The sequence below is a fragment of the Mastigoproctus giganteus genome, chromosome 7 (genome assembly GCF_048544385.1).
Source record: "Mastigoproctus giganteus isolate SK-2022 chromosome 7, ASM4854438v1, whole genome shotgun sequence".
Taxonomy (NCBI): domain Eukaryota; kingdom Metazoa; phylum Arthropoda; class Arachnida; order Uropygi; family Thelyphonidae; genus Mastigoproctus; species Mastigoproctus giganteus.
In genome coordinates, this window is record NC_143581.1 from 23,306,794 (window position 1) to 23,378,882 (window position 72,089).

General features: G+C 39.5%; 2 protein-coding genes across 2 annotated transcripts; both read right to left on the reverse strand.

Moving 5' to 3' along the window:
- Positions 1-429: 429 nt before the first annotated feature.
- Positions 430-8,930, reverse strand: LOC150082645 (lipoprotein lipase-like). The gene is made up of 7 exons (XM_090378226.1): positions 8,651-8,930; positions 4,048-4,301; positions 2,785-2,934; positions 2,308-2,419; positions 1,332-1,439; positions 906-1,040; positions 430-647 (listed from the first exon to the last, which is right to left on the reverse strand). The coding sequence occupies exons 1-7, from the start codon at positions 8,928-8,930 to the stop codon at positions 430-432; spliced, it is 1,257 nt and encodes a 418-aa protein (XP_090234352.1).
- Positions 8,931-18,553: 9,623 nt separating this feature from the next.
- Positions 18,554-34,425, reverse strand: LOC150082646 (pancreatic triacylglycerol lipase-like). Its single transcript, XM_090377565.1, has 8 exons — positions 34,257-34,425; positions 33,052-33,293; positions 32,716-32,865; positions 32,242-32,353; positions 31,787-31,894; positions 29,671-29,817; positions 29,065-29,269; positions 18,554-18,663 (listed from the first exon to the last, which is right to left on the reverse strand). The coding sequence occupies exons 1-8, from the start codon at positions 34,384-34,386 to the stop codon at positions 18,651-18,653; spliced, it is 1,107 nt and encodes a 368-aa protein (XP_090233691.1). The 5' UTR covers positions 34,387-34,425; the 3' UTR covers positions 18,554-18,650.
- Between the last annotated feature and the right edge of the window lie 37,664 nt (positions 34,426-72,089).

The window sequence follows — 72,089 nt, forward strand, 5'->3', positions numbered from 1 at the left end:
TGGCTGGCATAATGTGCGGCTCTGTAAGGTGGTAGCAGTGTACATAAAATTGAAGTCGAGTTATTAGATGCAGACGGTCGGACGTACAAAGAATTAATAATTTCCGGATTTCTATTGGTTGGGTTTTAATGAAATTTTTGACCACTCTAAGAATCTTTCTAGAAGAGCCGAATATAAAATTTCATGAAAATCCATCGACCAAAAGTTGAGTTTTTGCATGGGGAATGACTGATATGGTGAAATTAGTTAAAAAAGGTCAGTCAACGTTATTAAATATTGTATGAATAAAAGATGCTTTGAAATATCCATGTGTTCTGTTACTTTTGGAAATATAATGTATGATGTTATTAAAAGTGTTTAAATGTTTACAAGTGAGCTCGCTGCGTTTTGTGTTCTGCCCTTCCCCTCGCCTATGTTTACTCGAGATACTTACATTGAAAATTTTCCTCCTTTCTTAGTGTTCAAACAGAACGTTCCACTCTTATGGAGATTTTCCTTCTCAAAACCATAACCTGCGATATTGCAATTACTGACACAAGGCTTTTTAGGAAAATCCTCGCATTTTGTAGCATTGTATTTATGTCCTCTAACACTCTCCATGAAATAATCGTAGCACGTGAAGTGATCGCAAAATAATTTGTTCAAAACTGAAACAGAAAGAAGACCCGTTTTTTATGCTTATTAAATTGCAAACATTTAGAAAAAAATCGAGATAAGTGCAGAATTATATAAATCAAATTTCGTCAATAATTTTAATAACTTCATAATAGAGTTTATAATCCTCTGAGCTGGAAGTCAGAGGACTATAAACAAGAACATTATTATAATGTTAAAGGTTAGTGTATTTATTAATTACTATTTTACCGTGCAGACATTTTAATCAAGAAAATATTTTAATTACTTACACGACTCAATCGGATCCTTCGGAATAGTAATTTTTTTAATATCGAAAACTGAACAACCTGGCTGGTTTGCTCCACCATTGAAGATGTATTCTTCCCCCAAAAATTTGGTGGGGGTTTGTAATGAAGAGGAAACTTCTATAGAAAGAAAACAACTTTCATTCAATTGCATAAAAAAATAAATATGTGAAAAACAAACAAACTTACATGCTGCTACAGTACGTTTTATAAAATGTGTTTATAAAACAATACGTTAAGTTACGTTAAATTTCAGATTATAACATCTCCTTCCTCATTGATTTTATATTTTGCTGGAATTTTTTTACTTCAAAATCTTCAACAAGTAAAATTATGCACTCAAAATGTTATTTCGAATACGTAAAACAAAAAATATATATATATAAATATAAAGGTGATTTGATACATTACTCGTGCAAATATCTCCTCCGGCTCCGGTTCTTATGTTTTGTGTATTTTCAGCAGCATTCACATACGCATCACCAAATTGTGAAAAGCATGGAGTTGCACAATCCAATCCTAAAATAATATAAAATAAATGAAAGAGCAGACACGAAATTACTGAAAGAATTCATTTCAATATTTAAAAAAAAAGAAAGAAAAGTATTTGGTAATGTTCGTTATTATACTGACAATAGACTGAGTCAGTATGGAATGGAGTGGTCTGTGACGATGGTGAAGGCTCAAAGTCGAGAACGGCTGATATAAGATTGTACATCTCACACTTGACGATCAGATTTTGAGTGTCTGCGATGAAGAATGGGCCAGCGTCGAGATCTTTCCGACTTCGAAAGTGAAATGATTGTGGGGGCAAGATGTGCAGGTTCCAGAATCTTGAGAACAGCCATCATGGTTTAAGTGTTCCCTTTCTTAGGTGTCAAGTGTCTATCTTGATACACAAAACACAAAAAAGAACATTAGGCCATGACACCTGGATACACTATTGGTGTTCGGCATGCTGGAGGCGGTGCTGTTATGGTTTGGGGGTTATTTTCGCGGCATGCCCATGGTCCTCTGATCATTGTTTATCAAAGGCTCAATGGGAATGTCTACCTTTGTATTGTCGTCGACCAAGTACGCCACTTCATGATAACAGTGCATCCAGACATCTCCGCGTCTATCGACAAGACAACGCGCCATGCCTCAAGGCCTGGCAGGTTGCTAATTGACTTCAGAACCATTACAATGAATTCTCCGTCCTTTCATGGCCACCAAACTCACCGGATCTCAACCAAGTTGAGCATGTTTGGGACCTACTGGAAAAAGGCACTTGATGCTACAACCATCCATCTGACAACGTACGGGCATTACTGGATATTACGTTGATTGAAGTTTGCTACTACAAAGTATAATAATGCATTATAATAAATAAATGGAATGAACTTACCAGTGAGGGTATGCATTTTCTCTTTTGTCAATAGTCCTGCCTTTCCACATATGTGACAACCAAGACTGTGTCCCACACAATTGATATTTTTGAATGAGACTTTGGACAGTTCCTGAAATAACATTTTAAAACATTTTCAGATAAAAGGTGAGTCACAATCACACTTTGTAAAAGAACTGAAAAATAATAATCGACAAAATATAATTAAAAAAATAAAATAAAACAGACGAATTTGTATCTTGTTGTTATCAACGTTTTGAATTATTTTTTGAAACAATTCTTTTTAATATCCTTCCATCATTTGTTAGCGCCACCTGCTGACAGTTGTAAATTTCTCAAAAAAAAAAAGCACAGTTATTATATTAGCCATATAATAGCCTTTTTCTGTTCACAAGGTGGCGCTCATGACAGTTGAAGTTGTAATAGCTGAAGTTTTTCGTTGGATTCAGACAGGTTTTGCTGCTAGTTGATACTTACGGTAAAGAAGTTCATGAATTTTGCAAAGATGGCAGCGACTAGTTCAGAGTTTGCTGCTGCTTGTTCATAACAAGGGATGCTCCCATTTATCCAATAGAACAGGATGACATTGCAATCTTTATTTGTCTGAAGAAGCACGTCTTTGGTTTTCTGGAAATGGATTAAAATGTAATAATTTTATTTTAGTGAGAATTTGCCATAATTAAAAAATTAATTACAGGAAAACACATTTATTTATTCAAAATGAATTTTATTACCTAGAATTTTCTAAGTTCTAAAATTTCTGAAGGAAATCAAGGATTTCTAACGACCATAACGTGTAGAAATAAGTTAAACGAGATCATTGTTATGTCACCTTTTTGATCAATGCGCAAACTCATACTGTCCAATCAAAACATGACCACCCTCATGTTTTAGCAATCGGCCGTTCCTCCACGTCTGGTGACAACGTGGCATGGGTATATACCAAGTACTTAATTGATACGGACAATGGACATGATCTGACAGATTTCAAAAAGGGATGAGTGTCTGGAATCAACTGGGTGGCAATATTACTGAAACTGAGAATCTTGTGGGCTGTTTACGGAGTGCTATAGTTAAGGTGTTTCCAAGGTGGACGAAGAGCGGACAGATCAGGAGACCAGGACCAATGGCAGGACACCACGCTTCATCGATGGCCGTGAAGAACGTAGGCTCCCGCCTTGTGCGAGCCGATAGACGGAAAGCTGTGGAACTGCTGACAATGAACTTTAATCAGGGGACCACCTGCGGTGTTTCCAAGACCGAGTTCCAACGAATCGTCTTCTCTACTAGTCATCCAGAGTAAGCGCTGGTCAAGGCAGCCATGCTTACGACCACCCAGTGCCAACGACACCCAAAGTTTAGATGCACCTGAACGGTGTCATTGGACCCTTAAGGACTGCCTAAAAAGTTGCCTTTTCCGATGAATCACGTTTCCTATTTTCCCGTTTGGACTGTGGATGGAAGATACTGCGACAAACTGCGAAAGGAATCAATCCTTCGTGTCATTGACAGAATTCGAACTCAGGTTTTTTTCCACCCAGTGTGGGGGAGGACTGCGATTAAACCAAATGTACCACACGCGAGGGCTAAACGTTGCAATAAAATGTGACTTGAATGGTACCACTTTTATTTATTATGCTATAACAATTCTCTTATGAGATCAATTGAATTCTTGAAATGGATTTGCTTTATTGAAATGCACGAGTCACTCTAGTTATATTTAAAATTTCAGGGACTTACCAACATCTTTTCTTTTCCTACTGGATTCCTTCCCTTCCAACCATGTACCACAATATACGTTGGTGCATTAGAATGAGATGACATGGTGCTATTGTCACCTATAGACATGGATGTCCCATCAGGATAAATTTCGTTGTACAGTACGATTTCTATTCCCAGTTCTTTCGCTTCCACTGCATATCGTGCTTTTGTAATTTTACCACAAGGACATGGCCCACAGCTTATGCTCCCGTATGGTGTATTTTTAGGCTCACCTGCAATAAAAGTTTTGTATTTTCAAGCTGGATTGAAGAAAATAAAGAATATATGAAACATAAAAACCTAAGAAAGTTATAGTTCTTAAGGAAAATAATTAGAAAATGATTGAGTATCCAATCTAATTGGAATATTGTACAATCCATAAGCACTGTACAGTTATCTTCTATTTTATGACAAGCTAAATATTTTAATAATAAAGCATATTTTACGTGCAGCAAACAACAGTGATGCGGAGAAAACCATTAATATAACTTGGATAACTCTTGCATTCGTTGAGAAACTATTTTTATATCATTTCAGTGAGTTTGGTCCAAGGGGCCTTACCCCAGAATAGCAAAATGTACAGTTCAAGTGGAGGACCATTGTCTGCGATGCATAGGCCCCGTTACCTATGAGAACTAGTACACTTCCAAAAAGGGAACATCTTTTTGTAAGGATGAGGTTCACTGTGACTGCAGATTTTTTCGAGCCATTATACGGACTTGCGTTCGGATCTGGATAGTTCCATTCCCAATCGCATTAGTTGAGTTCGACTAAGGTGTTTGTCAGGATGGCGGTTTTTTTAACTTTTGCTCAATCAAAGATTTTCCAGATCAGATCTTGAATAGGGCCGTTGTGTTAGTTGGAAATATTCAGGAGATTCAGGCTAGATTTTGTAGGGTGCTACGGTGGTTGTTAGCTGCAGTACGTCGACTTCTCCTCTTCCTAATGGTTGAAAGGATGTCATCCATTTTTATGAACATAATTTTTTGAAATTATGAGCGGCTTTTTTGTAGCTCAATTTAACCTTGTCAGGAACCAATGTTCCAAATTGAGGTAACGCTTCAGAGGAGATGGGGGGGACAGACGACCATATCTCCGATGCATAAAGCATTATGGGGACCACGCAGTTCTGGAAATATTGTACAATGAGTTTGGATTTACGACAGTCAGTCAGCGCTTGATTAATAGACCACATAACTGTGTAGTATTTCGTCTTCATATTTTTTAAGTGGGAATAAAGGAGAAATTAGAAGCTATAGACCCATTTACCGCTGGGTGCGCAGTGAGTGGCCAAAGAAGAAATTGGCTACTCTGTTGCCAAAATGTTTGTGGAGGGTTAACTTCTTGAGTTCCTTTAAATTCTTCCATGGAATTTGCCCAAGGATGAAGAACATAAGCCAAGGTATCGCCAATGGATCGATACTGACGGAATTCATACTGATGATCGGTATGGTTTGAATATATTTTAACTAAAAAAGACGCATTCTAAGAAAATACAACAAAATAATACTGTATACGAAAATTGGAGAGTAAAGCTGACAGGTCCAAATATTTATATGAGAGAGCACTGAATCGAAGATGTGCTTGAATTTATCAGGCTTAGAGAAACTGTCCAGTCTACCTTGAATCACAGAACCAGTGGTAGGTTGATATCAAGATTCTGGATATGAACCTGAAAAGAGGAGACTCATATTATTATTGTTGTTGTTGCTCTTATATTTATATTTCTCCCTGATTGGAGGATTCCACTCCGTGACGGGTACTGCTACCAAGTACACAGGGTGGTTGTAATGTCTGGTGTTACTGTCGGTCGAGGAAATCCCTGACTATCCTACAGGTGTTCAGGATTGTGACTTTCTGGAGTTCCTTGTAGGTGTTCTCTGGGAAACCTATTGTTGCTAGGCTGCTTTGTAGAGTCTTTGGTACCATACCGGTGGTTGACACGATGATTGGGATGGTTGATACTTCTTGCATATGCCACATCTCCTTGATCTCTTGTCTCAGATTCGTGTACTTCCTAATTTTTTCCCTCATGGGTTTTCTGTACATTGATAGTATTCGGCTATTGTTATTGTTATTTGGTTTTTTTTTAGGAGCATTAGCAACTAAGGCCATATTGCTCCGGGAATAGACGGTGGTCATTCCCTGACCTTTCCGCATCCTCCGTATTTGGTGGTTACGGGCTCGAACCCCGGTCTAATCAAGAAGCGTGTGCACGCACTGCTGCTCCTGCCCACCTGGCTACGGACGGAGGCGCCTAGTATTCGGCACCGCTACGTCAATCAGGTAGGTAGCCTTTTCCATCTTGTCCACAAGGGTTATGTCCGGTCTGTTGTGCGGGATGGTCTTATCCGTTAATGGCGCGGTCCCAGTACAGCTTGTGGGTTCGGGTCTTTAGTACTGTCTGGGGTTCGTACTTGTAGTATAGTACACTTTCTTTGGTCAACTGGTATTTCCTCGCTAGCTTCTGATGTATTATCCTGGTCGTGTCTATGAGTGTACTCAGTCTGGGTGATCACCTTGCAGCCCCGCGGTGATGTGATGGATCGTTTCTGAGGCCAGGTGGCATCGTCGACATGTGTCATCTGACATTCCGGGCTCCTATGCGATGTATTTTCTATAGTTTCTGGTGTTGATTACCTGGTCTTGGATGGCCAGCATGAATCCTTCAGTCTCGGGGAAGAGCCTCCAGCTTGTGAGCCATGCATTGGAAGCAAGGTTATCGATGTGATCTTGATGGAGGTCATTGTCTGCCATGGAGTATCTTCTTTGCCCATCTTTCTAACTTCGTTTCTTGTACCGTTTGGGCGGGAGGGGTTTCCTCTCTTAGATTGAGTGGGGTATATCACTTATCTCTCTTCCTTATGGCCTGGTGCTGTGTTGTTCTCGAAGTAGTCCTTCCGGTTAACTATCGCTGTTTTCTGTTGTTCTATCAGGTCTGTCAGGCCCCTTCCTCCCTCTTTCCGAGGTATTGTTATTCTCTCCACTGCTGACTTCGGGTGGTGCTGGCGACTCTTGATCATCATTATCCTTGTCTTTCGCATGATATCTTCTAGCTCGGTGTTAGTCCAATCTAGGTGTATGCTAGTATTGGAGCTGCATAGGTGTTCGTGGCTATAATTGTGTTCCCTCCATTCAATTTTGCTTTCAGCAGGCTTCTGAGCTTCTGATGATATATTTTTTAATTATTTAAAAATAATTAATTAATTATTAATTATTTATATATTATTAATTATTATTATTAGCTGTATGGTACAAGGAAGCCTGAGGCTTACGCTGCACCAGCCAAAAAAAAAAAAAAAAAAAAAATCCTGAGAGAGAGAGAGAGAGAGAGAGAGAGAGAAGTAGAAGAGAATCACCAAGGAAGAGAGGAATGATGATATCCAGCGCAGGACCCTGGGTGTGCCAAGCCCATACTCACCAGATTTCAGCCCCTGGGGTTTTTTCAATGTTAATAGGAGTTGCCTTTCTTCAATAAGCCACAAGAGCTTCGGAATGTTGATAGCTGCTGGAAACGTGAGTCTATGGAAATGGAAATCTCATTTCAAATGCCAATACTCAGATGCGAACAAGTTTAATGGAAGGGGATGCTGATGCCCATTTTTCTATAGATTCGACTCTAGGCAGTTGCACAGAGCAGATGTGATTTAAGTTGATCCAGCGAATTAACTGATTAACAGAAGATTTTTTAATTTTGTTAACAGAATACTTTATAAAAATGAAATATTTTACCAGAATATTTAATATTTTGTAATTTTAAATTTTGTACTTTTTTTTTAAGTTTAAATTTTACTTAAATGATTCTTACGAGATTCACTCTCAATTGTGTTGTAGTAGGGTTTTTAGGAGCATCCCGTCATCGACGAGACTCAAATTCTGGTGTTTTTCACCCGATGTGAGGAGGATAGCGATCATACCAACTGTGCTACCCACTAGGGTCCGCTTTAGATACATCTGAGTGTATTAAGACTCAGGCGGAAATGCCAGCTGACATTTACTGCATGAGTCACGAATTCGTCACCTGTATAGCCTGTGGCCTCTAGTCTAAGGTCAGCATAGTAGACAAACCAAGCTCAGACGATTTTTTCTTTGCACCCGATGTAAGGACCAATCTCAAATTAAAACATGGTACATTGCTCGTCGACGACGGGAGTAATTTTATGGGCCTTTTTCACAACGTGGCCGAGTTAGTCGGTTTCAGGTGACGGTATCATGGTTTTTCTCCAGGAAACGCATTGACTTCCTGCAATCCTACAACAACAATAATATGTTATAGTTATGCGGAGTTAGCTGTTATACGCTCCCACACAATTAACTCCGCATAACTAAAATTGAAGCTGCTCGTGTCCTGAACCAAGAAAACGAAGCCATTAAGAAAATTTCTTTGCTGTTAGGAAGGTTAGATGGGAGAGACGGGAGTTTCAAAGGAAGAAAGTCAAAAAGTTTCGAGTCAAAAAGTATACAGCTTGCAAAGCCGTACCAAATTAGTATCAAAATGATTGCCAAAATCGTAAGATTACAAATTGCATAATTATTTGAAGCATTTAAACCATTACTTGAGCGAAAGAGTAATTTTGCTTACCTTTACACGATGTTGGATTACCGCCGCAGAATATATTAAGCGAAAAATCACACAGAAGCTTATTAATAAATGCTTGTTTGCTGTTAAAGAGAGTGATTATCACTAATAGTTGCACCCATCGTACAAAGGAAGCCATCGGTGTTGATTTGGTGGAACGTGAAGATATTCTGAAGCTTTTACACACCATTTTCTGCATACTTGCAGCTATAAATATATGTCCGTCACTTCCTTGTGTTCGGCTTTGATAATGGTAGCTGTACCCTCTCAAAGAAACACGCATCCGATTGCAATTCAAATACAGCAGTAGCTGTGTCAACAAAGCTGGATTTGGAGGCTGTATTGACGCAGAAAATCCTCAACAGCCATCATTCAATATTTGTTAAGGCTCATCGATACTTTAAACACAATCTTACAAACATGTTTTTGGACAAGAAGATATGCAAAAAACTTCAAGACAAAACCGTATTAAAAGGGGAGCCTGTGACAGACAGTAGCCAAGTTGCACCACACGAGGTAGTTGTTGATATATAAATGAAGCCCCAAAGCAACTAGCAATATGAGGCGTTAGTATATTGTGTCTCTATTCTTTGCCTCTTTTCTGGATGAAAAATGAGTTTAATGGTTTTTCTGGGATGAAGAACCCGAAAGTAGAAAATGAATTGTGGATTCGTTACTGGCCGGGAGCATTTCAACATACCATTTATAAGATTTAGTAAAGAAAAACGTACCTGAGATTAGTAAAAATATGTCCTGTGTGTTGATAAGGTCTTGAAAGAAATAATGGAGAATATAAAAAAAAATTACGTTCAAAGTTATGTCATAAAAACATGACTGCGTACAACGGGCTTTAAAAAAAATACAAAACATGTACCAAGGTTTAATGAAGATTTGAACGGTTGCTTTAGATGTTTATTTATTTATTTTTATATTTTGCAATTTATGATTAATTCTTAACGTTTAGTTTATAAAGTCTTTTGAGACATACCTTTATGGAAACTTTTTTTTTCTTATTTTTAGCTGTAGAATGTGCCCATACATTTTCTCGCTATATATATATTTAAAAAATATATATAGAAAATATACACTGCCCTACCAGTAATATTCGGACACCCCTCCATGGATGGGGAAACAGGTCGTATGAAACATGTCACAGAACCTGCTATAAATATGCGCAGTGAGCTTCGAACTCGAACAGACAATTGCAAAAGTGGGCATGCAAGATGATAAGTTCAACAGAATTGATCACCTCAACAAATACTAGACGCCGATTAACATGGTGTAAGGAGAGCGAATCCTGGACTGTAGAGCAGGAGAAAACAGTCCTATGGACAGAAGAGTCGTGGTTTGCACTCTACCAGTCTGATGGTCGTTCCTAGTTGTGGAGAAAACCAGGAGAACAGTTCCTTCCTGATTGTATCGTCCCAACAATGAAGTTTGGTGGAGGCAGTGTCATGGTATGCGGCTCCTTTCATGGTTTGGCTCGGGCCCATTAGTCGTTATCGACAAAAGCATGAGTGCTGTGCAATACCAGGACAGCCTGGACAATTCTGCACTTCCAAAGTTATGACAATACTTCGGGGAAGGCCCATACCTGAATCAGCAAGATAACGCGCCATGCCATACTGCTCCGGTCGTAACACAGTGGTTTGTGGACATGGTGTGGAAAAGTTTGATTGACCAGCCCAGAGCTTGATCTGAACCCTATCGAGCATCTTTGGGATGTATTGGATCGTCGGGTACGTGCACGTCGGGATCGCCCAACAAACAAGGCCGAACTGGTGGCTGCGTTAAAGGCCGAGTAGAAGAATACATTACCTGACATTTATAAAAAGCTGGTTGAGAGTATGCCGCGAAGATCGAAGGCCGTCATAAAAGCAAAAGGTTTCAGCACAAAATATTAAATGAAAGAATAAAAACTTTTTCTTTTTTTTTGTCTATGGTAGGGCAGCGTAGATTTCACCACAATTTTGTCTTAACGCCAATTGCAAGAGATTTCTAATTTTTTGGCTAGCGAATTATATGACCAGGACCGGACCGAGCTACAGGCTATAGAACTGGGCGTCGACTCTTTGGGGGCGCATTACAATGGGGTGTCGAAGGTTTGAGAGGGCGCATATGCTTCGTGGAAGGAGGGAAAACGAAAGATTTGGGAAAGATGTGGAGATCCTTTCTCTGTCCCTTTCTTTCTCTATAGTGCAGCAAACAGTCGAAATTGCATCGCCCACGTGGCATGCGTCCGATGCAAAGGCGCTCCGTCATTCAAAGATTTTAGCGAAAATGGATAGAGAACCCGGGAATACCAGACCAACTGAAAATTTTCTATCACACCTCCCAGAGATGGACTGAGTTCGCGAAATAATGGCAGCTCTCTTGAAAGGGGCACTTATATTGCCTTCTTACAGGTTCTATCCTGTAAGAGGTATCAGGGTAGAGCCTGGTTAATATATATGTCTTGAGAAAAACATATGTCCACCCTGTCCACATTTGTATCTCAACTTATTTGTAGCCATGAGGATTTTATTTTTCAAGTATCCTTAACTGCGGACTAGAGAAAGGGACCCCTTCTTCAATTTCCGTTTACATTTTTGTTGAAATAGCGATCACTTCTTTCTGCGCATTCGTTCAAGAAGTTTCTAACCATAAGTGTGTTGGTTGTCAGCAAGAAGGAAGCGCTCTTTTTTGGTTTGTGTTTAGGAGTCTGCAGTGAAAACGTCAAATTCTTTCGCTCTAAGGATCAATATTGACACCCGATAAAGACTTAAGTATTTTGAAATTTATAAATAACAATAAATTACAAGATACGTTGCCAAATTTATGGACAGCAGTTGAGAATTATGCCGACAATTCCAGCAAGTGGGGAAAGGAGTTTTAGCAAATTAAAACATATTTGCCATCATAAATGTCTCAGGTAAGATTAAATTCATTAGCAATGTTATCAATTGAAAATAATGTGGCTGCAAATTTTGATTTTACCGATGTCATTAATACATTTTCTGATATAAAATCAAGTAAAGGAATGCATTAAAGGAATTTTGGTTGGCACTCGATAAAAATATGACATTTGGTGTTAAAAAAAATTCTTAAATTTTTGTTCTGTATTTTTAAATATCTTTAATGCAACTTATTGTAATGTAATGTAAGTCTTCTACAAATCCTTCCACTTCCAGACGGGATACTGATTTGAAATTTGGAATAAATATAGGTGATTGGCTATAACCCTGTGTGCATCCCATTTCTTTCACATGAATTTCGTGTCTGAGTAGATGGTTTCGGATGCTTTTGATTGACACCCGCGTCCCTGTCATTGATGGAAAGTATCCGATTTACTGAGTAGCGTTCAAGGGTCGATTGTGACAGGCAAGTAGAGATGGAGTAAGCTGAGGCTTATAAGCCTTAGCTGGACGTATACGAAAGATCTTGGTTTTCTTGTAACCAATTCGAATTTGCTGATGACGCTTTGTGGCACCGCAACCTGTGTTGGAACTTAGCGTTATGACTCTTTGCTCTCCAGTCTACCGGTGAGTCAAAGCGGTAGGGCTCTAGCAAGTCCATCTAAAATGGCATATTCAGACGAGTCACCAAGGTAATCAGCCGGTTTATTGTCTTCTGCAGCTGTTTTTGAATCACAAATAAGATTCATCTATGACTTGACAGAGTATTCAATGAATGTTCTGTACTTAAATTTACATATTCTCCGCTTGTATTTGGATCATCAGAAAAAAAGGCGTATGTCACCATTCCCACGTCAGAAATGTCCCATCTCTCTTGTGTATATATACATATACACAAAGTAATATGGCTTTAGCCCCTGATGCTCCTAAAACCCCGATAGCATCATTGAAGATAGTATGACATGCCCTAGTGACGCCTAAAAGAGAATAACTCTGTGCCAATATTAAACTTTGTTTCGCAAGAGCACTTTGAAGAGTGAAAGTACAAAACGCTTTGTCAAATTTTCCAGAGTGCAGGTAAAAAATGCTTCTTACTTCTAGAGCGTAAAGTGGATCCTTCGAATGGTGAACACTCTTCTGGATAACGCGCTCTTGAGCCAAAACATTATGACGAACTACTTAATAGCGTGTTAGGCCTACTTTCACCATGATAACCGCTTGCATTCAGCTTGTCATCGACTCCAGGAAACAGCCAAATTCTCCTGAGGAATTGCGTATCAGCTAGGAAGAAGGACGTCTCGAAGTTCGGCAACGGATTGAGGCATTTGCGATGACTGGCGATTGCTGTGTTCCACCTCATCCCACAAACGTTCGATAGGCTTGATATCGGGGAAATTTGGCGGCCAGGGAAACACACGAAATGTTTGGACTTGACTTCAACCCATTCTTGCACAATGCCAGCCTTTCGGCACGGCCATTACCTTGTGGAAAAAGTCCACTGTCATCTGAATACATGGTCACCATGTAGGGCACAATTTGTTTGTAAACAATGCTGAGGAAGAACCTGGCGGTGAAGGTGCGTTCAATGGAGATGAGGGAATCCAGTGATGCCCATGAAAACATCCTCCCAAACCATACTACCACCACCACCGCCGCCCTGTTTCAACTGGCCGGCTGGGGGTGATATTATGTCCGGTTGCAGCTGTTCACTTGCTTGCCATCCAATACGCGCCCAACCATCGGCATGGTTGAGCTGGAACCTAGAACCTGGAACTTAGAATGGTGTCGACGATGGTCGATCAACAAGGGTATATCTCTCACTCCGTAAGCCTATCCACAACAGAGTCCGCTGGATGGTGTGCTCGGAAACGTTTCTCTGTGCCCTCTCTCTGTTTGTAGTTCACCGTTAACTGAAGGACTGTGAACTGTTTGTTGTCCCAGATAACACGTGCCAACCGCCATTCATTTCGACTGTCAACCAGTGGTGTTCGCCCCCTTCCGAAACGATGGGTGATTGTGTGTCCTTCTTCGAACCATCTCTGCCACATCTTCACTACGGCGGCTTCGTACATCCAACAATGACGCCACTTAAGTCAGCATCAAGAAATGACGTCACTCCTAGGTCTTGTTTCGGCTCATGAGTGCAGTCATCATGAAAACCCCGAAAACATAAAATATGACATCAGGAGCATCGAATAAAGGAAAGTCATTCCGGAATCATAATTTATATTTTATATTTTGACCTATCCACAATTCCTGTCTTAGTCTAAAGACATTTTCAGTTGCTGTAATTAATTTTATCGATATATTTCGGCCTTCTTCTTGTGCACTTTCAAAAGTCTGGAGATCCTTTGGATGCTGCCCCGTATTGCGCACTTCTGTAATAATTCAAGCGACCCAATTCGCAGAAAACGGCTTAGGCCATTGAGAGGTGGAGTATTGCCATCCTCAAGGAACCATTAATGGTGTCTTATGGGAACTTCTCGATAATTCTTGCTAGGACCCCGCTCTTTCACTTAGCAAATTGGTTCTGTCCACTTAAACAATGGTGAAAGTTAAAAATGATGTACGTCACTGGTTACCACAGCAATCAAAGTCCTTTTCATGTAGGGGGATTTCCAGTATTTGACAAATCTGTTCTTTGTAAGACGCGATACATAGTGAGAGCTTTTTATTTATTTTGTATTCTTTTGCGCACTTAAAGGTAGACGCGTGCACGTCTTCTCTTCCGTGACAAAGGTGGACAAACTGTTATGTTTGTTCTGATGTTTAAGTAGCTGCATGTCGTGAACATTCACGAAAGGAAGGATTACTCTGGCTCACTACGCTTTTCTACTTTTGTAGGAAAGCGTAGTGGGTTTTGATACTTGGATTTGATGATATTTATATAAAAATTGGACGCCATTTTTCATTCTTAAAAATTTGAGAGGATTGTAGAAAGGTAACACAAACGGTATTTACAGTCATCCGATGTTCTTCGAATATGTTTAAGAGACGAAAAAAAAACAAAACAAAACTGTCATATTAGGGCCATCCCGAGAAGGAACTCATCTGTTTATGAAAATTATGTCCATTAATTGCGTGTGTGTGTTCTCTGGTCGATTTGCCCGTTTTTCTGGTTGGAGTTTCAGGGGAAGAACCTTGCTGTCCACACCAGAGACCGACTAACTGAGCCACGGAGTGAAAAAAGCCCATAAAAGGTCTGTTGGGAATATCATCCAAAAGATTTTCAGTATTTATATCAAACCTGTGATGATCGCTTTTCACAGGAGGATAAGGAACATTCTGATTCTTCTTCTAAATACTTGGATCTTAGGAAGGCTTTTGATACTGTTACACATGGAAGACTGGTGTACAACCTGGAGCAGTGTGGCATTGGAGGCAAATTGTTGCTATGAATAAAGGGATGGCTGAGTGGGAGAAGACAGAGAGTGGAAATAAATGGACCCTGCTCTTCGTGGACTAATGTTATTAGTGGAGTCCCTCAGGGTTCAGTGTTGGATCCATTGTTGTTTTCAGTATTTATTGATGATATTGATGAAGGTATATCAGGCTTAATGTCTAAGTTTGCAGACGATACGAAGGTCGGCAGGGTTGCTAATGACAGTAAAGACGGTACGCTACTGCAACAGGATCTATCAAAGTTGAGCAGATGGGCTGAGAGGTGGCAACTTAACCCCAGAGTAACGCATCAACTGTATGGTACTACACTGAGGGTGTTAAAGAATGAAACGGATCTGAGGGTAATTGTGCAGTCAGATATGAAGTTTTCTGAGCAGTGCAGACAGTCTGCAAGAGTAGCTCATGGTATTTTTGAAATCCTTCTCTACAATACTGTATTTTAGAGAAGGATCACTGGTCAGAGCACCATGATCACTTTACTAAACATTGGACACTGTGTATACTGTAATATTTGAGTGAATTTAACTGCTTAGCAACTAGTTTTCTGTTATTTTCAGGGGAGTTATTACAAACCCACTTAAAACTAATTATAGGGGGTTCTGACCGTGTTTAAATTCCCGTTTTCTTTTAAATATTGTTCTTGGTGTATTTAATTGGTCTTACAGGAACATCACTGAACACATTGCTGTCTGTCAGAAGTTCATTAAGAAGATATGACCTTTTAGGACACATTTTCCAGTAGTACGGTGTTATCCACATACAGCTGTTATAGCCTGACAGTGCCTACTTCATGTGGACACGCTTTTTTTGTATCATATTTTCTAGATTGAAACGTTTGAATCACCTACAGTCTGGAAGACAATCATTCTGAGAAAAAAAAAATCAAGACCTTCTGGTTACAGAAGGTCTTGATTATATTTAAATTCGTGTTAACTTTAAAGTGCTGTTCATGAGTATTTCATTGGTCTTACAGCTGCATCAGCAAACGCATGTGAAAAGATACTCCTCTCTATAGAACTCCAATCCAGGTCTTTTCGGGAAGTGTCGAAAGGCCGTAATAATAATCAGTGAATGTGGCTTCACTGGAAAAACTGTGGACAAAACAGCAAGTTGTGAGAGTGCATTTGCAGTCTTGGGTTATAAATCATCTAAAATGCTCCTTCCCCGATATAAAAAAAGACCTAAATAGATTCCTCCTCTCTTGACGAATTTCAAATCCAATCAGAATCGAACCTAGGCTTTACCATACGATGGGGATAAAAAAAAAATGTTTTTGAGATGAATATTGAAGTTCGCTGCATATTTATGAGGGATTTTAAGAGATACAAAATCGTATCAACAAGAAATTGTAGAGAAGATAATGAAATGATTGAGCGAAGCGAATTCCAGAGAAGGCGAACATAATACTAAATGTATTCATGAAGACAAAAGTCGCACAGCAACAACTTGAGAACAACATTCCGAGGTCACAAATTCTCATTTAATTGGATTAAATCAGGCAATAAGTTTAGGTAGGAACAGTAAAGCTCCGAGGAAAGATTTATTAGAAGTTGAAGTTATTAAAAGGTTTTGAAAAATGAATGGAGCGATATTGTTGGAGATGCACAATTCTTGTCTTAGGGATGATGTTTATCGCAAAGATTTAGTTGGTTGGTTAGTTGTTCTTGGGTTTTCGTGTCTTAGGCCATATTGCGTCGTATATTATATGTCTGCAGTTGCGTGTGTTCTCTGGTCGATTTGCTGTTTGCTAGAAGAAACACCCGAGTTTCCGGGAGGGAAAATCATGCTATCCTCGCCTGAGGTCTATTAATTATTATTATTCACCTTAGGTTCACCTCCTGAACAGCTAGTGGGTCATGCCTAGATAAGCCAGAAGAGTGGATTTCGAGATGGTGAACAGGTTCTCTCCCAGACGGTTCAGCCACTGCTGAATCCAATATTCCATCGTCAAGAATCTGTTACACTGAGAGGCAGGTGCCGAGGACCAGATTTCAGAGGCATATAAAGGAGTGAGACACCTATCAATGTACTGACAAATCAGTCTTCAGGCAACATTAAACTGATCTTTGAAATTTAAGTGTTCATCCCACGTTAGTCCTAGGTCAGTATGTGATGAAACTTTTGGAATTCTCTTTAAAAGAATCTCCTTGAAAAATTCCTTCCTAAAATGGGATTTTCTTGGGAAAAATATCTCAAAGCAAAAGAAAGCATTTAATGAAAAAAAAAACCGAAATTATACTTAAAAGGACAAGATACTAGGCACCTCAAATGAAAGCAAGACCTTCAATAGAGACGTAGGTTGCTATTTATTTAAAATGTTTGTTAAATATATTTCCCCTTTGAAGAAGTACTTTTTATTTAAAGGTGCATAGTGAAATACCGAGGCAACTCGTAGCAATTGTCTTCATAATATGAGATCGATGCACTTGCAGCAAGCAAGTGCATCGATAAATTTGTGTTGATTTTAATTACACATTTCCGTTTGTTCTAGAATTGGAACGATTCTACAAAATAAATATTCACAGTTATTTCGTTGATGTTAAAGTATCCTGTTTATTGACAGCTACCTCATTTGTGGTAGGTTCTGCTATGTTAAAAGCATGGGTGACTTCTGTTTCGAAAACCGAACTCAGCTTTATGAACGAAATGTTAGTATTTTCAATACATTTTTCAACACAGAAACACAAGTTAATTTTACCACTTATTCGAATAACAGAAAGGCTGAAATATGCTTTTAACATTGACGCATGATAGTACAGTACATTGGAAGTTTTAACAAGCGTAGAATCCATGATATTACCATATATTGTCACATACAGTACATCCTGACTAATTTCCTGTTATTTTGTCATCCTTAGCAATACAGATATGAGGTGCCTGAAAAATGAATCTATCTATAGTGGTTAGGTGATACAAGTACTTTTGTATGCAGCGAGTGGAATGGATCATTGCCTCATTGTTTTTTGAAAGCTCTGTATCATTGCCAGAATACGTAATTTGCAGATTTATGAAATAATATTTGGCTACGAATTGAGAAGTCATTTATTAAGAGAACCCGATTCAAATGGGTACTATTTTCTTGAACACAGTGTCCGTTATCCAACCAAAACACTGATGGCTATGGTTGGTATATTCCTTTGAAGGTATGCTGGATTCTTTCTTTAGGTTCTTATATATCAGCTATACAACAGGCTTTTGAAAGAAACTGGGTGCAATCAGTTGTTGGGACTATATGGCAGGAAATTAGTGGTCTGTGTGGTTTTTCATTAAATAGAGGGCAGGAGAGTGTATGTCCCTGCATTTTGAGTAGAATCCGTTTAAAAATATCCCATAAGCGACCTCACAAATGTATCGCTGCTCAAGGCCATTTTGAAAAACATTAAAGGCGCTTTTGAATATTAACATACGTATGGTTTCTTTAAACTGAACTCGATCCTGAAACTGAATTGTGAAAAATGGCAGACATACACAACTTTTCGCATGAAAAGTGAAATTTTGTTTTGAAATAACTACATATATATGGTTATAATTCCATTATCTTAGGCCTAGTTTACGCCTATGAATTACATTTTTCTTAACAAGGATAAATAAAATACATTCAGAGACAGACCAAGATATGAAGTTCTTTATTCGTACTTTTCGCAGATATTAGTTTGGTAGAATTCGAGGTAGGTTTTGATTTCTTGAAGTGTTATTATCCGTACTTTCTATCCAGAGAGTCTGAAATGAAAATCACAAAATCAAAATTTGTGAGAAAGTCATGCAAGAATTAGAAATTTAATTTAGAGATTTATTACTTAGAATGATCTCAGGTAATGGACACTTATATCCACTAAATGCACTAAATGTTTGAGCTTGAAATGAAAATATCCTGAAGAATAGCCAACCTGAGGCTAGACTAGTAGCTTCAGGGCCGGATTTTAATGTTTGTAGGCTGTGAAATAAGAAAGAAGAAAGAAGAAAAAGAAAAGGCTTTGGGTAAAATGAAAAATTCAATGCAGAAATACATAAATTTCCAAACCACTTCTGCAATAAGTCTACTCTTTCTCAATCTGAAGATTTCGGTGAAGACATTCATAGGCCTACCGACGAAGGAACAAATAAACAAGTTGATGTAGAATTAGAATCAGGTAGATTCCGTGGTATCGACAACTGATGTCATTGCAAATAAGGATGAATCAGAGCCTGTGAATGTCATCAGTACCCAAAAACCACCCGTGATCCAGCTGAATGGAAAATAAACGCTGATCTCGTTCATCACGTTGCCCAAAATGTGCTGTCTCAGAATTTAGAGTGCACTTTGAAATCAACGTCCAAATCTTCTAAAGAAGATCTTCTAAAAAACATAGATAGAGTGAATAAAGCAATTCAAGAACCTGGAATTGAGTTAGGCGTAACTGTGAAATTATATGATGCTCTTCTGGATTATTTGATTGATGTCCGAGACAAAGACAAATTTGATGATTTTTAAAAAATGGCAAAAGAATTCGTTCCAAATTCTGAATTACAGAAAATATAAAGACTGAAAGCGGAAAAGGAAGAAACCGTTTGATGAAAGACCAGAGGAATTGGTACCAACAGAACTAAGTGAAAAAGATACATTTCGAATTCAAGTTTTTTTTATCGTATTGTAGATGTACTATTCACAGAAATGACAAAACGACGTGCTGCATACAGTACATTGCGTGATACCTTTAGTTTTCTTATAGATAAATCTATGTCAAAAGAAGAAATTCGAGCCAAAACCACAGCATTAGTCAACACCTACTCGTCCGACTTAGAAGTAAACTTCGTTGATGAATTCCTATTGTTTTGGGCATTACACAAGGACAAAACGTTTGTGGCAGAATCAATAAAAGAACAAATAAAAGATAAAACTTCGTTGATGAATTCCTATTGTTTTGGGCATTACACAAGGACAAAACGTTTGTGGCAGAATCAATAAAAGAACAAATAAAAGATAAACTGATTACTAGTTTCCCAAACATACACGTAGCTTTAAGAATTTATCTATCCATAATGGGATCAAATGCTGAAGGAGAGCGCTCATTTTCGAAACTTAAGCAGAATCAAGAACTGTGTACGCTCAACTATGAGCCAAGATCGCTTATCATCATTGACACTTCTACGTGTTGAGAACGATATTACTGGTCATATGGACTTCTTCTTCTGGCGTTATAACTCAGGGTGGGGCTTAGCCTTCTCAACGATGTTCCACCAATAAGCCCTCCCAGAAGTCAAACTTCTCCAATTTCTTATTCTCATGATCTTTAAGTCCACTTTAAGTGGACTAGAACCAGGGTATGTCTGCTGGGAGCAACTATTATTGATGTCACCAACAGAGTGTCAGATGTTAAGGGGGAAAATGAGAATATTATTATTCATATTGGGACTAATGACATTAAGCATACATGATCTGACGATTTGTTACACAAATATAGGACCGTGCTGAAGAAATGCCGCGAGTTAGATCACAATGTCTTTTGTCTGCAATTCTGCTTAGGCATGATAGGAGGGATTATATACTGAAAGCCTTGTGGATTAACTCAAGGCTTGAAGGACTCTGCAAGGCTTTTGGGCGGAAATTTCTATCAGCTTGGACCCCACTTGCAAGTAGGAGGAATCTGTTTTTTAGAGACGGGATACATTTAAACAAAGGCGATGCAAAAGGTTTTGGCAGTTTTATTGAGGATCCCTTAAAGTTCTGGAAAACTGCTAGTTTGGGGGACAAGGTAATATAGGGAATAATTTCGATGTTGTCTATTTGGATTTCAGCAAAGCATTTGACTCGGTCCCTCTTGAGAGGTTACTCTATAAGCTGGAATAGGTGGAGATTACTGGAATTACTGCTGAGTGGCTGCAGGGCAGAAGGCAGAAGGTTGTGTTTAATGGATAGCACAACCCTCTGCCTTCTGCCCAGATGGGTGTAATGTCAGGAGTGAGTGGGGATCCTCAAGGATCGGCTCTTGGACCAACATTGTTTCTCATTTTCATAAATGAAATCGACGAAAGGATAGAAGGCATGATATCAAAATATGCAGACGGCTTAAAGATTGATAGAATGGTTAATGATCAGTGCCAAGCAGCGCTCCTTCAGAATGACTTAAACAGACTTCAAAAATTGTCAGAGAAATGGCAGCTATGTTTTAATACGGCAAAATTCACGGTTGAAAGACACAAAGTCTTACAAGTTAAGTTTAAATATAATTTAAGAAAGAACGCTAGATAGTGATATTGTAAACCACAAAAGAAAACACTTAAAGTCACTAATATTGTTTAAGATAATGGGTCTCGCGCTAATGGAATTAATTTAAGAGAAGGTTAAAGTTAATGTAAAGGCAGATATACCTTGAAGAAAAACATTAGAAACAGATATACGATCAGTGCCCACACCGGAAACAGCAAACGAAGATAGCAAGACGGAACAGTGGGGGGTCAACTGATAGTATGGCAAGGGACGGTTTGGTCCAGAGATGACAATAGGGGTACCAGCGGGGGCGCTCTTGTTTACTGCAAACAGAGCAGGTGTGGTCATTTTATAATAAGGCGAGACGAATCAAGAAAATGGACGCAGATGTTTGCCGGATGGGTACCGAGCTCCAGAAAATTCTGGTCATTTCCAGAAGATTCGAGAATTCTATAGAAACGGAAGTTATCTCTACACCGGAAGGGGACGATGATGGTCAGATAGAAGTGATTGGTTGAGGAAAGGAGGGGCGTTACTAAATTTTGGGAAATAAAAGGGGAAGAGCGCGTGCAAAACGGGGGTAGAAAAAGTGAAAATGTGATAAGATGTTTGAGATATGTGATGAAGTTTTTCGGAGATGATTTTTCGAGATGTGATAAAGTTTTTTTGGAGATAATAAAGTTTTTCGGAAGATGATAAAGTTTTCTTCGAGAGTGATTTTTTGGAAAGATAGGCCCAGGAAACAGTCCCCGGAAGCGATCCACCAGTAGAACCAGTTATGGTGAGTTCACTAAATTCTGATAGTTTTAATGAAGGATAGATAAGTTACAGAAAGGGGAACTTTCTCGAGACGAATCACAGAAGTCCGAAAGCGTCCACCGAGAGATATATTTGAAAGGAGGACAGCGAGAAGAACACCGTACCGTCCTGTGGAAATAAAGTGATGGGAAGCGACCCCTACTGAATGATCCGGCACAGCAAAGAAGGATACGAGACCAGGATGATCGGCAAAGCGAAAGGTATCTCTGGCAGAGTTTAGCATTCCAGATGAACGTTCCCAAACCAATGGAGGACCCGATGCAGAGTAGAAAGCCACTGGCCACACGTTGTATTAGCGGTAAGATCCAAATCCCCAGAAGTAAGTGGTTAAACAACGAATTTATCTCTATGTAATTGCAAAGGACTGCAGGGAAGATAGATAAATATTAAGGGAGATTTAGGGAAGCATACAGTTAAGAGTTAAGTTAAGGTATAGATAAGTAAGGAAATATCATAGAAATAGTTAATGAAGGATGGTTTACAGTTATGATTTATTTACTAATTAATAAATGGAGTAAAAGTAATAATTTTGGATGGGTTAGCCTATAGAGCAGGTACAGATGTATGTTACTTATATAATGTCACTGATGTAGAGAAATTAGTCGCTAAATGCTGGAGTTTACTTGAGGGAATGAAGAAATAAATAATCCCATGTATATTTCATTTACATGTAACTTTAAAGTGCTGGGGAGAGAATAGAATAGAATAGTTTGTAAAGTGGACATTTAATTCCAGAAGAAGAATTGTATCAACCATGAAGAAGAATGTAGGATTGTGCTAGATAGGTATGAAAAAGAAAGATATAAATAGATAAATAATAAATGTCAATTGTAATTAAGAAAGAGTAAATTAAACTGATGGTACGAGATGTTAGTGGGCCTATAGTAAGAAGAAGATGATGGATGGGGGAGCCTAATGACCAGGAACGTGATCCATGCCCTGTACCTATATATGAAGTGAATAATGTGTAATGATTTGTCTTATCTTTTATTTGTAAGTATGTATAATAAACTGATTGTATTTTACTTAATGCAAATAGTGTTTGGTCATTTCTGAACACACAGCAAAACCCAAAGGAGGAGTGCTCTAATATAGAAACTCCCTCAGAACCGGAATTCTTCTGTGAGATAACCAGTCAGATGCAAAGTGGGGATTTATAATAATATAAACAAAAAAATAGAAATTAATAAAAATATATATAAGAAGAAACCCCATCCCCACAATTGGCGACCCAGCCAGGGATAAATAGAGATAGATTGTTCATCATTTAAAACGCCACCCCACACGGTCTTACACTTTGGGGAATAGAAAATCGTTATTCCTCAGATTGGGTTGATGTAAGAATTGAGGTTCTCCAAGGATCAGTATTAGGACCACAGTTTTTTTGATTTTCATAAATGACATCGATGAAGGGATAGGGGGCGTGATGTCTAAATTTGCAGATGATGTAAAGATTGGTAGAGTAGTTAATGATTGCAGCCAAGCAGAGCTTCTTCAGAATGACCAAGATAGACTTCAGAGATGGTCAGAAAAATGGCAGCTATGCTTTAATCCAGCAAAATGTATGGTATTGCACCTGGGGAACAGCAACCCCAAAATAACTTATACACTTGGTGGAGTTGAACTAAAGCCGGTAGTGGAGGAAAGGGACTTGGGTATTACGATACGGTCAGACATGAAGTTCTCCGAGCATTGTTCTTCACAGAAATACGAGGCGGAGATGAAAGGACGTTCAAGGAGCCGCCCTTTACAAAAAACACATGTCCACACACACACACATGGTTGCAAGGAGGTATAAGGCTATATTTTTGCCAATTGCAGTTTATGCGGCTGCCATATGGTTTCCTAGGGTTACTCACGTCACAGTGAAGGCCAAACTTTTATCACTGCAGAGAAAGATGATATTGGCAACACAGATGCTGCAGAACAACATCAACCAATGCATGACAACTGATCTCAGGTTGTATCCCGATCGACCTTTATCTGGCATACAGAGGCATGATTTCTAATTTAAGAAAGGTTTGGCAACTGAAATCCTCGACATTTTAAGTAATCCGGTCACGGACATTCTGCAGGAGAAAATTAATCTTTGGACAAAATTCACTGAGAAGTGGAAATGCAGATGGCAATCCAGTGAAACAGGACTCACTACCAGGGAGTTCATTGAAGATGCAACATTTGCTGAAAATAACAAAGTTATGGGACTGCTTTAACCTTCAGTGACAACATCATATTTAATTACTGGACATGGTTCACTGCGGGATAAATTGTGTAAATTTGGACTTGAACCTGACCCTTTATGTTTCTGTGGGGCAGTAGAAGATTGGAGGCACGTTCTGCTTTATTGCCCGGCTTATGACGACTTCAGACAAGAACTATTTAACAGCACTCAACCTATTAGGACTGATAACCTCAATATTTTAATTCACGATGCCAAGAACTTTGCGGCATTCCAATCTTTTTTTTGACAAGGTGTTTAAAAGAAGACTCACCTTGTTTACTAATTCTAGAAGTGGACAGTAGACAGATGTATTCATGAACTTATATTTCTACCTTACTAGGTCAAATAGCTGTTAACTTTCTTATTGTTTTCTTAAATTAGTAATAATATTCAATGTATATAATGGTATTAACTATACATAGAATTTTTTATTTATTTATTTTTTCCCTCGGGTTGGGCAGTCTGAGGGCTCCTATCCTTTGTTATTGCACTCCTTCCACTGGACGACAAATTGGTGCAGCAGCACTAGATAATAGAACCAAGCACAACTTAGAAATGGCCAAAGCAAGAAACTTTTGTAATCTTAAGAAATGTTACAAGTAATCTAGATATCGACAATATTGTAGATTTTGTTTCTTTTTAATTTCAAGATAATGTTGAAGTTTTATAGTTGTATTATTTTTAAGTCAGAAAACCTTTTCCTCCCTATTTTTTTTTTTTTTTTACTTTTTTTCCCTTCTTCGTAGGCCCTAGCCACAGTGCCCATAGTGCCTAATGGAAAATCTGGCCCTGAGTAGCTTCGACATCCAATAGAATCGATGCCACGATGAGCACAGGATGTAATTCGTGCAAAAGGTGGCCCTACTAGATTGACAATTGACAATATAGGGCACATAGAATTTCAAAAGAGATTCTAGATGTGTGCTAAGCACCAAAGCAACTAAGGCTATGTTGTATCAGTATATTGTATTTATAATTGCGAGCATTTTTCATTCGGTTTGCTCTCTGATGGACGAAAAACCGGAGTTTCTAGAGGGAACACATGCGACTGTAGCCGAGGCTGATTAATTCAGCCAGGTTGTAAAAAAGCCGACATAAATTCCTGTCGTAATTGACGGGATTCAAACTCAGGCCTTTTACACCCGGTGGAGGAGGACGCTGATTATAAGCAATGTGCTCCTATTAGGGCATTGAGTTCTCCATTGGTTTCTGTTTTCATTAATGACCTTGGATTTTACTTTACCGATAGTGGAACCCAAATCGTAATATTCGCTGGTAATGTTAAACATTTCTCTCCTGTTATATCCTTTTCTGGCTCACCCATCATAATACAATTAATTGAATTCTAAAGGGAGGGGCAGAGAAGGAAGACTGGAAAGTAATTCAGTGGAAAATATAGTACTATCGTGCTTTGAGAATGTAGGAAGATAAACAAATTTTAAATTACATCATCAGCGAATTCTGTTGACAATTTACCATATGTTAAAAATATCTGGGGACACTTTCTCTGAAAATAGTAACTTCTGCAAATAGGTAGAAAATCTAGCCAGTCTTGAAGTGAAATAAAGAGGATTCGTTAAAACGAACACATTCGGGTTCTGAAACCAGATAACTATTGCACTCCAAAAGTGCAATAGTTATCTTTAAAGCTCTCTTCACTCTGGTTTACTTCCTCTGTTTGAGATCCTACTAAAATGAAGCTTTCGACGCTTTCGCATCAGTGCAGTATTAATTCATTGGCATACCATTTTTTTTCTTTGTCCCAATCCTGTGGCCATCTCAATGAAAGACTAATCAAATTCTGTAAATCCTTTGGCCTTTTTTGCCATTGATAAATAATGGTTGGAGTATTTGCTAGAAATGGACAAAGTTCTTGTGATAAATTTTGATTTCACTGCTCATGTTCCAACACAACGAGTTTCCTCATTACTGCGCAACAAATGAACAAATAAATTTCGTTATAGTGAACTATAAAGAAACTTATTTGCAATGGAATGTTCCAATGTGGTTGTTTTGATAGCAAAAACACGCGAAAGGAATCAAATATTCGAACTCGTCGAAGGAAAGCCTATATAGAATCAAAAATTCCAATTGATCGAAATTCCAATTGAAAGACCAAGGCACCCTGTTATTTCACAATTGAATAATACAATTAGCATTAGCATTAATAGAGGCATATGATGCAAGAAAGTAAGCTTATACAGCATCAGCCAAAAAAAAAATCCTATTTCACCCATGCCTTCGGTCCAAATGTTTGTCTAGTTCTGAATTTATTTAAGCTGTTAACTTTTCAACAACAGCTGGAAGTTTGTTCCAGCAATCAACCACCCGCTGGCTAAAGGCAAACATCCACACATCTATCCTACAACTGTCTTTCCTCAATTTGAATTTATGTTCCCTCAGGCGATTAATCTGGACAAGAGGAAGAATTCCATCAGCAATGAACATGCTCAAAACATTCAAGGCCTTATACACCTCAATCAGATCACTTCGCAGGTGCCTACTCTCCAGGCACTGTAATTTGCAAAACTTAAGCCTTTCTTCGTCAGAGCAACCCCTTGTTCCATTCACTACTCTTGTTGCCCTTCTCTGTACTTGTTCCAGCAGCTCTACATCCTTCCTAAAATGAGGCCTCCAGACTTGTATACAGTACTCTAAGCGTAGCCTGACCATTGCCTTATACAAGAGGATAATCACCTCCTTATCCCTGCTAGAAAAATTCCTGTATATCATTGACAAGACACCATGAGCTACTGTTGCAGACCGTCTACACTGCTCAGAAAACTTCATATCTGCCTGCACAATTACCCTCAGATCTGTTTCATTCTCTAACACCCTCAGTGTAGTACCATACAGTTGATGCGTTACCCTGGGGTTACTGCTACCAATATGCAGTACTTTATAATTGTCAAAGTTAAACTTCAGTTACTACCCCTCAGCCCATATGATCAACTTTGATAGATCCGGTTTCAGTAGCGTACCGTCTTTACTGTCATTAACAACCATGCCAACTTTCGTATCGTCTGCAAACTTAGATATTAAGCCTGATGATATACCATCATCAATATCATTAATAAATACTGAAAACAACAATGGATTCAACACTGAAACCTGGGAACTCCACTAATAACATTAGTCCACAAAGAACATTGTTCATTGACCACCACTCTCAGTCTTCTCCCACTCAACCAACCCTTTATCCAATGCAACAATTTGTTCCCAATGCCACACTGCTCCAATTTGTTCAGCATTCTTCCATGTGTAACAGTATCAAAAGCCTTCCTAAGATCCAAGTACAGAATATGATATCAAAATTATTCTTTGCATCCAGTTCCTTTGTAACTACATCATTGCATCCAATCAATTTGGTCAAAAAAGACTTCCCCTTAACAACTCCATGCTTTATCTGAATCATTACTGCAATCTTGTCTAGATAATCCTGCATCACTTCTTTAACCAGTGACTCCATTAATTTCCCTGGAACAGAAGTTAAACTAACTGGTCTGTAATTACTTATGTCGCCCTTTGATCCCCTTTGTGAATTGGAGTCACATTTACACATCTCCAGTCCATGGGTACCTCCTCTGAGTACAAGGATGCTCTCATAATTATGGATAAAGGTTTGCTTACTTCCTTTGCTGCCTCCTTTAATATAACTGGATAGATCCCGTCCACCCCGGGTGCCTTTTTTATTTATCTCCAACAATTTATCATGAACTTTACTCTCAGTTATTACAAAATCATTTAGCTCACTGCCAGGGTTTAATACACCTCTGGCATTCTCCTCCCTGAATAACTCCTCATGTGCGAATGTAGATGCAAAATACTCATTCAGTTTGTTTGTTACCTGAGCAGGATCAACAACAGTTATCGATATCAAGTAGACCAATCTGATTCATCCCTTTTCTTCTAGACTTTATATAAGTAAAGAACTCTTTGCATTTTTTTCTTTGCATCCTTAGCTAAAGATTTTTTGTAATTTGCCTTCGGCTGCCTAACGTCCCTTGTGACTTGATTACAGACTACCTAATATCTGCCGTAGGCTTCTGTACAGCTTGGTAATTTACATGCATCCCCTGGATTTCTCTTCTCTGCCACAAGTCTCATTAGTTTAGATGACATCCATTTAGGCCTAAACCTGGAAAAATATTTCTTATTTGGGATGAAAAGCAAAGCCTAATAGCCACCAAGATTAATTATTTGAATGTTTCCTAGTTAGAATTTGCTGTTGGTAACATCATCAGTTGGCCCCACTGTATAGACTTTAAAAACTGTCTCAGATCATAGTAGTCGCCTTTACGAAAGCAAAAACACTTCCCTTTTACCCTTGATGGTAGTTACATCTTTAAGTAAATCCCACATCAGAACACTGTGATCGCTGCTACCTAGTGGTTCCCCTATCTGCAGATTCTTAATGCATGAATAATCACTGCTGATAATCAGATCAAGAGTACTACCTCCTCTGATTGCCCCTTGAATATGTTGCTGTAGAAAACAATCCTCCAATAAAACCACAAATGTCTTGCTAGTGTGCGAGTGGCCAACCAGAAGTTCCAGTCAATATTTGGGAAATTAAAATCCCCCATTAATCTGATTTACTGGCCCACTCTATTTCTACTTACCGTTGTACAATGACTCCCAGCTGTCTCTGGAGTCCCCTATACCTTGTTTTCCAGGCTTCTCCCCATTTCAATAGAAGCAGTGCAAGAATCACTTTCACCTCTGCCAGCGGCTACTGTTAATCTATTAGTTCGTGTATCCCCCCAAATTATGGTTTAAAACGTCAGAGATAAGAAACTTGTTTGATTCAAAGCTTAAAATAAATACTTTACTCTTTCTAAAAACACTTATAATCATTTATTTAAAAAATAATTTGTATATGAAAATAACTTACCCAGTATTCACGCAAAATGTTCCAGCATTTTGATTTTGCTCAAACCCAAAACCTGCGATGTTACAATTGTTGAAACATATTCCACAAATAGGGCAAACATTGCATGTTGTTCCAAAACAAGGCGAACCAGTATATTTTTTTCCTTGAAAAGACGCTATGTAGTAGTCAAAGCACTTGTAATGGTTACAAAGAAAGAAAGACGTTACTGAAATTAGATAAAACAATAACAGTTACTCAAGTTTCGATTGTAACGTAAAATAGTTGGAAAATAGATGGAGTTATTCTATTTTTCTCTTATAAAAATATAAAAATATGAATATTAAGTTGGATACAATTATCGATGGCGAGTTTAAACTTCCATCTTCATAATTATATTTGTTGCATGAATAAAATTTATAACAATTTTAATATGATCCCATCTGCAGATGAAAAAATACACTTTTGGATTATTTGCCTAATAATGAGGTTAATTAACCAATTGGAAAATAGAAAAATATTTTTCTCAACACAATTACTAGAATGATCTCTTCTAATCGTCAAATATTGCAAAATAAAAGCTTCTTTATGTTAATATTTTGTGGTATTATGATAAAAGTTTTTACTTACCAGACCGAATCAAATTAATAGCGGTCGCGTTATTTGGATCACATAATTCGAGTTTTTCCAAAGGACACGTTGGTTGTTTTCTTCCACCATTGAAACAGTACTGCTCACTTACAAACTTTGGGAAATTTGTGATCAACGGTATGTTCTCTAAATAGAGAATAAAAATTATGTAATTTCATTAAATCTGTGCCCTGCTAAACGTAACTCAATCTAATGCGATTGAGCGCTCACATAAAATAAAACTTATTTTATGAAAATTAAATATATGAAACGGAATGGAAAAAATCAGCATAATTAATAGGAAAATTTCTAATTCGGTAATATAGTGCTGTGTTTTCAGGTTAGAGCCAACTTTCTGCCCATGGTTTAGAACCATGTTTAAACTGCAGAAGTTTATCCAATCAGAATCGTGTCTAAAGTAAGAGTTACAGTAATAGTAATAGAGGCATGTGATGCAAGAAAGCAAACGTATACTTATGTAGCGTCAGCCAAAAAAAAAAAAAAAAAAATTTCACATCCATTTTCTCCAAACGTTTGCCCAAGTTCCTCCTTGAATTTATTTAAGCTATCAAACCACAGATGGAAGTTTGTTCCAGCAATTAACCATCCGCTGGCTAAAGGCAAATTTCCGCACATCTATTCTGCAACTGTCTTTCCTAAATTTGAAACTGTGTCCCCTTAGGTTCATAATCTGAGCAAGCGGAAGAATCCCATCAGAATTCAGCTTGCTCAACTCATTCAAGGCCTTATATACCTCAATCAGATCACGTCACAGGTGCCTAGTCTTCAGCCGTTGCAATTTGCAGTACTTAAGCCTCTCTTGGTAAGAGGACACTTTCACCCATTCATTCTCCTCACCAATCTTGTTTCCCTTCTCTGTACACGCTCAAGCAAATCTATATCCTTCCTAAAATGAGGCCTCCAAATCTGTACCCAAGGAGTGGCCTGACCATTGCCTTATACAAAGGGATAATGCGTGCGAATGCTGCATTTTGATTCGCCATGAGCTGAACGCTAGAACTGGTTGTTCTATCAACCGTGAGTCTGAAGTCTAATTCAGTTACTGTACACTCGATGTGCCGTTATCATATAGTCTTCTGGACAAAATCGCATGACCTATTGCAGCCTGTCTGTTGCTCAGAAAACTTAAAATCTGAATGCACAATTACTTCCAGATCTTTTTCATTTTCTACCTCCTTAAGTGTAGTACCACACAGTTGGTACGTTTCTCTGGGGTTACTTCTATTCATATGCAGTACTTTGCATTTCTCAATGTTAAACTTCAATTGCCACTTCTTAGCCCATCTACCTAACTTTTCCAGATCCTGTTGCAGCAGCATACTGTCATTACTGTTATTAACAACTCTGCCAACCTTTTTATCATCTACAAACTTCGACACTAAGCTTGATATACCTTAATTAATATCACTGATAAATAAACAAAACAACAGTGGACCCAACACCGAACTCTGTGGGACCCCACTAATTACATTAATCCACGAAGAGCAGCGTCCATTGATTACCAATCTCTGTCTTCTCCCACTCAACCACCCTTTTATCCATTGTAGCAACTTACCCTTAATACCATTCTGCTCCAATTTGTACATTAGTCTTCCGTGCATAACAGTGTTAAAAGCTTTAAATATAAAAACATACTAAAAGCTGCCTATTTCATAAAAAGAGGCGGTTTTATTATGCTTAAAAATACAGTTTGTCTAAAAATAAAACGTAAAACCTGGTTATTTCACAGAAATAGGCAGGCTTTATTATGTTTTTAATATTTATTTTTAGTATGTTTATTTCACAGTAATAGGCCTGTTTTTGTTTTGTCATGAAATCTCATTTTGAATCCCCAAACTTATTTTAAAAACTTCACTACCCTAATATAAAAACATACTAAAAGCTGCCTATTTCATAAAAATAGGCAGATTTTATAATGTTTAAAAATACAGTTTGTCTAAAAATAAATATAAAACGTTAAAACCTGGTTATTTCACAGAAATAGGCAGGCTGCATTATGTTTTTGTTTCATAATAATATTAATAATCTTAATTTTAATGACAAATCTTAGTTTTCGTAAAATGATTAATAATTGTAAAGCAATTAAAATGTTTACCTATACAAGGATCACCACCTCCTCCAGTTGCAATATTCTGTGTATACGTTGCAGCATTCACGTATCTGTCTTGGTAGTTGGCATAACATGGGGTAGCGCAGTCACAACCTAGAATCGTAAAAAATGAAGTTGTTGTTGTCATTTAGCCAAATACCAGTAACCCCTGAACATCTTAGGTTAACTTTAACAAATTTTAAGGTGGAATTGGATCGGTATTTCTGAAAGTGGGAAGTATATGCTAGGAATGAATACGGGTCGTGCAAAAAAATCTTGTTTGCTCTAATATTTTCGCCAAGTCAAGTCAAAGTGAGACCAAAAGGCATTATAGGATTGCTTCTGTGTGAATTGTGTGTAGTCTGTGGTTTGTTTGCTTGATTGCTACATAAAAAAACAGGGGCTTTTAAATTTATTTCCACTATGCACCTCATGAACTACTCAACGGAAAGGATACATACCGTAGATGGCGTGTATTTTTTCTTGTGTCCTAAGTCCTGCCGTCCCACATACGTGGCAGCCTATACTGTGTCCCAAACAGTTAATGGCATCGTATGATATTCCACATTCCGTCTGAAATATTGATTAAAAATACACTTCGATTAATTCCTCTGTTTCTTCTACCTACTGTTAGTAAAACTAAGAATTTTTAAGGTGAAAAGTAAAAGAATTTGTAGGAGAAAACTCAGTTATTATTACTAATAATGCAGATACCTGAAATACCCGTATTATTAGTAATAGAAAAATCAAAATCACATGCATAGATCTTTAAAATTAGAAGCAATGGTCACTGATCAAAATCACAATTTAGAAGATCAACAGCAAGTGGAAGCCATTTTGGACACAATGTATCGTTAAGGCTGTTATATTGAAGTCTTTAAAAAGAAGTCTATAATAATATTTCCCTCTAAAGAGTCTTTAAAGCCTATACTTACAGCTAATGTATCGATGAATTTGCCCAATACAGCACCAGTGTATTCCCCATTTGCCGTTGCTTGTTGATAACACTTGTTTGCTCCCTTACTCCAGTCGACTACGAAAACTGCACAGGTGGATTCATTTCTAAGAAGTACATCTCTGAGTTCCTGCAAAAATGAAATTTTACCAACCACAACATAATACACGTAATAAATTGAATAATATTCAAAGTTAATACCACTAAAAAACAATTGAACATTATCAGATGATTATTAGTCACTGAAGCACGAAACCAGAGTCTTACAAACACTGGAACGGTTGATACATGTGGACCAATAATTTCAGAGATTTACCTCTAGCTGTCTGTAACATGCGATTTCTGGGAACCAGCCAGGGACAAGAAAGTACACTTTTGAACCCTCTGGGCAGTTTATCGAGGAACAGTCGATATTATTGAAGTTTCTACCATTTGGATTGTCTTTAGTGTACAGCATCATATTGACTGGATCTTCCTCTGGACATAACGCTGGCGTGAATGGGAATCTGCATGGACTGCAACTCAGACTGCCATATTCTTCGAAATCTTTGGTGGGAACTGAAATAAAGAGATTTCTCTTTATAACATGAATGGGTTACAGATATTAACAGTTGAGCATGATGTAATTATCATATTTTTAATTTCTTAAATGCTGTTCGCACATCTCTTAGATAATGAAAGACTTACCTTTAATTTTTCTAAAGTTTCTTCTCCTTTTATTCTGTATCTTGTGAGTAAAAGGAAACTTTTTAAGCTCTTCAAATGGAGGCAACTTTATTATAACTTTGGTTCGATTAGAATCATTCATTATGTTATCGTATTTTGTTAACAAAATTCAATTCTAACTTCCAGGTGGTCTAACGTAGAATTTATTTACAGATTAATTCTACTGTGTCAGTCGCATCTTGGAGTGATATTAGTATTTGGCATCTCCCCCCAGATGAGACTGACACAGTATTTTTATTGCTTTAAATAATACGCCTTTTAAATAATCCTTTTAAAGAATAGAAACTTTCTATTAGTTAAAAAAAGAGAGAAAAAAATGCGAACTGGCCAGAAGAAAAAGGGATCATTTCAAAAGGGTAATATTCTATGATCAAACAAGCAATAGTTGGTCAGGGAATGTAATAAGAAAACCAGAAATAGGGATCTGGGAGAGTTAAATGCAAAAAGATTATGTGTGATTAACTGCGGTTGTCGTAGATTTTCGGGATGAAATACCCAAGTTATTGGGACAAAAATCCCTGCATCTCAACAGTACACCAAATAGCTCATACAGAAAATCAATTCAATGATGCTGCAGGATGCCAGGGAATAGAAAACTCAACTGAGGGGAACCCTTCACTTAATGATTTCTGTAATACGTCTTGTCAATGGGATTTTAAAGCACGTTATTTCAAAGGGATGTCAAGTGCTGTGGTCAGAGGGCTGTAAAATACTCGCTAAAAAATTGTGAAAGTTCCATTAGAAAGAAAAATTAGTAGAACAAAAGCATTCATTATTGAAAAGTAGATTACTTACCATTAATTGGGAAAGAAGCACCGCACAACCCACTAATGTCTCCTAAACAGATAAGTTGTGCAAAATAGAGATCGAGTTGAACAGCGAACACCAGCACGATCTGATACCATCTAATACAAAGATTCATCATGTCTACTTTTTCATAAGACGAGTGCGCTAGAGGATCGAACTGAACATTATTTATCTACCCCAGGCGCTGCGTAGTAATAATACAACTGTATTTCCTGGCTGTGTTGTAACGAAAAGTTGTATATTTGACGAGTCGAGATGAAACTCAATTAGTATTGGACAAACAGGAAAACAGACGCGTGAAAAGTTTTGAAAATATCATGACATGTAGCCACCCGTATTTCGAAACTGTTTGCATTGTTTTCGATTTGTGGCCAGTTTGAAACTTGCTGAATACATAATTCTGCAGTTTAATTATATAGGTGTGTTAACAATGATAAAAAAATTTAGGCAAAATGACCTTAATATTACAAATATCATATCTTATTTTTCGAATCAGTTCCAGCCCTTCCCCACACCGCATGGAAAAGATCTCAGTTCGAGTCCCATCGATGAGACATGAGGAATTTTTATGGGCCTTTTTCACAACGTGGCTGAGTTAGTCGGTCTCAGGCTAGATAGCATGGTTTTTTCTCCCGGAAACTCGGGTTTTTCGTCCAGCAAACAGAAAACTGACCACAGAACACACGCAATTTACAGATATATCAATATGGCTTAGTTGCTAATGCTCTTATTACAACAATTCGTTACACCGGTCCTACAATTTTTGATATTTAACATCATGAGATTTTCTATACTCAATCAGATTCTTTAATTCCTATTGTATATTTTTAGTACATTCTCAATCTCCATTTGCATTCAAGGTTTGTATAAAAAGTGACCACCAATTCAAAAAAGTTAGGATGCGAGATGGACATCAAAAGTTGAATTCATAATACAATCGTATACATATTACGCACAAATCTGAATACTTTTTCACGGATTGGGTATCGCAACTAACAACCAAACAGGCTTCTATTCGGATAGAAAAAAATAATAAGCTACAGTTACAATGAGTTCCGAATTGGAAAAACGTTGCCTGGTCTGAAGAATCCTGGTTCTCGCTTTGACCGGAGGACCAGAATATGGTGGAAACATCATGAGTCCATGGGTCAATCTGGCCATGGTTTAACAGTGAAAGCTGGTAGTGGCGATGTAATAGCAGAAGCAAAGAGGACCGATGTGAACCACATCTGTCCTCCTTGGTAACAGTTGAGCAACATTTGGATGCTACATTTATCTGTTAATTTTCTAGGCGAATCTCTTCGGCATTGAGATCCGTAACCATCCAATTTGTAACAAATTAGGGAAATACTTGAGTCAACATCGATTAACCTCTCAATGGCATTCTTTTGACACCTCGTTGAATCCATGTCACGAAGAATTCAGACTGTGACGAGGGCTAAAGGGTGCCTACTTGCTGTTAGGAAAATGTGTCTAATAAAGTGGTCACTCAGTGTATAACTGATCATTAGTACAATGCTGTAGATGCGAATATTTTCGAAGAGGCTGTGTGATCTGCGACGTGGTTTCAGCCTCTTCCGTTTAATTCTCTGAAAAATACATTTGATCTATAGTTTGTCAGAAATGGGCGTGAATGTTAATGAACAGCTGCAATGCTTCGATGTATGTGCTAATATCCCATTCATATAAAGCGTGTATATGAATCATTATGGACGTCACTGTTTGAATCCAGCGAGAAGGTGACACCAAAGTTCTTTCTACAACTGACGTTTGGACATCTGTTATTCTTGTACAAACAGTTATGGGGGGTCTCAGCGGGATCCCATGATTGCTTCCATAGCGCCGAACGACACTCCGTGATACATTAAGCCAAGGTGACACCTACGCTTGCGACTGCCCGGCTTCAAGTTGTCAAACAGCCCGAAACTCAAAGAATCATGTAAATGACGTCCTGAGTACAAAAGTCAATATGCCTGTTATATTAAACATTGAGGAGAGGGCGCTGACCAAGTACTGGCCACACGCATAGTTTTGGTGCTCCGTTATTTGTTGTGCCGTTTATTGGTTTCAAGTGTCACATTTTCATTTATTTTGTGTCCATTAAGTTCCTCTTCTCAAGATGTGTCCATGGACATCAACTTCGTGAAGATCGGCCAAGGTAATCGAAAGTTATGGTAATTTTTATTAGCGTTGATCTCGCCGGGTCACAACGTTGTTTTGCATTGCATATTGTTATATTGCCAATTTTGTTAAAGTGAATAGTACCACAAATAACTCCTAAATATTGATCATAGTAATTATCGGGAACAGTAATTGAACAGTTCTACAACCACATGTAACTTTTATGATGAATTTTGTATATATATTGTTATTTTAACTTTGTTTAATAACTTTTGTTTAATATTTTGTTAATAAACTTTGTTCTCAGTGTACACCACGCGGTCAAGCCCTGATTGGTCAAGCCCTATTTGAGTGACCGTTAGCGTGAGTTGGTAGCTACGTACCTCAAGACATCTATATCCAGAATATTTATTGGTACTAAATTTATTTGATTTAAAATATGATAAATAGAAGTTATTAATTTCATTACATTTAAGATATTGAGAACATATATAAATATATAATAATATGCGCAGAGCCGTGCTCCCAATGGCTCCCCAGGACGAACAAAAAACCAAACTCATCATCCAGTATTCTTCATATCTAGGGGTTAAGACTTTCCCCCTCCCACTCGTAAAACTCCGAGACTCTGAACTAAACACTGCACCCCAGCAGCAAAGCAACTCAGCAACTGCCCTTCAGAACTTTTCATCCCGCTGATTTTCATCCCTCAGATTTCATCCTGCTGCAAAAAATTATCTTGGCACCATTATCCAATTCTGGGTATAGGAACACAAGACCTGGAGGAGATGCCAGACAGTCAACAAGGCCAGCCAGAGGGTTCCCAGACATCTACCGACAAGCGAGCGGTGAAACCCACCCTGGACAAACCAGAAGAACAGGACGAAACCAGACAAGACATCTGCAAGAGGAGAAACAAGAGGTACAATATTGAAAAACCAGACCGGGAAATGAGGAACAATAGTGAAGCAAGAGATCGACAGGAACCAAGCAAAAACACAGAAGAGCAAAAACAAGGGGAAAAAAATCTCCCCCTGGATCTCTCGTTGCCACAGGGAACAGTCCTTGAGCAAGTGTTCACCCTGCGAGCCACTCTAGAAAACATAATGAAAGATAACAGTAGCAGAATTTCTTCAACCTTAAGAGCAGACATGGTCCTTCAATGGACTAAATTAGAAACAATCCTCCTGCAAACAAATGTGGAGCACCAGAGGGCGCTTGCAGCCCTAGAAGCATATAAAGATGCTGATGGTGGCAAACAAATGCTACAGCGCGCCCCATCATATGCCAAAGCGCTGAGGCAAACCCCAAGTGAGAGGGAAAAAACCAGCGAATTACAAGTGCAAATGAAGAAAGTACTCACAAAAATTACAAATATAGTGATACTGAGACCTACCGGGGACAGCAACCAATCAAGTGAGCAAATCAAACAAAAAGTCATAGATAATATGAAGGAAGACTTTCAAAATACCAGGATAAAGTGTATCCGCAAAACCAGGGATCGTGATTGAGACTGAGAGCGAGAAGGAGATAGAAGAAATAAAAGCAAATGAGAAAATAACCACATTAGGGCTAAAGGCAGAATTACCGAAAAAGAAAGGCCCAACTATACTAATATTCGATGTAGAGTATGACATGGATCTGCAGCAATTAACCAACGAGATTTATAGAAAGAACTTACAGAGCCACTTCCCAGAGTTGGAACCCTCTGAGCTGATTTTTCCAAAATTCAAAATAAAAGCAAAGAATGGGATGGGAGTAAATTGGACGGTGGAACTGGCGCCATCTGCTTAGCAAATCTTAAGCACCCAAAACAGAATTTATATAGAATGGAGCAGCCTGAGATACAGGGAACATATATCCATTCCCAAATGCTTTCCCTGCTGCAGATATGGCCACACCACCCATACTTGCACACAAAGAGAGCCGACCTGCGGCCAATGCTCTGGCAAAGGACATGAGTACAATACCTGCCCCAACAAAACCGACGCACCAACCTGCGCAAACTGTAAGAGTCTGAAACTGGAGCACTCACACTCCATCCGCGATACTGGGTGTCCGATATACCAAAAAATCAAGAGTTCCTACCAACAGAGAATAGATTATGGCCACACACCATAAACAATTCAACTCCAGCGTGCTCACATTCCACCAGCTCAATGCACAGCGTGCCAGAGCGGTGGCGGAGCAAGTCCGACTAAAAGCTGACGATGAAAACGCTGACATCCTCATAATATTGGAACCGTACACGCACCAAAAGCAAGTACGGGGATATCCTATTAAATACAAAATCGTGCAGTACACAGATGAAACTCCATGGGCAACTGTGATAATCAGGAACCCCCATATCACGGTCACAAAAATCCCACAATTCTGCACACCATGGGCAGCATGTGCCCACCTTGTCACCTCCCTGGGAAGTCTTTATGTGGTTGCTCTATACTGCAAGCCAGGGGCAGAAATCGACTATGCGATAACATACCTGGAGAATCTTCAAACTGCACTAAGCGGACACAAGCTACTAGTGGGGGAAGACGTCAACTGCAGGTCCCCCCTCTGACATAGTACCACGTCTGAAAGAAGAGGCTCAACGAATGGGCAAAGGCTCGAGGAGCACCTGGCCAACTCCATATTTGTTGTTAAAAACCAACCCTTCTGCCTCCCGACCTTCTGTAACACCTTATGGGAAGCAGAGATTGATATAATATTAGCCACAAGAAACATAGACACCCACATCACAAATTAGAAACGCCTGAACGACCTCGGACCATCGTACAATAACCTTTACATTAGAAAGGAATCTGACAAGAACAGCTGCTGACAGGCACATGCTAAATAGATTTGCCCTCAGCAAGGCAAACTGGGACACCTTCTGAGAGACTCTACGCACAGCAGGCCAGCATTACCTGCACACACTGAGGGAGCAGGAATGCGGGAGCGAAAACCCGGAATGACTCCAGAAGGATTTAACAAAAATAATAACAGAATCAGCAGAGAAAGACATGAAGAGAAGAATCCCCATTGCAGGGGCCACGCCCTGGTGGACTCCAGAGCTCACACGAATGAGGAAATAAGTACAACACAGAAGAAAACAATTTCAGAGGGCTAGGAGGAATTGGCCGCAAGAAGAAGTCACGAACTCAGGAACCAATATAGAATCGCTAGAAATTGTTATACTGAACAGATAAAGAAAAAGAAAAGAGAATCAAGGGAGAGGTTGGTACAAGGGTCAGGAAACAGCAACCCCTGCGGGGTGGTATACAAAATTACCACTCACAAACTGCCCACGGGGGAAGTCGTGACAGCCACCAAAACAGCACAAGGAAATTTAACCATAACCTGGGAGGAGTCGATTGGGAACATCCTGCACAACATACTTCAGGAGCTGCCAACAACACTAACAGATGAGCAGTAGGCTATCTGCCAAGCAAACAATTGCTTAATAATGACCAAAGAGAACCCCCCTTCACCTTAGAAGAAATTCAGGATGCAGCAAGCTGCGCAAAAATTAAGAAATGCCCTGGACTGGACCTAATTGAACCGGAGATGGCAAAAGAAGCAACGGAACATGTACCGGAATTACTGCTAAAACTATTCAATTGCTGCCTGGAAGCAGGTAAATTCCACTATAGTGGAAAAAGGCAAATTTAAAACTGCTCCTAAAAACCCAACAAAGCCACCAGAGACACCTAGTTCCTACAGACCCATAGCCCTGCTACCAACCCTCAGTAAAATATTCGAAAGGCTGCTACATACCAGAATCACAAGGCATTATAATGAAGTAAATCCTAACATGACAAAGCAATACGGATTTACTCCTGGCAAATCCACTATCGAAGCAATACAGAACCTCCTCTCTAGAGCCACCCATTGTCAAAGGAAATACTTCCTCGTCATCGCAGTGGATTTCGCTGGGGCGTTCGACACCCTCTGGTGGCCCAGCGTCTTGGCGAGACTCAGAGCTGCCAATCTTCCATTGAATCTTTATTATTGCATGAAGGATTACCTGGCTGATAGAGCAGTGCAAGTTACCACACCATATAAATGACTCAGTCGCCCAGTCCGCAGGGGCTGCCCCCAGGGTTCTGTCCTGGGGCCGCTCCTGTGGAACTTTGTCTTAGACGAATTCCTCGCCATGGATCTGGGTGGTGTGGAGGCCCAGGCCTATGCAGATGACTTGGTCTTGACCATTGAGGCTGACAGCAGATCCTCCTTAGAAATGCAAGCAAATGATGCCCTGCAAAAGCTGCTAGATTGGACGAAGCTACACTTGCTCAAACTAGCACCCGACAAGACAAAATCGGTGCTGCTAAAAGGTACGCTAGACTTAAGGAGACCACCACAAATTAAGATTGAGAACAAAACAGTTAAGCTGTGCGAACAGATTAAATACCTAGGAATAATCCTGGACAGAAAATTAAATTTCAAGCCACACCTAGAATATATTAAACAAAAGATAAGAAGATACGCGGCCCTCGTCGCTAGAGTCACTCGCAGGGACTGGGGACTCAGACGTACTACCCTGTCTCTGTACTACAAAGCTCTCTTCATCCCTGCCATCACATATGGCTCCCCTGTCTGGTACGCGAGGGCTGCACTAGAAGTGAATAAACGGATCCTCGAAACCAATCAGAGGACCATCCTCCTTACCATGTCGAGAGCAACTAGAACGACTAGCACGGCTGCCCTCCAAGTCCTGGTAGGAGTTCTGCCCCTGGATCTCGAAGCTATCCGCTGTGGTCTGTTCTACCATCTTGCCAGAAACATATCGGCTACAATGTACGACCTCACCACTGACATCACTAATGACCGCAACTATAAGAAGAGAAGAATCACCGACCACCTCGTCCAGATTTGGCAGAGGAGATGGAGCAACACAGAAAAAGGTGCAGTGACCAGAAGATTCCTCCCCATTGAAAATGGGGGGACCACCTTCCTATCCGACCCCCTCTTCTTCCTATTTCATCCCCCCGTCTACACCCTCCTTCCTATTACTTTCTCTTGTACAACGACTGCCCCACATGTCCAAATTTAAATCACATCAAAGTTTGCCCGACCTTTTAGGCTCTCTAGAAATAGTTCTTTCAGCGTAAAACGCCACGCAGCGCTTTCTAAATGCAATTTTACTTAAATCAACAGCGATAACTCCAACCTTTATTTTAGGTCCTCGTCACCGAAATCCCAAGAAAGTAAGTGGCAGGACCTGCCAGAGTATAATTAGTCTCTTGGTACACTCGGCCGGCGTCCCCGTCGCTAGGTATGGTAACGCGGGGTCCCACTGGGGGCCCGGCGGCCAACAGGCTGGATGAACAATGGGCACAACAAACTACATACCACATGACCCATACATTACATGTAAACCTCTGGCATAGACAGGGTACTGTCACTCGATACATAGAACATACGCGGAGATGGGAGAAATCCTCGGAGCCATCAGACCCTCAACATACCTATACCTATACCTATATTAAATATTCGCCTTTGGCGACACTAGTCACAATGAAATATTCATGAAAACATTTTTATTCTCTAAATTTTGTCGAGCAGTGTAGTAAACAAGAAATAATAAAGACCAAGAAAGGCAGATCGGGGTTAGGTTCAGGGATGACATCACTGCCCTGCAAAAATTTAACCTTATATCTTGACGAATGAAACCGGACAGCCATTATGGAAACAGACCGGGCCTCGAAACAAGGACTCGAGTTTGGTATTGAGATTTGGAACTTGGAATGTGCATACCCTGTTGCAGGCTGGAGCTATGAACAACATAGCGGAGGAAGCTGAAAAGTTTAAGATGGATATTGCTGCTCTCCAAGAAGTTAGATGGAAAGGTAAAGGTGTGATTAATAAGTCAAAATTTACAATGTATTACTGTGGAATTGATGACAGACGGTGAACTGGATGTAGGATTTCTGATTTCTAAGAGAATGCGCAGATCAGTCCTTGCCTTCACACCAGTGTCTGGGAGAATTTGCAGCCTTAGAATTAAAGGAAAATTCCATAATGTGATCTTTATTATATGATGATGTTGCAAGTGGATTTTACAATGAACTCCAGGTTGTGAGTGAAAGAATTCAAAGACATGATGCTTTTATAACTTTCGGTGACTTTAACGCTAAACTAGACGGGGAAGACGTTTTCATGGGTCTATTTGGGAGACAGCCTCCATGAAGAAACAATAAGTAATGATCTTAGAATTGCTCAATTTGTTGCTGCCGACGTCTTTAAGACCATGAAAGGTTTCCAAGAAAGAAACCTTTCTTGGAAACCTTTCATTTGGAAATATCAGTCTTGGGGTCTCATCCCAAGACTGAGATTTCCAAATGAAATCTTGGAAATCTCAGTCTTGGGGTGTCAGGGATTTCCAAATTTCATTGGGAAATCCCTGACATCCCAAGACTGAGATTTCCCCAAGACTGAGAAATGAGGAATGGTATAATGACCAATGCCAAGTAGCAGTAGAATTGAAGAGACAAGCCAGGGTGAAGTGTTTGCAGTTGAATAGCAGAGCGAATTTTGAACACTACAAGGAAAGACGAATTGTTGCAGCTAGGATATGTAGAAAGAAAAAGAGAGAAGCTTTGAGGAGGAAGGTCGACGCAATGGTGGGACATTACAACAAGAAGGAAAGTAGAAAGTTTCATGAGAAGATTAAAGAAAGTACACAGGAATTCCGATCAAAAATTACTGCATGTAGAGATAGTGAAAGAAACTTGCTGACTGAGAGAAAAAGAGGTTCTGAAACTGTGGAAAGAGTATTTTGAGAGCATCTTGACAGGAGGTAAGACTGAAACAAAACAACTATTGTATTGTACAATAGAACAATGCATTGAAGACCCTAGCTTTGAAGAAATTGAAAGTTATTAAGTGTTTAAAGAACTTTAAAGCACCGGGAGCTGATTGAACAGCTGCAGAGTTGCTCAAGAACGGTGGAGAGGCACTATGAAGAAGAATACATAAACTGGTACTGTTAATATTGTCTGATTAAAAAATCCCGGATGAATGGACACTTGGAATCATATAGCCAATTCACAAGAAAGGTGATAAACTGCTTGGCTCTAACCATAGGGGTCTTACATTGCTGAGCGTTGCTTACAAGGTTTTGTCTGGAGTTATAACAGACTGGCAGTATATTTAGAGAAAATCATTGGAGAATATATATAGATTTCAAACAAGCTTTTGATTGTCTCAACAAAGAAGAAATGATAAATGATATCCTTCTCTTGGGTATACCTGCAAAGATTGTTATGCTCATAAAAGCAACCCTGGCTGGCTCTAAAGCAGTGGTGAGAATTGACGACGAGTTGACGACTTCCTTTGACATTAAAGCTGGTTTTAGGAGTGACTGGACACAGGTACAAAGACAGTGCAGGTTTGTGCATATGCTTATGATGTCGTTGTTATCGGTAGGACTAAAGGAACACTGGAGGAAACAGTAGACAGGCTGAATATTGAAGCACAAAGAAGAGGACTTAGAATAAATGAAGCGAAGACTAAATATATCGAACTCCAGGGAACCGCAAATAACATGGAAAATTAAAGAACCAGTGGCTTCTCGTTTGAGTATGTTCAGAATTTTATCTACCTAGGATTCGCAGATAAACCAGTCCAGCTCTAATATTAATGAAATTAAATCCCGTATCCTGTGTGGAAACAGAGGTTTCTATGCACACGAAAAGCTAATGTAGTCCAGAGTATTGAAGAGACATTAAAACTTAAGAGTATACAAAAGTCTCATTAGCCCAGTTGTGACATACGGTTGTGAACCTTGGACATTAACGAGTAAGAATGAGCCGTTTAAGTCGTTGAGAGTGCTCGGGTGTAGAATTTATGGAGATTTTTTGGGCTTGTAGAGATGTTGGTGGATCCTGGAGGATGAGAAGAACCATGAACTTGGAAACTTATTCAGGGTGCGGACATCAGATTTGTGAATAGCCAGAGACTTGCCTGGTTGAGACATTTTATGAAAATGGATGACAGTAAAACAACTATGAGTATAATGAAATGGAAACCTACTGGTAGGAGGGCGAGAGGAAGACCACCGAAAAGATGGATGGATGGATGACGTAGAAGAGGACTTAAAGACCATGAAAATAAGAATTTGGAGAAGTTTTACTTCTGGGGGACTTATTTGTGGAACATAGTCGAAAAGACTAAGACCCCCCATGGGTTATAACGCCAGAAGAAGAAAGGCAGGTCGCTGACAATCTGTTCTGCATCTACAGGGATCAAAGGAAGTATCGTTCTATGGAAGGAAGCTATAAAAATAAAAATAATGTTCTTTAATGAAAGGAAAGTGACAAAATTAACAGGTAATATGAATGGGACCGAAGGATATTGACAAGCAATTCTGCTCAATATAATTTTCTTTATTATATAATGGTGGTAAATTTAAGATGTAATCGGGAATGCACATTTATACTAAGCAAGTGGACATCATGGATTGTTTTTATTTTGTAAAAGCTTATGTGTTGCAGTGCTTCAGTGAAAACTCAGTCTATGTCGCATCGGGACCGTTTTTTGTCATAATTGGGGTATTTGGGGTTCTACACATAATAAACACAAAGAAAAAAAAGTCATACTGGGTGAGAATTTTAGAATTCGAGGTTAAAATTGAACTAGGTATTACTGTTTATCAATTATTCATCTAATCAATTTTTTTTTCTCAGTGGGAAAGTTGTTCTCCGAGGACGGAGAGCAACTTTCCCATTGATAAAGAAAGCAGTTGCTTAGTAAAGAAAAAATGATTTATAAAAGGTGAAACCTCAATGGAAATATTTAGTCCGATTCGAAAACTAATCATCATTTTTAACGATGCAACAGTAATAGCATCTTTCAGTTAAGGAACATTTATTCTAGTGGTTTGCACAGTTACCACAGTTCCAAAATTTCTTAAGAAAGGTATTAATTTCTTTTTGAACTGTATAATGGAATTCAACCTTGTCTTTACTACATCAGTTTCACCATAGAATAAGGATAACATTTGCGTGAATTTGCTGGTTATTTTCCCCTTTTTTCGAATTTATAAATTCCACTGTATTCATCGAATGGCAATTAATAAATAAATGGCAGTGATCACGTGAGTGCAGTGGTAGTGGTACCAGGGTCCTCCACAAAATTGTCATTGTAAAGAAGCAAAAACTGCCAAGGCCAGATGTGAGAACAGTGTTGTTCGTGTTGTTCATATGGCCACTTAGTTACTGGAGGCTTCCACCAGGAAGGGAAGTTCCAGCATCCGTCCTTGGCACAAGGTGCCGGGCCATGGAAGAAAGCGTTCAGACCATTAGGCGAGGAGGAAATCAGAGGCCACTAGTGAGAGAACACCAAAAGACAGGTGAGCGAGGACAGCAAGAATAGATGATAGAGGTGTTACAGACAGGAGTGAATGTCCGAAGGCGACTGAGGATGGCATCCCTGCTATAAAGGGAAGAGCGCAAGCACAAGAAGGGGCCTGCGTGGAAAAATCCCACGCCAGCATAGTGGCGTGTGTGTGTGTGTGTGTGTGTGTGTGTGTGTGTGTGTGTGTGTGTGTGTGTGTGTGTGTGTGTGTGTGTGTGTGTACTGTGTTGGGGTGGTTCCTAGGCATTCGCCCATCTCCACCTAGTTTACTTTTATTAGACAGATCAACTGTAAGTTGGGCCTGACGTGATAAGAAAGAAATTAGAGATTTCAAGACAAGAAAATTTTGACTAATGAATTAATTTTAATTTAATCATATTTTTCAATAGGAAAGTATAAACAATGTGTTAAAGAAGTGTTTGTGAGTGTAGTATGTTGTTAGTGTCAGGTCACTTTGCCACCAGGGAGCAGCTGATACCAGGGCAGCTGCTACCTGATACCCGTCCCCGGACCTGTATCTACTTTTAAAATCTCTCGTGCAAAAGCAGAAATCCCGCACCCTCCATAGGAAGTGCAATACTGGTGGGTGCCAGGTTGCCCAATCCAGGGAGCCAGCAAAAAAAAAAAAAAAAAAAAAAAAAAAAGAAAACAGTGGTTGTTACTCCAAAAGGACACAGTAGACTTTATGTCAGTCTTCTACATTGAGGATCACCGAAGAAATCAATAACACAAATTTAGGCTCAGCACGTAAAGCACAGAGAGATCAAGGCAATGACACAATGAATCCTGCCAAACATACAATGAAGACAGACCCGACACCATGAGCCAAGTCCATCCCAGTTCCATCAAGAACACCAAAACTCGACAGTAATTCCAGTATTTGCAGACAATAAAATTCACACAGAACGTCTAATTATAATTCGTTTCGTGAAAACAGCATGAGAAGTCTTGAAAAGCCTGAAAGTTCAATGCAAATTGTCATTCGTCAAATCTGGAACTGTACACATAAGCATTTGTCTTTCCAAAGTGTATTGAACACAGTTAAATAACACATGCAACCATGACTCTTCTTCTCCACAGGAACAAAACGGATCGTCCTCCAGACCTCGACGAAATAACATTGCTCGAAGAGAGCCATGCCCGTCAACAAATAGGATGTATACAATATAAGGGAAAACCAGAAAAAAATTGATTTAGAAGTAATAAAATCAGCAGCAGGTATAAATTTTCTTGTGACCTCACCATGCTCATTTGCACTCCAATAAGCCCTCCAGACATCAATCAAACTGTTCCAAATTCGAAGTTTTTCTATCTTTGGGTCATTTGTAGGATCTGTGGTAATGTCCATGAAGTTAGTAATTAAACCCCTCTTCAATCTGTATATCATTCCACGGTATACAACATATAACTCTAATGGGATAGTACCTGCAATTACATGTAGAGCAACAAGGTCAAGGCGTCAAGTTGAGTGTTGAGTGCCGGCACTGGCGACTTTGCAGCCAGTGGGCAGGGGATACCTGGTTCCCTGCCCCCTGACTCCCAACCTTGGCCACGAGGAGGTGCGCCAGGGTCCACTTTCTAGCTGAGACAATTACTGGGCCTATCAGGCAAGTGTGGGAACCCCAAGGTGTTTAGGGAAAGGAAATGGGGATAAGTATTAAAGTATGGGGATTGGAAGGGATGATGAGGTTGGATAGAAGATAACGGGAAGAGATAGACCTCCCATGAAATAGAAGAGAAGAAGCATAATAGTTCTTGTCCTTGAACACAAACTCTGGATTACTTGGCATTATTCTTTACAGATCAACTCCAATTAGTCTCTTCCTACGTGCAAACAATTTATCTGGAAAATTACAAAAAGCTAGGAAATTTTCTTTATCATTGACAAAACATGGTAGGTCATCTTCATTGTACACTTCTGTAAGAAGCTGTAGATGATTTCTTAAGTCTGTATAGAGATAGCAGTTAAATATTAAATGCTCCATGGTCTCAGGAGACCACACTTACATAATGGAGAGGCAGCCAACCCCAGAGTGAACAATTTGGAGTTCAAGCTGCCATGCCCTGTTAGATGAAAAGATATATTCAGACCTGGGCAAAACCAGGCCAACCGTTGCTTGGTAAATTCTGATATGTTAGGAAGTTAACTAAACGTAACTCTACCAACTTCTGCATTGGATCAAGTTAATTGCCAACTATTAACAAACTCTCTTCTAATTCTACAATTATCATCCTTAGTTGGTATGTCTAAATTAATTGAATAGTTGCTCACCCTTGCAGGCAGAGCTTTCCGTTCTCCTTGTTCAATTAGCCATTGATCTAATACCGCATTCCAAAAACAAGGGCCCAAATCTGAATCCTGCAGACGTTCCTCGTTTAATTTGCTTAGTATACATTAAATGCCTGGCACAAACTTTAACTACTCTATTCTGGAAGTAAGCTCTAATAACTTAATAATTATAATAATTACAATTTGCTAATCTTAGGGATTTAAGAAGACTCTCCCACCTAGCAGAGTCAAAAGCACCTTCAAAATCCACGAACACAGTCAAAACATATTTGCTCGGAGACAAATTGATATAATTCAAAAGAGTAGTCATTGCATCCTCAGTAGAATGTCCTTTTTTTTTAAATCCCTACTGGTCATCAGAGAAAAGTCCGTTTTCCTCAAACATCACCAAAATTCTAGGAGCCAACAATCTTTCAAACAATTTTCCCAGATTCGCAAGAAGAGAAATCGGTCTGTACGCTTTCGGATCACATTTTGGTTTACCTGGCTTATGCAGAATCTTAAGCAATGCTAATTTCCAAGAGGGAGGAAAAACTCCCTCCAACAAACATTTATTAAAAAGAGAGGGTAAAAAGTGGGGAAAATACTCGAAGAAATTTACCAGTACTAGATTTTCAATCCGATCCAATCCAGGACACTTTTTATGATTCAGTTTTGCAATTGCAAAACCAAGTTCCACCAATGTGAAAAGCTCAACATCAAAGAAACCAACGTATTCTTTATTTTCCTTACGAATTTTAGCCTGATCACATGTGTCCAGGCTGGAAACTTCCTCGGGAAAGAGATTATCAACTATAGCTTCAACTGTACTACTCCAGTCTCGTGTTTCTGGTCCATCAGACGTAACAGTATTGTAAATCTCTCCCGACATCGATTTGTTTCGGGAAAGCCTATAAACTAATCCCCAGGGGTAAGAATTCCCTACCTCCTTAACAAGGTTCTGCCAACACATACGCTTATTATCAGCTATCGCTTTGTGATACCGTCTTCGCAAGTTTCTGCAGTTTTCCATTAATTGCCCAACATCTGCCCCCGACAAATCTGTATTGCGCTGACCATCCTTCTAGAAAATTGCACCCCAGATCTCAACCGTGTCAAAGCCACATTCCACCAAGGAACAGGTCATTATACTGCTTGATTTAGATCATTATACTGCTGAATTTCATCCTGATGATATATAACACTAAGATAGTTCTTAAATTTTCTCCAATCAATCTTTTCCATAGAAAACCTTCTCAGATCTCTTACACAGAAGGTTTCAGTAGCAGAATCCAAAACAACAGTAAAGGATATTGCATTATGGTCACTATTTGACCTGGATGCAGCGGACAATTAACAAGAACATACACACTCTCGCACAAATGCTCACAGGCAGAGTTGATGCTCCAGTCCTGGATAATATTCTAGTTAAACCGCGTGCCACTGCTAGACGTTGCGGAGAACTAAATAATCCACTGCGTTCAGTCCTGAACAATCTTAGTAGCCTGCAAAGATTCTTCCCATCAAATGCAGCGAAAATATTTAACTCACTACACATAGATGAGGAAAAACTGTGTGAGGATGCAGCATACCGGAAAGAGATCTTCCAGGATTCGTACAGACTTACTGAAATATGAATCGGCTGCAAAGTACCAAAGAATTGAGAGTAAAAGAGAAACTTTCTGCTTTAAGAACAATAATAATCTGTTGACTGTAAAAATATACCTTCTGTAACAGTTATGTTAATATGTAAGTTATAGATGGAATTATTAGTGAATTGTAAATATGAGTTGTATAATGTATGTACAGAATCATTAATGTGTAAATACCGTATATATTAAACTTAAAATGTGTATATAATATTTCGGGACGAGACTACGTGTTCAGTATATGTAACCCACTGCACGTAGTATCTCGTACCCTGATATGTACTTAGCACCCTCCTGGCACTTTGCCGCCCCGGGGTGGTTTCCTTATGGAAATAAACAGATAATAATAATAATAATAATAATAATAATATTTATCATTTCAGGATGCACATCCCAATTCAATATGCAGCTATCCAGACTATAGGATGACAAGGTCACGTCAATATTAGACTGACTGAAGTGGAAAACGTGTATGGCCTATTTGGTAAATTATGGACACAAAGACTATGTGACAATATCAGCTCCTTAATGGAAATACCACGAGCATCAGTACATGGACTGTTCCAAAGTGTGGACTTTGCATTCAAATCTGCTGCTATTTCTTGCAGCAAATCCGCCACAAATACTGTCCAATTTATGTAAAACAAGGTGGACGTCCTCTGATGGAGGACAATGCATCGATACCAAATAAGACGAGAAGGCTCTAGAAGAGAAAGAAATACAAACTGTATTTGATGTACACTCGCCAGTAATTGAAGTAATCACTAAATCATTATTAGACGCAATAATCCTGCATGTCGCTGCATTGAGTGCTTCATTGTTGGCATATTTCTTTACTTTAGCTTTGACGTAGTCCAAGTGTGGGGAAAATGTCCACTTATGATCTAATATTACTTCAAGATATTTTATTGTAACGTAGGATTTGAGGGATGCATCCTAAATACGAAAAACTGAAGGTCGACGTACGTCCAGAGTTCCATGAGGAGTATTTTCATTTTGGTAGTGGAGACGGTCAGCATATGTGTTTCTGTCCAATGTGCAAGAACATGTGGGTGTGTGTGTATATACTGTGTCGGGGTGGTACCTAGGCATGTGCCCATCTCCACCTAAAACATTTTAACAGAAAAACTGTAAAGTGGGCCTGAATTATAGCTAAGAAATAGAATATTCAAAAGAAGAAAATTTTGAGATGGATTCAATTTTGACCAATGATCTAAAACTAATAACTGAATTTTGTATAGGAAAGGTTAAAATTGTATTAAAGAAGTGTTTGTGTGTATAGTGTGTTGTTAATGTCAGGTCACTTTGCCATCAGGAAGCAGCTGTCATCCACAGCTGCTAAGTGATGCCCGTTCCCGGCACGTGGAGCCGGACCTGCTCTACTATTATGATCTTTAGTGCCAAAGCACAATCCTGCACCCGACAGAAAAAGTGCAATACTGTCGGGTGCCAACATTCCTGGTCTCAGGTTGCCCAAACCCAAGAGCCAAGAAGGGGAAAAAAAAAAAAAACCACCGTAGTGGTACATGTTGAGGAACCACAGATCAGACATATAGCTTCCTGATCTGAAGCTCCCAACCCAGATGCATTTATGCATTATTCAAATATGCTGCCAGCTCAACCTCCGACAAATTTCTTATGATCGTCCTTCTGGTGAACACAGCAGATGCGAACCTCTGCAAGGCCTGGAAACTGGAAGCGTCATTCAAAAGCACCTGCACATTATCCTCAGTGATGTTAGTAAGTTCATTGAAAAGTCGGCTCCGCACAGATCCATACAAAGGACAAAGAAATAAAACATGTGTCCAAGATTCCGCCTCGCCGCAGGAACACCACGGATCAGGCTCCAACCCTCGAGAATGTAGTTTTTCACGAAAGGACCCGTGTCCTGTCAATATATAGTTGGTATACATCGAAGGATGAAACCATGACGACACTGTTTTTGACATTGCAAAATCTGCTGATGGGATTAACTTCCTCGTTACCTGTCCTACCTCAGAAGAGCTCCACCGATTCCTCCAAACTTCAACTAATGAACTCCAGATTCTAAGTTTTTCTTCTTTGACGTTGTTAGTAAGGTCAACGGAAATGTCCAAACACTCAGTCGAAATTCCCCTCCTCAGTGCGTACAGCATTCCCCGATACATAATATATAAATCCAATGGAATGGTTCCTGCAATGACCTGCAACGCAGCTGTTGACACAGTTCTTGGAGCATGTAAAAAAGCCAATAACATTGATCTCTGCAGTGACATGAGTTTGCTTCTGATTCGGACCTTATTTACTGCACTCATCCACACTCCTGCCGCGTAAGCCACTATTGGCAGAAAGACAGTTCTGTAATATAATATCATAGTTCTTTTGTTAAGCCCCCATTCCTTCCTAGAAATCCGAATCACTGCAGAGGTGAATTTCTTGATTTTTTCATTTAGGTGCGACACATGCAAATGAAAACCCATCCTGTCATCCAAAATCACTCCTAGATATTTTGTATTAGAAACTAGAGGTATTTGTTTTCCCTTTAATAGCACTCTGGGCGGACGGTTGTAGTCAAAGTGATTTTTGAACACCATAAAGTTGGTTTTTTTGGGTGAAATTTTCAACTTGTTTAAGGTGGCCCACGCGGACAAGTCATCCAAAATGTTCTGTATTTTTTGCTCCAGTATTGTTCTGGACCTTCCAGAAACTCCCACAACTAAGTCGTCCGCATACGCCACCTGTAGACCTCCAGAAGCTTGAGATCCGTTCAGCCACTGATCCAGAACAGCGTTCCAAAATATTGGTCCCAACACCGACCCCTGTGGGCATCCTCGATTAATACATTTGTGATACATCAAATGCCTCGCACAAACCTTCACCATTCTATCACTAAAATATGAACGAACCACTCCATATATATTTCTGTCGCATCCAGACAATCTCAGGGATCTCAACACGCTCTCCCACCACACGGAGTCAAAAGCACCCTCAAAGTCTACAAACACTGCTAAAACATACTTTTCAGGAGAGGATTTTATATAATTGATCAAAGTCAAAATGGCATCTTCAGTTGAGTGACCCTTCTTAAACCCGAACTGATCGTCTGATATAGCGTGATTTACTGTTAGCACATCAATGATCCTAGGGAGCAACAACCGTTCAAACAACTTTCCTAAATTTGCCAAAAGAGAAATTGGCCTATATGCCCTAGGTTCCCTCTTGGGTTTGCCAGGCTTGTGAAGGATCTTAAGAAGGGCAATCTTCCAAGATCTAGGAAACTTCATCTCCAAGAAACACTTGTTGTACATATTTAACAAAATCTGAGGACAAATGTCATAAAATTTTAATAAAACCTTATTTTCAATCAAATCCAATCCCGGGCACTTTTTAACATTCAGTTTAGTAATAGCTGCTCCCAGCTCCAACATGGAAAAAAGGCTGATCTCTGATGAACCCTCATACTTAATATTCTCCAAGCGTATTTTTGACTGTTCAGCCGTATCCTGCCCTGGTACATCCTCAGGGAAGAGCTCCCCAACTATTTTTCCAACAGTATCATGCCAGTTGTCAGTTTCCTTTCCGTTGAACAGACAGGATGTCGTCTGCCTGCAACTCACGGACAGCCCGTGTAGGACACTCAACTAAGATGTAAGATGACAAGATCGTTTGCGTTCGCGAAGATAGAGGTAAGCTGGAAGGAGTTGAAGAGCAATTCATCCAGCTACATATTCCACACAGCCTGGTCTAAATTGGAACCTTGAGGACAGCCACTAGATGTGGACTTTGTTATGCTATGGAAGAGGGTCTTGATAGTGATTTTTCTGTCAGTGAAGTAATTGATGAGGCGGTTGTAGATTCATGGTGAACAATCCATTTGTCTTACGCGTCTGATGACACTAGGCCACAAGACCGAGTCCAACACTGCCTTGAAATCATTGAAGATTGCCAGAACAAAATTGAATTCAGATTCTTTCCTTATCTTGCTAATCTATACAGGAGTATCTATTGTAGAGCGAGATCTGAAGCCAAACTGGTTTGTAGAAGAGAGACCTTTATCACGGTACCTGGTTGAAAGTCTGGAAAGAAGAAGCTGTTCTTGAACCTTCCTCAGAATCGGAAGAAGTGTTATAGTACGGTAAGCAGCAGTTTGGTTTGAGGAGGTGGCCACTTTGGGGATGAGTTGGTGGTTTGCTTGCTTCCAGATGTCTGGGAAGCAGCCCTCAAGAAGGCTGGGTAAGGCCAGGTGCTTTATTCGGTTTGATTTTGCTGATGGCTTCAGAGCAACCTCCATGTTGGTGAAGTCTTCTTCCTGTCCAGCAGATGCGTGGAGGTTGTTTTCTTCAATTATCTGAGACTGAGCATCAATGTTAGGTTAGAGGTGGTCGTGATGCACTCGAAATAATTTCAAAGAATTCGTCACTGAAATTGAATGAAAAACTACTACTGGTTATTCGTAATATGATAATAATATTAATTAAATTTTTAAATTTATACAAAAAAATAAATGCCATTATTTAATGCAAGGAAATGTTTTAATATACTCGTGCACCTCGACACGAAGAGTGTCCATGATGCGACATTTTCCTTAGCAAGGAGTCAGCGAAGTATGGATGCATGTCACTGGGATGAATCTCTACTTAACTCAATTATTTCTCTTAATATTTCCAAATGGGACTGTTGCATATATAATCTGAAGAGCGCGTCCCACCTCATCGCTCATTTGCTCAACTGGAATGAGATCTCGTGACTGAAGAAGCATCGCAGTAGGTCGAGGTCTCATTAAGTAAGTTCCTGCTGACGTGGTAGATTATTCTGTTGGAAAAATTCATTCGCAGATCGATACGCTACAGCGATGAAGAGATGGGCCAGCCGGGTGGGTAAACTGCCTGCCTGGCAACCCAAAGGTCGCGAGTTCGCATCCCGCTTTGGGCTTGGATCAAAGTACTGCAAAAACTTTGGGAGGTGCATTATGGCCACAGAAGCCGATGCGTCAACAACTACCAAAAAAAAAAGAAAAAAAAAAAGAGATGGGCCTTTTGAAACAATTTATAGTAAACCAGTGATATCCAAATAAATATTCCACTAGAATCAAGGGGCCCAACGTGTACCATGGAAAAAAAAAAAACTTATACACATACCCTGCATAGTCGCCCCTGGCATGATGGAGTCATGGAATTTAAGCCATATTGCGGTCTTTCCACCCTCGTGAAACAGAAGTAACTGAGATTCTTTAGACTAGGGAAAAATTCTTCCAATCATACATTGTCGAATATTGATGATCCCAAGTCAACTTAACCTAACTTTCTTTCTTTCTTTTTTTCTTTTTTGACAGGAGTTGAATCATCTTCCATCGTCTGCTACTGCAATAAAAAAAAGCGATCTTAATAAGATGACACCCCCCTCCAAGTCGAAACTTTAAGCCAATATGTATTATCTCCATATATTGCATGAGATCTATGTTCGATTTGAAGGTTTTTCCCCCACAAACACGTGAGTTTCTGAAGTAAAATACCTTGCTGTTCACTACTGAGACCGCTTAACTCGGCCACTTGGTGAAAAAAGTCCATAAAAGCTACTCGCGCCATTAACAGTATTCAAACCTACGCCATTGTTACCTGGTGTGGGGAGGTTCGCTGGTTGTTTCTAGTAAGGTTTCAGGCGCATCACTAAGGCCATATTGCTCCTATATAATATTTTTATATGTTGTGTGCCTTTTGTGATCTTTATTTTTGTTTCCTGGAAAAAACAAGTGTTGAAGAGAGAGAAAAAACAATGCTACCCTCTCCTGTGGCCGACTAACTCAGCCAGGTTGCGAAAAAAGGCCTATAAAAATTCCTCGCGTCATTTACGGAATTCGAACTCAGGTTTTTTCTACTAGGTGTGGGGAGGACTGTGATTATAACCAGTAATACCAGGGCAGACACGATTGGCTGCTGCTATGCATCAACTACAGCCTTCATATGTGGATACAATGTTCAAAGTGTTGTTTTACCATCGTCTTATAGAGGGCTAATGATATCCTTCTCTTTACTTGCAAAATTGCTATAAATCATAGTTAAAACATTTGCGCTTTCGTGGTTCCACGGTCCTCCATGGTTAAGCGGTATAATTAACTCCATATATTTTTATGGTAATTCCTAAGTGTCCTTCTGAATATCTTTTAACTTCCCTTTCCTTAATGTATAAAGAACTCTTGTGTTTCTATTTCACAGCTGCAACATTTTGCATTGCATAGAACTAAACTTGCGCTGCTGTTTTTCTGAATATCATCTCCAAGTTGAATTGAAACAGCATAGCCTTGGTTGGATTATTAACCCTCTAAAAGTGACAGTTTTTTCTGTATTCACCCATTAATATCATTTACGAAGATAAGAAATACGATAAATCAAAGTGGAGTGATCAATCCCTGAGGGGTCAGGGACTTAGCATTAACAGTGGCATATTGATGCAAGAAAACAAGCATATGCAGCATCAGCCAATGAAAAACAATTTCCCATTTCACCTATCCATTTTCTTCAAACGTTTGTCCAGTTCTTCCTTGAATTTATTTAAGCTATCAACTTCCAGAGCGACAGACGGAAGAGTGTTCAGCAATAAACACTCGCTGGCTAAAGGCGAATTTTCACACATCTCTTTTGCAACCATCCATCCACAATTTGAATTTATACCCGCTCAAGTGAGTAATTTCAGAAAGAGGAAAATTCACATCAGCATGAAGCTTACTGAAATCATTCAAAGCTTTAAACATCTCAATCAGACCAACTCGCAGATGCCTGGTCTTCATTCGCTGCAATTTGCAGAACTGAACCCTTTCTTGGAAAGACACTCCTTTGTTCTTCTTCTTATCAATCTCTTGCGCTTCTCTGTAGTCGTTCCAGCAGTTCTACATCCTTAATTAAAAAGACGCCTCCACACCGGTATGCAGTACCCAAAGTGTGGCCTGACCATTTCTTTACTCAAAGGGATATTTACCTCCTTATCCCGCTTAGCAAGTATATCATTGACAAATCCCCATGAGCTATCCTGGCAGCCTGCCTACACTACTCAGAGAAATTCATATCTGACTGCACAATTACCCCAGGTGTTTTTCACTCTCCAGTATCCTGAGTGTAGTATCGCACAGTTGGTTCATTACTCTGAGGTTACTGCTGTCCATGAGCAGTACTTTGCATTTGTCAATTTACTTTTATAGATCCTATTGCAGCAACGTACTGTTATTACTATCATTAGCAACCATGCCAATCTTTGTATTATCTGTTTCATGCGCAACAGTAGTCAGTAGTCTTTCATGCGCAACAGTAACAAAAGGTTTCTTGCACCATATGACTCTACTAATGATAAATAATTACGCTACCTCTTAGAGTTTGATAAACCTCTGGTCGCCACTTCCTCACAGTGTTCCTCATATGGAATGTAGAAGCAAAATACTCGTTCAGTTTGTCAGCTATCTGAGCTGGATCATCAACAGCCGAACCATCAATATGAAGTGGGCAAATCTGATTCATCTCATTCCTTCTAGAGTTTACATTAGTAAAGAAGTCCTTGCTGTTTTTCTTAGCATCCTTTTCCAAAGATTTCTCGTAATCTGTCTTAGAGTGCCTAAACTCCTTTTTGATTTGATTACATAATAGCTTAAATCTACCATAGACTTCTCTATCGCCTTATTATTTATATGCATCCCAGGCATTTATCTTCTGTGCCACGAGTCTCATTTGTTCATCTGGCATCATGCAGACTTGGCGCTTTTTGTAGTTAATGCGATTTTTGTAACTTGTGTTCTCACTCCTCTTCCATTCTTCCAGAGGAGTGAGAACTCCTGCCCTACAAATCCTAGCAGGAGTTGTTCCTCTTGACCTAGAGGTGAGTAGGTAGGAGTGGTATGACGTACCTACATAAGAAATGTGCTGCCACAACACTTCTTAACTCATGTCTTGATACTGACAGAGATATCAAGCAAGAAAGGAACCGTATCATGGAGGAGTTTATGAACGGCAGTAATGGATAAACAATTGTTACGTACATCTGAAAAACATAGTAGTTATACCATACATTTGGTATCAACAGGCTGTTCCCACTGAATACCATGGAAATCCTGAACCGATACCAAGCTAACTGTGAAAAATTATGCTCCATCAAGGCCTGCAAAACGACTATCTTCCACCAAACAACTCAGTACCAATAGTACGAACTGGAACCCATTGTCTTTTGCATGCTGTGCAAATAATAATTGAGCTGAAATTGCGCAGTTCGCTCCAAGTTGTCAATTGTAGAAGAAGATGTCGTTATGGTTGTCGACAGCCTCGAAGCCCAATCCTGTTTCTCAGAGTATGCTGCAACATGCAGTTAGTTTGCGAAGATTGCAACGTTTTTATGGTCGAGGATGCTCCTCTTTGAAGTCACCCAGCAATGAAGAACAACTCATTTATATATATTTTGTCTTTTTTCTCAAAACTGTAAATACTATTGTAAATTTAATTCGTAAGTTGTTTATATTCCTCTCTAGTTTGCATGTTGTACAAGGGCGATTTTAACTAACATTCAATTGAATAAATAATAATAATAATAAAATATTATTATTATTACAAAGGGTACTAGGAAAGTTTTGCAATAAAGCTTTGTTTATTTAATTTTTTCAAAGTAATTTCCTCTACATTCAATACACCTCTCCATCCTCCGAAACCAATCTTTAAACCAGTTCTGCCAAGTTTCACTAGGGAGTAAAGCACACTCGTTGTCCCAAGCCCGTAGAGTTAATAACTCTAGTAGTGGGACTAGAGAATGGACCACAGTCTTTGTAGTTAATCGGAACCACAAATTATGAGGTTAGGATTCCCTTTAAATGATTACATCTACCCATATTTATTTTGTCTGTAAATTGCGAGTGTTCTCTGGTCATTTTTCCTGTTTTCTGGACGAAAAAACTCCAGTTTCTGTGGTGAGAAACGTTACTATCTACACCTGAGACCGAATAACTGAGCCACAGAGTATAAAAGCCACTAAAGTTACTCGCGTCATCGACGGGATTCGAACCCGGGCGTTTTCCACCCGGTGTGGGGAGGACGGTAACGATACCACTGTGCCACACGCTCAGTATCGGAACCGCAGGAGGAAAAGCAAGAATAAATAGAACACAGAACAGCTCAGGTGGAAGGAGACGAGGTCATGATATAAGATATAACAGACGAGACCCCTGGATAGAACTAGAACGGAAGAAAACCAAGGACGTACAAGAAATGAGAGAGTGGGAGATTCGGGAGGAAGAAGTAAAATAGTCCATTGGGAACTCCCACATATTGCGAACACCAGGAATAGATAACATCCACAACTACTGGTACAAGAAGCTCACTTGCACACACACAAGCATCTAGCAGAGCAGTTCAATAGAATGATAACTCATCCAGAGACAACCCCGAAGTTTCTTACTCAAGGAACCACATATCTGAAGCATAAGATACAAGAAACCCAGCGGAATATAGGCTAATAACCTGTCTCCCAACGATATACAAGAACTTGACCAGCATCACAGACAAGAAGATGTCAGACCACTGGGAGAGCCAGAACGTAATGGCCGAATAGCAGAAAGGATGCAATCGGATGAGCAAAGGATGAAAGGTGCAATTAACCATATATGCCACAGTTATAGAGCAAACCTACAAGAAGCGCCCCAACCTGTACACAGCCTACATCGATTACGGCAAGGCCTTCGACTCCGTATCTCATAACTGGCTAATAGAGACGTGAATATTTACAAAGTCAATCCAACAGTGACTAACTTCTAGAAGCAACAATGGCGAAACGGAGTACCACCATCCAGGTCGAGAACATCACAACCAGACTGATCCCAATCAAGAGAGGAATCTGTCATTGGATGCCTTGAGCCCATTGTGGTTCTGTTTAGTACTCAGCCCATTATCCACCACGTTCAACAGTAGCAAGTATGGATATAATCTTACAGAAGGAAGGAAAAAACTGTAAACCCTCATCCATCTGATGTACTTGGATGGTATCAAGTTGTATCTATACTGCAACTGAGAAGCAACTTCAGCAATTACTCCGGATCACAGAAGAATTCAGCAATGATTTCATTATGGAGTTTTGTCTAGAAAAATGCAAGACCCACGGACTGCACCAAGGGAAATTAGTCGACCGAAACTACCAGCTGGAGACTGAAGACATTGAAGACACTGAAGACAAAGACATTGAAGCCATGACAGAGGGAGACACCTACAAATACCTTGGAATGATGAAGGCTCAGCAGTTATAACACAAGGAAATCAAGACCAGTCTCTTCGAAAAATAAGCTGTAGGGTACAAAGGTGAAGGGAAGGAACACAGTTCCCTCTCTTCACCTTTGCACCCTACAACTACTTCAACTACTTATCTCTACTCGATATTCTTCAATGATTATTGAACAATATCGAGTAGAGATAAGTGGGTCATTATCCCACTATATAAGGCAAATCTAAGACCACAGTTGGAACACTATATCCAGTTAGGGAGACCTCATCTTAAAACAGACTTGAACCTTTTGAAACGGTCAAAAGACGGACAACTTGAATGTTAAGATCGACAAAAGGGCGACCATACAAGGAAAGACTTCAGTTATGCGGTTAACAGAGTTTTTCAACCAGGCACCTCAGTGGCCACCTGATTGAGGTTTATAAGGCTCCGAGAGGGTTAATAAAATGAGTGAAGGAGAAATTTTCACTGTAATAAAGAGTTCCAGAAGAAGGAGCGAGCCATAATTTCAAATTACAGGGGAGAGGTTTAGACTAGACTGTAGGAAGTTTTCTTTTAGCCAGTGAGTCGTTGATTACTGGAACAAGTTGCCTTCGTACGTTGTTGAGGCGTACAGTTTGAAGTTTTTTTGCAATGTCACGAATAGGATAAATGCTGTTATCTTCCTGTGATAGCTATTGTTGATATAATCACCATCCTTCCTCACACCGAGTGGAAACGGCCTGAGTTCGAGACATCAATGACCTGAGGAATTTTAATGCGTCTTTTTCGCATCTTGGCTGAGTTAGTCGGTCTCAGGTGAGGGTAGCATGGTTCCCCTCCGGGAAACTCGGGTTTTTCGTCCATCGACCAGCAAATCGAGGGAACATACATAATTACAGACACAACCACACTGACACCTCATAGCTGTTATAATGTATTTATATGAAATATGTCAATAATTTCCGCTTCCCTTTTTGAACAGTAATAAAATGTATAAAAATGTTTAAAAATAAAGCATAAGTTTCAACGTCTTACATGTTGAAATTCGTTTGGAAAATCTACCTAACCTGATTTAAGCTGCGAACTTCAACTGTTTGGACACAATGTCTTGATAATAATTGTATGTATTCTGAAAAACATTTCCTTCCAAGGTTTCATTTAAAGATTCAGCGATAAATATTTTCTTAATTTTTATTACAGATTGCTAATTCCACGAAAGTAAGAATCAATGAACACCTTCCTGAATTCCATCAAGACAATACAAAAAAGTATGGCCAAAGCAATCTTTTCTAGTTCCTTTCTGAAAAGAAAGATTTGAATGTATTTTTAGACCTTTGCATGCAATTGATAAACAACAGTTAAGAGTAATGGAATTTTATCCATTTCTATGTATTTATTGTGTGTGTGTGTGTGGTATGGTTGTTTATTGGCGCATTAGCTGCTATGGCTATAGTGCGCCTATTCATAGGAATATTAAAAAATAATGCAGTTTAAATTAGTTTCAGTTCTGAAGCCTATTTATAAAAGATGATACACTCCAATTTGTTTTAAAAAGCAGAAAAGTTCGTTAACATTTGCATCCTCTCCAATGATATGATGTAATGTCAATGGTTCTCGACAATTAGCCAGATTTTGAAGTATTGCAGCTCGATGTTGTTGATACTGTGGACAGTAAATCATGATGTGTTTGACTGTTTGATATTCTAAGCAGTGTGGACACTGAGGAGGATCATCGCCCATTAGCAGATGGAGATGAGTCAGATGGGTGTGTCCTATTCTCATTCGTGTGAGTACTACTTCTTCCCGCCGCACTGTCTGATTGCTGGAGTGCCAGAACTTTGGGTCTTGTTTGAGCTGGAAAAGTTTGTTATTCGTGTGCTTATGCCATAATTCTGTCCACTCTGCATGGCATGCTGCTTGAATTAAGATATTATAATCGGGCGCTGGAATAAGGACAGAAGTTAGGTCTGAATTTGGTCTTTTGGCAGATATATCAGCCACTTCATTCCCTTTTATGCCTGAACGTGCTGGAATCCAGCAAAACTTCACTAGTTGTTGACGATGATAAATCTGCAATAACAAACTCCTGATTTTCATTACAATATGGTGATTCTTTTGAGATGTATTCTGCATTGCTTTAATTGAGCTGAGAGAGGCAGTATAAACTATATATTTTGTAGATGGATGTAGAGTTAAATTTTCTAGAGCTAACTGTATTGCATACAGTTCTGCTGAAAAGTTGCTATATTCAGGTGGAAGAGAAGCTGATATGATAGCAGAGGGAAACACTGCTGCTGCTGCTGCTCCAACTGTTGACAGAGTTTTGGAACCATCCGTATATATCGACAAGAAGTCAGTATAGGTTTGAATATGGCTAGCATGGAGTTGTTGCACATTTAGAGTCGGCAGACAATTCTTTCCCCAATGAAGAAAATAGGTATCGGAGGTCAATTGAGGAAAGGTGGTCCATGGTCGATGAGAGTAATTCTTTATGGCTAGCATGGAGTTGTTGCACATTTAGAGTCGGCAGACAATTCTTTCCCCAATGAAGAAAATAGGTATCGGAGGTCAATTGAGGAAAGGTGGTCCATGGTCGATGAGAGTAATTCTTTATCTGTTGCCTATTGTGGAGAGGAACATTCCAGTTCTGTGATATTTCAAGGAGCCTTAGGCCATCTGGTTGGATTTCACTTGGTTTATTTCTGTAGAGATTAATTAGTGGTTGATTAAAAAGGTATGGCTGAATAGGATGCGAATAGCAAGTTTGTATTTTGGCTGTATATTTAAGTAATAACATTTTTCTACGAAGATGCAAAGGGGGCTCATGAGCTTCAATGTATAGGCTCTGAGTTGGAGATGTCCTGTATGCACCAATTGCAATCCGCAGTGCATTATGTTGAATAGGATCCAGCCAGCGTAGCACACTCCTTCGGGCAGAATCATAAACCGGAGCACCATAATCTAAACGGGATCTAATCAGTGCTCTATATAAGAGCAGCAAAGTTGTACGATCTGCTCCCCAAGAGAGGGCAGATAAAGCTCTTAGCATATTGATCTTTTTAAGACAGGCAGTACGTATTAATTTAACATGCTCAAAGAAATTGAGCTTACTGTCCAGGATTAGTCCCAAGAATTTCATATTGCTGGCAATCGGAATGGTGGAATTTGAAATTCGAAGTTCAGGATCTGCATGCAATTTGCGTTGACAGCAAAAGTGGATCGCAACTGTTTTCTGTTGGGAAAGACGATATCCATTGAGCTCAGCCCACTTTTGAACTTTATTGAGGGACATCTGCAATTGCCTTTCGATAGATCTCATGTTCTGAGAATGGCAAGAAATAGCGAGATCGTCAGCATAAAGGTAAGCCTCTACAGTATTTGGGAGTACTTTTGTAATGGAATCAATTCTAAGGGCAAACAATGTTGCACTCAAAACTGATCCTTGCGGTACTCCTTCTTCCTGCGAGAATGTAGCAGAAAGGGAATTTTGATATCTCACCTGGAAAGAACGGCTCTTGAGGAAGTTCCTAATAAATATGGGTAGGTTGCCTCGTAGACCAGGATTATAAAGGTCACTGAGAATGCCATACCGCCAGGTAGTATCAAAATGCCTTCTCCATGTCAATGGAGACCATGACAAGGTGTTCGTTTTTCACAAAGGCATTGCGAATTTCAGATTCCGCTTTGATCATCCGATCTAAGGATGACCTGTTTTTGCGAAAGCCATGTTGACAATTACTCAGTAGATGTTGAGTTTCAATGATCCAAGTGAGTCGACTATGGATCATTTTTTCAAGAATTTTACCAAGGCAACTTGACAGACATATTGGTCTGTAACTACTTGAACTGGAGGGATCTTTTCCAGGTTTCAAAAACGCCAAAACTGTAGCATGGTGCCAAGAGGTTGGATAAATATTTTCCAGGAAGATCCGGTTAAAAAAGATTAGAAGCAGTTGTAAGTTTTTCTCATCGAGATGCTGCAGCATGACATAATATATGCAATCTGACCCAGGGGCACTGTTTCGTGTTGTTCTGATGGCCTGTAAAAGTTCACAATATTGAAGAGGCTGATTATAGGGAAGTGATAGTGAGTTTCGAAAGTTGATAGGTCTCTGTTCGGTGGCGGTCTTAATTTTCTGGAATTTTGGAGTGTAATTTGATGCAGCCGATATTTGAGCAAAGGTTTTGCCCAAAGCATTGGCTATATCTAGAGGAGCAGAGAGTTCTTGCCCATTGCAGGAGAGAATTGGGGAAGGGAAGGAACAGTTGGAAACTTACCAGGAAGCTGCCTAATTTTTTTCCATATTAGTCTCGAGTCAGTGTTTCTATTGATAGTTGATGCGAACCTAGTCCAAGAATCTTTCTTGGCCTGCTTTTGAATGTAACGCGCCTTTGTCCTTAGTTTCTTGTAGCTAATTAGATTAGCTGTGGTTGGAGATCGACGGAATAAATTAAATGCTTTATTTTTTTCCTTCTTTGCTTTTATGCACTCTTCGTTCCACCAGTAGTTGAAATGCCGTCGGGACGGGGGATTTGATAATGGAGTTGAGTACTTAGCTGCAACTAAGAGACGGGATGTAATATAATCAGTAACTTCATCTATGGGCTGTAGTTGAATAATTTTTTTGTCAAGAGTCATTGCTGATTGAAATTTGGCCCAATTGGCTTTAGAGAATTTCCATTTCCTGCAGGGTTCATCTAATGGTGGTTGTGTAGTCAACAGATTACAAACAATTGGAAAATGGTCACTGCCCATGGGATCATCCAGAGTGGGCCATTGCATAGCTGAAAACAGTTTCGGGGAGCAAATCGATAGGTCAATGGCAGAGGTCTGTCCATTAGGTAACTGTATATGGGTGTGCGAGCCACTGTTAAGAAGAGTGAGGTTTTCTTTTTCCAGTAAAGTTTCAATCAGTCTGCCGTGTTGTCTGTCTAATTTAGATGAACCCCATAATGGGCGGTGGCCGTTGAAATCCCCTAGCAGGCAGATAGGGGAGGGTAGCTGCAATAAAAGTTCTTTAAGATCATTATAAGAGTAAGCGTGATTTGGTGGGAGATAAACTGAGACTAGAGTTAATGCAGTTTGAGTAATCAGACGCACAGCGACAGCTTCGATTTGGGTTTGGAGAGTGATTTGCTTAGCTGGAATCCTTGTACTAATTAAAATAGCTACATCACCTCGAGCAGAATCGGATGTATCCCGATCTCGTCTATAGACCGAGTAGTTTTTTATGGAAATGGAAATTTGAGCAGTTAAATAGGTTTCTTGCAGGCAGAAACCAACTGGAGAGTAGCGATTAATTAAGTAACGGATGTCGTCAATGTTTCCACGAAGGCCTCTGCAATTCCATTGCAAGATGTTAGACATTATTTGAATTTAGAGGAAGAAGCTGTACCTGACGTGGCTGTCTTATGGCGTTCTGGCTTTGGTTTGTCTCTTTTTGGAAAGGAAGGGCGACCAGTGTCCATCTCTTCTTCAGCAAATATTTCCAGAATTGGATCTTCCTGTTTGGATGGATACTCTGCCTCCATCGATGTGTCCTGGAATATCTTTTTTGAAGTCGAACTATCATTATTTGTAGTAGTGGCATTCACTGGCGGAGATTGAGATTTTGCTGGTATTGTAAGAGGCGTATTATTTGCTTGGTCTGAGTGCTTAACGGCACTGGACTGTTGCTGAGAGAGGACAGCACGAGCCCAGTCAGAGATGGAAATGTTTGAAGGAACGGTAACATCGGTTTGTGTGGCAATGGTTTGATATTTTTTTGCAATATTGGCATAGGTACGGTTAGGTATACTCGGTGCAATTAATTTTCTAGCCTCCTGATAACTAACTCTGTTTTCAACTTTATATTTCACAATTTTTTTCTCTGTTTTCCACCTCTCACATGTCTTAGAGTAGGCCGGATGGTTGCCTTTGCAGTTGGGACGGATCATTTCTTTCACCGAAAAATCACTTTTTGTGATCGGAGGATTCGCAGTTGGGACAAATTGGGTTGCTTCTGCATATCGTTTGAGAATGGCCATACTTTTGGCATTTATTACATCTCAGCGGATTGGGTATGAAAGGACGTGTGAGGCAAAGTAGATATCCAGCTTTTACTGATGAGGGTAGGCTTGGACTGTTGAATGTAAGAATGGTATTTCTGGTAGGTGTGAGAATATTGTCTTTTTTTATCATAATTCTTTTTACAGCAATTACATTTTGTTCCTGAAGCTCTTCTTTAATTTCTTCCTCCGTCACATTCATCAGGTCCCAACTAAATATTACACCCTTTGATGTATTTAGGGTTGCATGTGGAGTTTCACTGGAATACCAGCGAAAGTTGTCTTTTTTAGTAATTTCTCAGAGTGTCTGCCATTTATAGTTTCAATAAGTAAGTCCCCTGATTGCAGTCTTTTAACCGTCTTGGGAGACCCTGCAATACTTTCCAGGTATTTTTGTATTAAAAAAGGTTACCGGCCCCGCCACGGGGAGGCAGGAGCAGTGCCTGGTGTGACCAAGCGAAAAGTAGTAAGTGGTTAGTAATAAACTAGAAGAAATAAAGAAAGGTGCCTTTCCTTTCTTGCTCTGTACAAGTGTTTTTGTAACAAGAGCTGTTTTTAAATGAATAGATTTATTAACGTCAAGAACGCAAAATAACTATAAATCACTTTTGAGAAATCGCAGTAATAGCACAGAGATATCGCTCAGTCACAACCGCTTGGCACCCGGGGCCTATGTATTTATTCTGAAATAAACTTCTAATTTATGCAATTAAAATTGGGTATATTTGTCCTTTTATTTAAATCAAAAGGAAGTTAAAAGGAAGATTAATTAAAAGGCTATCGGATATTAAGGAAATACGCCATTACTAAATTAAATTATTTAAAATAACCATACAGGAATTAAGAATAAAATCAGTTTGTTTCTTTTTCTTTCTTTCATTTTATAGATATCATATTTCACGTTATCTTTCATGATTTATTAGAAGGCAGTTGTAATTGATCCAGTTCTCAATAATCTATGGCTTCCTGCAAGCAAAAACACCTTTGAATAAATTCAATGAGCCTGTATATTTTCAAATTATCTACTCTGAACAGGTAGTTTTGAATTTTATTTTGCATGAACAATTATGTACTTAATGAGATTTTAAGCAAAATGAACTTTTATCCAAAGGTTAAAAACCTTCGGGACCGCTCTACATAATAAAACGTCTTCTGAAGTTTCTACTCGATCTACCGCCTTTGATTTACTGCCAATTAAAACGCTAGTAAGCCATTTTAAGACAGTGTCTTCAAGGTTTTTTCTATACAGTTCGTTCCACCTCATCCCAGGTGGTTAATTGGATCCCGTGATTAGGAAGATTACTGTAGTATTTACCTGTAATGTTCCTGGTAGGAATTCTGGGCAATTGTACCTTGTGACATGGTGCATTTTTCTTTTGGAAAAACCCATTCGTAGATGGACACACTGCAGCCACGAAGGGATGGACTTGTTTGGAAACAATTTCTAGATAACCTGTGGCATCCAATTGTTGCTCCATTGATATTAGGGCACCCAGTGTGTACTACGAAAAGATCGACCATTACACTGCCACTACCAGCCTACACTGTTGACATCTGGCAGGATCAGTGCAAGGATTCATGCTATTCTCCATATTCTGGTCCTACCATTAGCTTAAAACAAGTAGGAGCTGGGATTTATCAGACCAAACAACTGTTTTCTAATCCTCCACAGTCGATGCTACTGAGCCCACTACAGTAAAGATTACCGTTCTAATGTATTTCCTAATAATTTTAGGATCCTTGACATAGATTAAACGTTGTTTAGCTGTCCATCAGAGAGGTTCTGTGGATGTAAGCACAAAACCGAAGTTCTGGGTTTACTGTTCCCAAATCTGAGTTGGTAGGAGTGGCCAATAATTCCAATTCCGGCGAGCTTTGGAACTATTACTATTGGGACTGGCCTGAGTAGGGGGAATCCATTAGTTTTGTTTTTGTGGATTAATTGACAGTCCACACAATTTGTGGTATGAGGTGTTGTTCATAAGAGGCCACCACGTGGTGGTCTCAAGGTGATTTTGGGAGCATAGACGTCAGACTTTTTATATCGTTTGCGTACGTAATGATTTTTGCTGTTTTGTGTCTGATTTACGTATTTAAAGTATCCAGAATTGCCAGAAGAAATTTCAGAAATAACATTTCCTCAGTTCCCAGCAATCTTTACAACGGTCTACATTTCAAAGATAAATATCGACTGTATTTTATAGTGCTATCATTACATCGTTTTATATACTTCTCATTATATCTATTTAATATATTTCATATCTATTTAAAAATCTATCTATTTAATAATACTATATATTAAATAAAATGTGGTGTCTTGATATTTGTTTTATTTAGGTGGCACCTGTGTTCTGGTGTCTGTATGCTGATGAAAGTAAGATGACAAAATATTTGAGTGTTGTGTTATGTGCTGTTATTCGGTCTGCCCCTAAATACGCGTTAAAAAAGAGTGAAATTGTGTAAATGTAGGTACTACAGATGGGAAATTGAGCTGAGTTCATGTAGAATGTGCGTTGTTCTAATAGGCCCCCCAAATTAGACTGCAGTGGGAGCAATCTAGCAGGAAATTCTCCAGCCATACAAACGTCATGTCCCCCTCTTCTAGGGTATTATGCGGGATTTGGTGACACCGGCACCGGCTTCAGCTGGCCTGGCACCCTTTGCAGCCATCCAAAGATTTCTCGTATCTGCCTTCGCTTGCCTCACCTCCTTTGTAACTTTATTACTGTACAGGCTTATGTGTCGCCTTCGATGTATAATTTATATGCATCCGATGTATTTTTCTACTCTGCCACGGATCTCATTAGTTCAGCTGACAACCATTTAGGCTTAAACCTTGAACGGTATTTTTTTGACGGCGTGAAAAGGCCTAATAGCTTCCAAGATTAATTCCTTGACTCAATATTCATCACTAATCAGCTATCATGTTTACTGATACTTCACCTCCATGCGTTTATTGTACTGGTGAACCCTCTCACTCTCTTATTCACTATCATTTCCTAGATTTTCTGTGGAGTAGTCAATGTGGAATTGTAAACAATGAATCTTGACACTTATGTTGAACCGCGCTTCTTGAAGTTTGCCAACGTATTTTCAACTATATTTTTATAGTCTGGCTTCTTGTTACTAGCTAAGAAGTTCTGATCAACAGATCTGAAGCTGATCCATGCCTTTGTTCCTATTTTATTCAGAGTTACCTCAAAATTTCGGTCATGTCATTAGTTTTCGAATTTGAGGTCCTAAAAATACCTTGTGTTAGATTCTCTTGGGTGATCGATGGAAATTTAGTACGAAGGCAGTGGAAGCAGGGGCATTTCTTAGGACGGTTCTTGCTGTCATAACTTCTTTCATCAAACCCAGTTTAATGAAAGTGGTTTATACATTATATTCTTTGATCGAGATATCAAACTGCCCCTCTTTGGCGAGACCTTGACGTGCCAGTGCTTACGCCTTGCCAAGAATGTCCCATTCACACAAAAAGAAGGTAATTTTGCTTAACCACATTGCTGTCCAAATAGCATATCTATCATTTTAAGGTCAGCACAGACCAACCAACCCCATTCTTCATATGTAATATTTGTCAACAACTTCTTCAAGTTCTGATATGTCTCTTTCAAATCCACAGAGTGAGCTACTGGAATTGACCCATATTTATTCCCATTTTGGAGCAACACACACTTTATTGACACATCAAAGAGGAGTCACACCTTCGAGACTCCTCTTTTATGAGAGTAAATAAAAAGTCTCTGCTGAAAGGTGTTGTAATTAATTTCTAAATAGTTCATTAAGTCGTTTCTATTACTGCAAAAAAACAACATAAAATCGTCGTCAGAGAAGTAGGGGACTAGTTCTCGTTTTATTTGTCTCTACCATGCGAAAAACGTCCCATGTGCTAGAACAATTTTTGACTTAAACCAAGGAGTTCTGCAGATTCCTTTGGTAAAGTTAAATCTCTTGCTAAATCATTGAGTTCATGCTGTGAAAACAGAGGGCTGAATTCAATGTCTCGAAGCAAGTAGACTTCAGTTTCATCTTAAAAAGCTTCATTTTCAGTAGTCACTGCTGCTGCATTCTGCAATATAAGTCGCAGGGATGGAATAGGCAGGGTTATCTCCATGTGAGACTAGTCTAATGGCAGATGGAACATTAGGATTCACAATGCCCCTCTCACTCTTTGCGTGGTATCAAGTCTGCGCGTGTAGCACACTGGTTTCGTCACCATCCTTCCCATGCCGGGTGGAAAAGGCCGGACTCGAATCCCGTCGATGACGCGAGGAACGTTTATGGGCTTTTTTCACGCCTTGGTTAAGTTAGTCAGTCTCAGGTGTAGATAGCATGGTATTCCCAGTAAAAACTGAAGTTTTGCTTCCAGCAAGCAGGCAAATTGACCAGAGAAGACACGCAATTTACAGATACAATTACACATGGGTAATTGAATTAACATTCCTGGTAAAGTGTAAAGTGTAAAGTGTATTTAGGGTCATACGGCACCAGGGGTTTCCCCCATCTCCGCGTTGTTTACATTGTGATGGGTGTGCCAGTTTGCTGGAAATGCCAGAGATTTAAAAGTGTATGGATATTGTTCATATGTAGTGTCGTGTACCGTTGTTCATCTGGTCATTTAGCCGCTGGACCCCTACTGAGGCCCAACGTTGCCCCACTTTCGCCCCGTGGAGGCAGACCAGGTACACCAGTATTATAATTAATATACTCTGGCAGGTCCTGCCACCTAATTTCCTGAGATTTCAGTGGCTAGGACCTTAAAGTAAAAAAAAAAAAAAAAAAAAAGTTTCGCACATTGTATGTTGATCACATACATGTTTCCCGGTTTGAAGGGGTTGCATTTGAAAATTTAATGGCCGAGGAGAGGGCGAAATAATTTAGAGAAGCTAGAATTTTGGTGTGGGTCTTGCGCTGGCATAGAGATAGAGAGGGGAGGAGACTGAAGGCTAGGGGGGGAATAGCTAGGAAAGACTAGGATCAATAGAGTAGACGACCCCAGCATGTGCCAGTGGGGCATGCCCATGCTCCAACAGAGAGAAAGATGTGGGTGGCAGGGGGGGAGGCAACAAGAAGGCTGTCGCCTCCCCCTCTGCCAGGGAAGGGAGGAAAGTGTGCCCGGCAAGGGAGCCGGCACAGGTCGCCATATGGCCTGGCGGCTGCATGTCTGCTTGAGTCAGGTCCTTGTTGTCCCATCCGTGTGTAGGTTCCTGTCTGTGGTTGTCACTTGGCAGGAGGACAGGTGCCTTAGTCAGGTCCGTAGTTGTGGGTATTTAGTCCAGTCTGTACTTATGTCTCTATCTGGAGTCATGGTCATTAGTTATTGGATCCTGGGTCCATTTGTTGGATCCGAGTTTGTCGAGTCCGGCTGTTTTTTTTTTTTTTTTTTTTTTTATGCTGTTTCTTCCTGGGATGCAGTCCCTTTGTGGATTGTCTTGATGGTGACTGTCTGTGCACCTTATATGGTTGTTTGCAAAGTCATATATTGTGGGCCTGAGAAACGCTATTGTGGCTGTGGGGGCGGAAGAGTATGCCTTCTGTGAAAAAGATCTTGTGCAAAGTTTGCCAGTGCTTTGTAGCTGTGCTCCTCCTCCAATAAGCGTTCCTCTTGATTCTCTGGTACATAATGTAATTCTGTAATTAGTCGGCATCGGAGGTCTTCATAAAGCTTGCAGTGGTACATTAAATGCTCCCACGTTTCCACTAAGCCACAATGACAGAGGGCAGTGTTGCTCAGTCCAAAGGTCATTAGTTTGAATCTGATGGCGCCATGGCCAGTTAGCAGGTACGTGGCCAGCAATCCTGGGGAGAGCCAGCTTGGGTATTTTGGGTATACGGCCGAGACAGTTGGGAGGAATTTTCGCGTTATTTGCCCTTTTGTTGAGTTTTGCCACCGTGTTTGCCAGGTTTGCTGAAGATGTACAGTTAGTCTTCTTTTCTCTATTTTCGGTTCGCTGGCTACATTTAATGTGAAATTTAGGCAGGTATCCGGTATGCCTCTGGAAAGGCTGTAGAGGAGTCCACTGCGTATCACTTCCAGGTCCAAGGGGAGGGCACCCGTGAGCACCTGAAGCGCGTGTGTACTCACTGTTTTGCAAGCTCGTGAGATAGTCAGTAAGATGTACCTCTGTATGGTTTCTAGTTTTCTTTTATTAGTTGCAGTGGTTGCTTTCTTGTACCAGACACCGGAGGCAT

Bases quoted from the DNA above. Each gene is read 5' to 3' on its own strand.
- LOC150082645 (XM_090378226.1), bottom strand. From the start codon at position 8,930: ATGCGTGTTTCTTTGAGAGGGTACAGCTACCATTATCAAAGCCGAACA. The intron at 2,935-4,047 runs GTAAGTCCCTGA...ATCCATTTCCAG, and splicing joins TAGGAAAAGAAAAGATGTTG to AAAACCAAAGACGTGCTTCT. The intron at 2,420-2,784 runs GTAAGTATCAAC...ATGTTATTTCAG, and splicing joins AATTCATGAACTTCTTTACC to GAACTGTCCAAAGTCTCATT.
- LOC150082646 (XM_090377565.1), bottom strand. From the start codon at position 34,386: ATGATGAATCTTTGTATTAGATGGTATCAGATCGTGCTGGTGTTCGCT. The intron at 32,866-33,051 runs GTAAATCTCTGA...TCATTTTTGCAG, and splicing joins CATGTTACAGACAGCTAGAG to GAACTCAGAGATGTACTTCT. The intron at 29,270-29,670 runs GTAAGTAAAAAC...ATCTAATTTCAG, and splicing joins TATTAATTTGATTCGGTCTG to TAACGTCTTTCTTTCTTTGT.